Source organism: Clarias gariepinus, chromosome 6, assembly GCF_024256425.1.
Source record: "Clarias gariepinus isolate MV-2021 ecotype Netherlands chromosome 6, CGAR_prim_01v2, whole genome shotgun sequence".
NCBI classification, from domain to species: Eukaryota; Metazoa; Chordata; class Actinopteri; order Siluriformes; family Clariidae; genus Clarias; species Clarias gariepinus.
Window position 1 is genome coordinate 4,839,469 of NC_071105.1, and position 66,111 is coordinate 4,905,579.

The 66,111-nt window shown below is 38.0% G+C and overlaps 2 protein-coding genes across 7 annotated transcripts; both read left to right on the top strand.

The window, feature by feature from the left end:
- The first annotated feature begins 21,492 nt into the window (after positions 1-21,492).
- On the top strand, positions 21,493-28,217 carry erich2 (glutamate-rich 2). 3 transcript variants are annotated; one of them, XM_053499349.1, is made up of 11 exons: positions 21,493-21,597; positions 22,993-23,032; positions 23,613-23,652; positions 23,755-23,791; positions 24,820-24,915; positions 25,564-25,656; positions 26,064-26,170; positions 26,318-26,511; positions 26,656-26,713; positions 27,221-27,292; positions 27,717-28,217. In XM_053499349.1, exons 1-11 carry the CDS (start codon positions 21,590-21,592, stop codon positions 27,983-27,985), a joined length of 1,014 nt encoding a protein of 337 aa, XP_053355324.1. In that variant the 5' UTR covers positions 21,493-21,589; the 3' UTR covers positions 27,986-28,217. The 3 variants fall into 3 exon arrangements, with proteins under 3 accessions (XP_053355324.1, XP_053355325.1, XP_053355326.1); XM_053499350.1 differs by having other exon boundaries at positions 26,064-26,161; XM_053499351.1 differs by having other exon boundaries at positions 26,064-26,161; positions 26,321-26,511.
- A 4,168-nt stretch (positions 28,218-32,385) lies between these two features.
- Positions 32,386-60,429, top strand: gad1b (glutamate decarboxylase 1b). Of its 4 annotated transcripts, none has more exons than XM_053499391.1 (18): positions 32,386-32,446; positions 32,561-32,608; positions 34,446-34,561; positions 37,341-37,403; positions 42,417-42,566; positions 43,400-43,642; positions 44,492-44,582; positions 51,882-51,994; positions 52,605-52,720; positions 52,805-52,884; positions 53,691-53,745; positions 54,016-54,132; positions 55,079-55,143; positions 56,052-56,130; positions 56,546-56,695; positions 56,959-57,066; positions 57,514-57,603; positions 57,695-60,429. In XM_053499391.1, the coding sequence occupies exons 3-18, from the start codon at positions 34,477-34,479 to the stop codon at positions 57,866-57,868; spliced, it is 1,779 nt and encodes a 592-aa protein (XP_053355366.1). In that variant the 5' UTR covers positions 32,386-32,446; positions 32,561-32,608; positions 34,446-34,476; the 3' UTR covers positions 57,869-60,429. The 4 variants fall into 4 exon arrangements, with proteins under 4 accessions (XP_053355366.1, XP_053355367.1, XP_053355365.1 ...); XM_053499392.1 differs by having other exon boundaries at positions 32,393-32,446; positions 34,443-34,561; XM_053499390.1 differs by having other exon boundaries at positions 32,396-32,608; positions 34,443-34,561.
- Positions 60,430-66,111: the final 5,682 nt, after the last annotated feature.

A 66,111-nucleotide genomic window follows, 5' to 3' on the forward strand; every position in this document is an offset into this window, starting at 1 on the left:
GAAAAAGTAGGTTGACTGACTGTAGTAAGGTTTGATAGTAACATTAGCAAAAACAACCTTACATTAGTGCAGAAAAGAGCTACACATAGCATCCATCTGCCTATCCATCTAGTAATCTCTGCAGTCCAGCTCGGGCCTGTAGAGCCCAGTGGTGGTTATCATTGTATTTATTCCCATTTTATGGCCATGGTAGAACTGCATACAGAATCCTGGGTGGGGATCGAACCCGGATCCTGGATCAAGAGAAACTAAAGATGTTAGCCAGCCTCATGCCATGTGATAGAACACAGCAGGTCATAGAAACACTGGCCAATAACTTGGTGACATTAGAAAGCTACATTGCAAATTTACTCCCCAAATACAATAAATTCTTAATCTGTATTAATAACCATAAATAGCTAGCTTGTTATCGGTTGTTATATGTTGTAATTTTAGCTCTGACTGTCAGGTTGGTAGTCAACTGTGCAGCACATGGGAGCTTTTACTTTCTAAAGCTCACACATTTATTATTTCTCTACCTCTGCTCAACAATCACTTACATACATTTAATTTGCATTTAATATAATACCCAAGTACAACAGACTTATATCAGTGAAACATCTTTTTAAACATCTGCATGCTTTTTACAGTCACTGGTGCTGGAAGTCGCAAAGAGATTTTTAAAAATCGTGATCTGGACCAGTTACATGCTGTCACTGACGTCATCATCTATTCATTCTTCCTGTGGCTTCTTGCCTCAATCAGCATATGCCAGCTTCTGGAGTCACGCAGTCATGCAGAGTGCCAAGAAGACTAAGTTAGAAATGAAATGCAGTAACCATGTCATACAGATGACATCACACTATTAGGATGGATGGACACACACACACACACACACACACAAAGCTTGTTATTATAAATTTTTTGTATCAGCACAGTATGAGTTTTCCTGCAGCACATTACTGCTTTTTAAAATGCAATGCAGTTACGATTATAGATAAACAAATGCAGAGGCTGTGCGATCTAGTGTGTGTGTGCGTGTGCGTGTGTGTGTGTGTGTGCTTGAGGGAAGTTGTGTGCATGACATGACTCACTGGCATTCCCTGCCCTTTTCAACAGAACTGTCACTTTAGCTTAACATGCTGCGTGTGTGTGTGTGTGTGTGTGTGTGTGTGTGTGTGTGTGTGTGTGTGTGTGTGTGCGTGTGTCAGTTTGGCTTGGTGTCCTTTCCTTGTGTGTTTGTCATCTTGTTAATCACCTCTGATTTTATTCATGTACATGCTGAAATAATAATAGTGTGTTTGTGTGTGTGTGTGTGTGTAAGAGAGAGAGAGAGAGAGAGAGAAAGAAAAAAAGAATAGTTTTTTAATCACTTTTTAAGGATGCAGTGTCCCCATAATGATACACACACAGAGTTTCATTCTAATAGATTCTCATCAGTTTAGTGATTTTGCATTATTTAATAAAAGGAAGGCATCGTAGAGAAAATTAAATAGCAATAAGTTAAGGTGTAAAAGAAGGTCGTATATGTGTGCATGACGATATCGGCTGAGGTGGCACGGAGTGGTTCCCGTGAACATTTCAGAAAGTGGGGTGCTGGATAACTTGTCGCCAACTTGCAGAAGAAACAAATCTATCTGTGGGAACACAATCAAGAACACCTGCATTTTCAGGAGGTGAGTGCACACTGGGTACCAAGAGAGCTCTGTGCCATTGACTGGCATAGAAGATTGCTAATCTGAAATGAGTTAAAGGAAGGTTTTGACACAGATGGCCAGTGCTCAGTGTTAGCTCAGTATTGGACAGGGGTAGCTCAGTGTTGGGCAGGGGTGGCTCAGTGTTGGGCAGGGGTGGCTCAGTGTTGGGCAGGGGTGGCTCAGTGTTGGGCAGGGGTAACTCAGTTTCGGACAGGGGTAACTCAGTGTTGGACGGGGTGGTTCAATTTTGGGCAGGGGTAGGTCAGTATTGGACAGGGGTAGCTCAGTGTTGGGCAGGGGTGGCTCAGTGTTGGGCGGGGTAGGTCAGTATTGGACAGGGGTAGCTCAGTGTTGGGCAGGGGTAACTCAGTATTGGACAGGGGTAACTCAGTGTTGGACGGGGTGGCTCAGTTTTGGGCAGGGGTGGCTCAGTGTTGAGCGAGGGTGGTTCAGTGTTTGATATGGGTGGCTCAGTATTGGAAAGGGGTAGCTCAGTGTTGGACAGGGGTAGCTCAGTGTTGAGCAGGGGTAGCTCAGTGTTTGCCCTTCAAGGCCCTTAAGCCACAACTACTCAGATGTATAATGAGATAAAAATGCAAGTCGCTCTGGATAAGGGCGCCAAATGCTGTAATGTTAATGTAAATGTCTCTTTAGATAAAACTTCTCTCATCTCATCTCATCTCATCGTCTATACTGCTTTATCATACATGCGGGCTCACGGGGACCATCGATTTATTATTCTGGGATGATGTAGCTCTTCATCTCTTTCCCAGTTCCTGAGTAAGCTGTCACTATAGAAACAATAGAATATTCGAAAGAGTCTATTTATGTAAACCTTTGATATAAATTAAAGCAGGCACTACAGTACCTTACAACCAATCAGCATCAAGAATTCAGCAGTGGATCTAGCCTTTGATACATCTCTGTTGTTTGCTAATGTTAGTTTGTGGGTTAGCCTATTTGCTTTCCCATTACTGTAATTGCTAATAAATAATGCGTTCATGCATACACTATTATAAACTAGTGACAGAAGTACACAATGTATGGCAGTAACAGTGTCTCATTCACACAGAGTGAAAACCAATATGTATGTGTTTCTGTGCGTTCTAATAGAGGTTCTGCTCACATCATTAACTCCGCATAAACACTTTTTTTTTGTTCTTTTGCTTAAAGGTGGATGTTTAAATGTTGGTGGGGCAATTGTATATAAAGTGACTAATAATCATACACACATACACATTCCGGGAAAACCCTAAAGCTTTAAGAGTGTGTTGGGGAGTCGTGATGAGGAGGAGGAGGAAGATGACGTGGATGATGCGGAATGTTAGAGACGACGTGGACTATGGTGGATTAGGAAATCCTGTCACTCAGTGGTATCTCTCCCTCTCTCTCATTCTCTCTCTCTCTTACTCATACTTACTCTTTCTGTAGGACTTTCTGTAGGCTGTTTTCTTTTGATTTTTTTTCTTGCTTTCTCTTCTTAACTGCACTTCTTTCTTTATTTCTCGTTATTTCTCTTTATTTCTCTCTCTGCCAATTTTTTCCATTGTCTCTCTCTCTCTCTCTCTCTCTCTCTCTCTCTCAAATAACCTGACCCAATTGCCTGCTCTGTATCAGCACACTTGGTGGGAGTAAAGTAAAAGCCAAACCATCTGTGCATCTCATTGGGAAAGTTTAAGTTATCATCATCATCATCATTGATTGAGCTCTTGTTTTGAACCTGCCGTGACACGGTTACACAGTTTTATGCTAATGCACTGTAACGCTCCATATCCTGCTCGCTCAGTTTATCCGTTCGTCCTCCTTCTATAGTCATCATGGCAAAAAAACGAGGAAATTACCCAGCCCAGTTGCCATGGAAACCGTTCACGGCTGCATCTGGCAAATTATAGGCTACTTCAGAGTCGTTATTTCAGGCGGCCTAAATGCGTGTCCTTCTGAGATGCCCCACTGAACACGTGAATACGATGAAGCACAATGCAGGCTATGTGGTGTAAAAATGTGTGTGCGTGTGTATCTGTGGCCACAAAATCTGAACTCTATTTGGCAACCCTGAGATCCAGATTTCCTGGCAACAGACACACCCAATTTGCAAAGCAGGACTTGAAGTCAAATGGGAGGCTAAAACAGCTAATAAGTCATCCAAGTTAACAGCTACCTGATTAGCTCTGACCAAAACGCATGCAACATGACATGAACACATTTTAAACATGAAAATGTATTAAAATGTGTAAAAACGTGAGGTTTCTGACATCGCATTACACATTTATTTATAACAGCTGCAGCTCTTCTTGATGCCAAATTTCATCACAGTTTAATTTCTAATCTTAGAAGTGGCCTAACGTTTGGATGTTTTTTTTTTTTTTTTACAGTTTTCAATTAGATATTTCTAATGTGTTGACATATTTGGTCTCCCACATCAATTACAGTGACATCAGCCATAGGTGTCTGTGAGCTCAGACAAGTGGAAGAGGGTGAATAGCGAATGCTTTTCTCTGAGTGTGTTATACTGCCCCTGAATTGAAGTTAAAATGTACAGTATACTCAGCAGGAACATTTGGTTTTTAAAATGTTGTGGCAATGTTACTCTCACCCACTTACTCATCTTCTATACTGCTTTATCCTGTATTCAGGGTCGCGGGGAGCTGGAGCCTATCCCAGGAGGCGTAGGGCACGAGGCAGGGTACACCCTGGACAGGGTGCCAATCCATCGCAGGGCTGTGGCAATGATAATTTATTAATAATATTTTGGAACTAAATATTAACTAATTATGGAGCTAATTTTGTTACTATAAATAACTATATGACAACATCTGTCATACGATCTTAGAGTTTCTTCTTTGTACACTCCTATAATTTACACTGATCTCAGATTACATGAAGATAAACTGGTGACTACAGCATTTCATGACATTCCTTACGCTTCATTAGATTTGTAGCTTCAGATCCAAACTACAGACGCAAACTCTAGGCCTCGAACATGTCATGGCTGATCGACCGGCTTTGCTGTATGAGAGGAAAATGATGTAAATTTCCTGTTTGGCTGAACTGTTGCTTTAGGCATCTCCTTGTGGATCCATCACCATTAAGTGTATATTGAGTGTGGAGCGATGATGTTGGACAGAACTTGATTAAGAGAGCATTAGAGCCTCGCTTAAAGGCATTCAACACGTTTACACAAGAGACGATTTAATTGGAACTTTTCAAATATTTTATTATAGATTAGTTTACATTGTTCATGTCAATGTAATGTCACATCCACATGAATGACAAGACTGAAGGTTTCTCAGCACTGCCTCCATCGGCTTCCCTTCGTCCCATAGTGCATCCTGGTCCCGTCCGTGTCCAAAACAAGTGACACACACACACATGACCTGTCCCCATGACATAAAAGAATGATGATATTTCTGGTAAAACCGTAAAAACGCTTGACATTTACAGAAGATTTTAAGTGCAGTACAGGAATGCGTCCCGTTGCCAGAGTAAAATATTTGAATGGTGCAAACGTTTTAAAGAAGGTCATACATCTCTGAATGATGATCCTGGCCAAGGTGTCTCAGACCACACTGCAGTTATTCCTGTGAACATTTAGTGAGTGGAACACCTGACCCTTAAAAACCGACAGGTAACATGTCGCCAACTTGAGAAAGAGACGCATCTGGTTGTGGGACCTGTACACACAATCATCCACCAACACCAGGAACTCGGCTGGGAGTTATTGCCACATCCCCTGTACAGTCCTGACCACGCTCCAAGGAAATCCACATGTTTGTCATTAAAGGAGTTCCTAGGAGGCCGAAATTTCAGATCATGGTTCTGGTGTACTGGGAAAACTTTCTACCTTGATGGTATCCGAGCAATAGTGAAACACTGGGATAAGTGCATTAGTGTAGCAGGGAATTATATAGAGAAATAAAGGGACTTTTTATAAAAATGAGTTCTGCTATTATGCACATTCACAAGTCCGTGACCTTAAGCCTTTAACGCACTATGGAAATACTTTTAATATATAGATACCTTTTTTGAAGTAAACATAAAAGGTGGACCCTTTTATAATACTCAGAACTTGTCTGTTCCATTTAATTTTATTTCCATCGATTTTTCTTGATAGACTTGAACTAGGTGGCCTCCCACTGGTTTAACATGCTGTATGGTTCCAATGACATTTCTACATTTATATTGCATCTCTAGTGCTCTGCTTTAGGTAAATAAATAGTACAAAAGTGTGTGCGCTGTGAATAAATGCCTCGGGGAAGAGTTCCAGACTGAATAAGTGTGCAGTGGAGTGATATAAGAGAGTGATCAGAGTCCTCTCTCTCTCTCCTGTTCTGGTTCCTGCTGATGTTTAGCTGCTTCTCTCCGGCTCAGGAGTGATGGAGCACTGTGATTTCACCTGCAGAGACGGACGTAAGGAAGGCAGGAGAGGGAGAATGAGTGGCTGATGGGAGCAGGAAGACAGATGATGAGGTTTGGATTGAGATGGAGTGTGGAGGAGAGATAAATGGAGGGGAGGCTGGGTGGAGCAGAGAGAAAACCAAAGAGGGAGGGATGATGAAATTGGCTGTGGCCGATTCATATTTCATTAATCTTTCCTGATTACTTTGTAAAAATGTCCCCCTCTCTCTCTCCTTCTGTCTCTAGCTCTTCTGTCCTAGTTCTATGTTTATTTGTGTATATAATTTGTATATATTGTCTACGGCAAGCTAACACTCTTTTCCTGTCAATCAATGTCCATTTATTTTTCAAAAGAATGGTGTTTAATCATTGTAAATCCACACACTCACTCACTCACTTACTAATCTTCTATACAGCTTTATCCTGTATTCAGGGTTGCAGAGACCTGGAGCCGATCCCAGGAGACTTAGGGCACGAGGCAGGGTACACCCTGGACAAGGTGCCAATCCATCGCAGGGCACTTACACATACACACACTCACACACTCATTCACACACTACAGGCAATTTGGGAACGCCATTTAATCTAATCTGCATATCCTTGGACTGTGGGAGGAAACCAGAGTCCCTGAAGGAAACCCGTCAAGCACGGGGAGAACATGCAAACTCCATGCACACAGATACGGGAATCGAGCCTGGCCGGGAATCGAACCCAGACCCTGGATGTGCAAGGCAACAGTGTTCATTGTAAATCCATTTGCAGCAAAATATCCTACATTCAGCCCTAAAATTAACCCACAAAAAAGCCATAGAAACCAGTTTTCCCTTCATAAATAAATGCAGATTCTATGATCATGAAAATTTAAAGTGACACCAATACACCATGACGGACGGTGACTTAGTGGTTAGCACTGTTGCCTTGGACCTCCTGGATGTGGGTTCAATTCCCTGCCAAGTTTGATTCCCAGCCTCTGTGTGCATGGAGTTTGCATGTTCTTACCGTGCTTGGTTGGTTTCCTCCCACAGTTAGAAAGACATACAGATCAGGATAATTGCCATTTCCAAATCGCCCATGGTGTGTGTGATTGTGTATGTGTGTGCCTGTGATGGATTGGCACTGTGTCCAGGGTGTACCCCATCTTGTGGCCTAAGTCTCTTGGGATAAGGTCCAGGCCCTCCATGTCTCTGTACTCAGGATAAAGCGGTATAGACGATGAGTAAGTGAGTGAGTGAGTGATGACGACCAATACTCCAACACACCCTGGTAAAGTAATGACCTTTATTTGGATGCCGGAATCTGATTGGATCTTACATTTTCTGACGCAAGAACATTTGCCTGTTGTCTTTAAATGTTTTTTTTCTTTCAGCAAGATGTTAAACTTCAAGACTGCACCAAAAATGACTACATTAACACTTCTTTTGCACTTTGACCATCTGCAAAGTTAATTTCCCCTGAAAGGATTTAATAATTAAATAAAACAGTTTATATAAGGTTTTGGGTGACTTGCAAGAAAAACAATGGCTTCATCACTTCACTGATGCTGTGCTAAAGGAGCTTACTAAACAGAACGAATTGTGTCTGTGCGTCCAATACAAGGACATGCACTGAATGTTAAAATTTAAGCAGTAACAATGCTCTTATACTACGGCAATATGGTAGCTACAGATAGATATAAAAATATTTAATTAAGAATAAAACATCACATTTACTAATGCATGTAAGATTGTGAAAGCTGTGTGAGACAGTTAATTACTGTAAATACTTATGTTAAGCAGCTGCAAATTCTATTTTTCCCACTTGAACATAACTCACTGGTCCTTTTTTTGTCCGGTCTTTGACTTTGGCCCCAGTAAATTGCCATGTTGACAATATTACCCATGTGCACATATATTACGATGTCCACATTTGTCTGGTAGCACAGGCAGGGCTGTACAGTGTCTGAGCCTCTATCAAGAAATTCATAGTGCATTAAGCTGAGGACTATTAGAACTCTTCTGGCCTCCTTTGCGCCGTATAAGCGAGTTGTTCCTATTAACTCCATCAACCCTGACCGAATTTGATGGCCACTAAAGAGCTGTGTAATTAAGAGATGTGCCACTCCAGTCCATTTTACAGTCTGCTAGATACTCGCAGTGAAAACATAGGGATGCGGTGGTTCTTACTAGCGTGATTTTATTTGAGTTAAATTGTTCAATCGTAGGTTAAACAATTTAAAAGAGTGCATGCGTCTCTAGCTCTCGCACTTTTGCATATATTTTGTCAACATACAAGGGTTGTTTAAGTCATACCAGGACTTTTAATTGTGCAAAGAGCTCTTGTGAGAGTAAAACCTCAATGTTCTCTGTATAATCCTCTGTATAATGCTACCTTAATGCACTTATTTCAGTGGTTCACTAGTGAAACGCTTGCCTACCAGGAACTCCCCAAACATGTGGAGATGGCTTGGAGTGAAGTCAGGAGTGGTGTTGGTGAGTGAGTGTGTGTACAGTTCACACAGACAGATCTGTTGATTTTCAAGGATCAGGCGTTCCACTCGCTGAATGTTTATGGGAATGACTACAGTGCGCTCCAAGCCACATTAACCTGGGTGATAATTTATGGACTTACAGCCTTCTTTAAAATGTTTGCACCATTTAAATGTTTTATTGTAGCTTAGAATGTGGTCAACGTACTTGTAAATGTCATTTATTTTTGCGCCTTTATTCACCAGAAAGTTCATCACACCCTTTATACTTACTCATATATACATATAATTGTAGATTCTTGCTTGTTTGTTTCGCTCAGTCCCAGGATCTCCCACCAGCACTGAGTAAAAAAAAAACTTCTTAATCAATGCTTCATAAAAGATCTTGAATCGCCACCATTCTCATTATAAACTAAATGTAAGTACAGTAGAAAATTTTCAAGATGAATAGCATACATAAGGTGGCACTGTGGTACAGCAGGTAGATTTGCCACCTCAGATACACCTCAAGGGATCCAAGTTTGATACTGAGCATGGGGTGCTGTTTGTGTGAAGTTTGTATTCTCCCTGTGTCCGTATGAGGTTCCTTCAGGATCTCTGATTTCCTCCAGTCACCAAAAAAACATGCTAACTCTAATCCCATCCAAGTTGTTTTTTGACCACAAGCCCAGTGGTCCTATGTAGGACAGGCGTTGGATCTGTTGCAACCCTGACCAGAATAAAGAACTAAATACTTGTTAATGAAGGAATGAAGAATAGCCCAGTGGTGGACAATTCCTACATGCATTAAAAAAAAATTTTCATCTTTCCATCTTTTTCTCTCTTTCCCTCTCTCTATCTCTCTCTCTCTCTCTCTTCCTGTCTGTGCATGTTTTCCGTCACCCAGAACACTCTTCCAGAAATGCATACAGTCAATTCTGTCATTGCTTTAGTTCCTTCGGGCAAAAGGAACTAAAGTGGTGTCTGCTTGTTCCGGCCACTGTAGAGAGGCATGAGGAATAAAAGCGTGTTCATGCCATGCAAAAAATATAATAAAAGCCATGCAGTGCTGCAAGGCATGAGTGACTAGAACACGCAACACATGCCACAATACCACTCACTATTCACTCAAAAAGTGGCTTTTATGTAAAACCGTGACTCATAAAGAACTAATAGAGACTGCTGGTGTGCCTGGTCCCAGTAACTGTATTTTCAATGTCTCACTAGATAGGCAGAAGAAGTTAATCTTAGTTACTTTATGGACATCTGAATGAAGCTTAAGATACATAAGGGCTATATTAAAAGTAATGCACAATCGAGCCTAACTTTTTCTTAAATTGCACATGTTGTAAGACGTAGCGTAGCTGGTGTAGTGGTTAGCACTGTCGCCTTGCACCTCCAGGGTCGGGTTCGATTCCCGGCCAGGCTTGATTCCCGTTTCTGTGTGCACGGAGTTTGCATGTTCTCCCTGTGCTTGGTTGGTTTCCTTCCACAGTCCAAAGATATGCAGATTAGGCTAATTGGTGTTTCCAAATTGCCCGTAGTGTATGTGTGTTTGTGCCCTGCAATGGATTTTCACCCTGTCCAGGGTGTACCCTGCCTAGTGCCCTTAGGGTCCAGGTCCAAGCGACCCTGAATACAGGATAAAGTGGTATAGATGATGAGTAAGTAAGTACTCAGGCAGAGCCACAAAAAAAATCAAGGTAAATCACAAGCTAAACTATTGATTGATTGAAGAAAGGTGCACTATTATCTAGTAAACTGGCTAACACACAATTTTAGCCAGTAAACAAGCTAAGTGACAACTCAGGGACTTTATATATACACGCAATGATTACATTCTGTGTGTGTGTGTGTGTGTGTGTAATAACTGCTTAAATGAGAAACATCATCATTGAGTGTGCGTTCAACCCGAGGGCAGCGTCCTAATCCTCTTGCTTGTGTAAGGGAGCAAAATTAGTGACAGAGAGCACTTTGAAGGACATGTCCTCAGAGAGGCACACAGGCCATGGGCTAATAATTTTGTTGCCATGACAACAAAATGAATCAGTGGGGCAAATCCCATTCTTGTACGCTCCTAATGATAGTGACTGTTGTAATCATGCTGTGATATTAATAAACTGATGAGAGACACTGTATGTACTGGGTGCCATTTGCCTTCTTGCCTCTTTAGCATTTTTTTTTTTTAAAGAAAGAAGTACATACTGAACATATTGGTTGCCATGTGTGGAATTCGCATGTTACATGGGGTGTATGTTAGTGCTGCTGGTGTTGTTAATGTGCCATGTGGTTGTGTTGGTGGAGTGGGCATTAGTCATATTGTTGGTGGAGTTGGTGTTGATGGGGTTTGTTGGTGATGTTGGTGGTGTTGTAGCTGTTGGACTTCTGGTTTCTATGCAGTTGGTGTTATTGTGTTGTTGTTTTTCTGTCAGGTTTTTTTTTGGTCTTTTTGGTGGCGTTATTGGTGTTAGTAAGGTTATTGGTATGGTTTTGATGGTGTTGTTTATGAATACACCTTAGAGGTACGCATTTGTCACTTGAGTTACGGTGGTGTTGTTTAAGTGCATGCTGTCGTTTTGGTGTTGGCGAAGGTGCTGGTGTGATTTTGATGCGGTTGGTAGGAATGTTGGTAATAGTGGTGTTGGTAATGTTAGTAGATTTGTTGCTGTTAGTTGAGCATTGGTTTGTGGTTTATGTAGTGCTAGTATCGCTGTTGTTCTTGTGGTTTCAGTGTTATTGGTTGAGTTGTTGGTATAGTGGGTTTTTTTGGTCTTGTAGGTTTTTGGTGTTGGTATAATTGTTGATGTTAGGGAGTTGGAGGTGTTACTGGGGTTGTTTGTGTTAGTTTGGTTCTTGGCATTATTGGAGTTTTATGGTAGTATTTGTGAGATCAATTGGACTGTTGGGGTTAAAAAGGTTGTTGATGTTGTGGTTCTGGTTGTGTTAGTTGTGTTGTTTTGTCTGTTGTGAGGCTCTATCAGGAGGTGGTGTTGTTTAAATGGGGGCTGTAGTTTCGTTATTGGCATTGGTATTTGGTATTGGTGGTGTTGTGATTTGGTTGGGTTGTTGATACTGGTTGTGTTGGTATTATAGTTTTTATGGTATTGGATAAGATGTTGGTGTTCTGATTTTGGTGGAGTTGGTAGAAGTGTTGGTGCGAGTGGTGTTGGTGATGTTAGTAGAGTTGTTGATGTGGTTTTGGTGATGTTGGTGGAGTTGTTGCAGTTTCTCTGGTGGTATGTTGATGTCTCACTGACACTCTTCCACTTCTCCACCATTGCCTGCATTTGGAAATAACGAATAAAGAATGTGATCCTTCTGTTTGCATAGTAATGAGCAGTGTATAGCTGTGTAAAGGGCTGTGTATAGCCTCTGGCCAGCTTTGTGTTCAGTCAACAAAAAGCAAATTAACCCCCTACTGAGTGAATCGGTGCTTCCTCTCCATCTTAAATCTTAAGCTTATACACTGGATGAATTGTGTCACGCTTTTTGTCTTATAATTCTTGACCTTCTCATGGTCTAGAACATAATTTCATCAAATGAGTCATAACTATTTTTCCATATATTTTTCCATATATAAGATTTTTCTACCCTAAATAATCACCACACAAGACCAACAACAATAACTCCCTTTAAATCACTTTGCTTGTATTTTGTTCATTATGTTTGTAAAAAAAAAGTCCTCGGATTTTTTAAGCAGTAAATAAATAAAATGTTACTGTTGTTTTTCATTTTCTCAAACATGCACAAAAAGAGATTAGCGAAACTTATAGCGTCTTTACATGCACATAATCACACACACACACATGCGTTATTAATAGCTTATCCATTTAATTTCGACATGATTCCCCGAGCCAGGCAGATCATGTGGGACTTGATAATAAACTATCACCATGTTGAGAAAAAACGTCACCCCCATCTTCATTAAAATGATAATGGAAGGCCGCAGGAAGTGCAATTAAAGTGACAGTAACCTGGTTGTTTCAAGCTTGCTTTGTCTTGCAAAGAAAAATGGATAGTAGTGAACGTGTCTGGTTTACAGCTCTGTGCGTAGAGATAACACACACAAACACTCCTACATGTAACAGGAGGATCATACTGTGGTCCAGTGATACTTAAAGAGGTGATTTAGAGGGTTTTTATCTTTATGAGACATGCTGAGACATTGCATTTCTCTTCTGAAATATGACATAATTATGCTATTATACTGCAGTTCACTTGCAGACATTTTAAGAAGCGGTATCTCCAATCACAATTCCCCTTCCACCCTGCCTAATGCCTAATGCTAACAGGCCGATCGTAAATCTTACAACAAACCCACTGCTTGATTAATATTTGGACCGGCTTTTAAAACTATGATGGTGTTGATTGCACATTTGATGGCACATTTTGCACCCCACAGAACTGTGAACTTAAAACTGCGACCTTTGCACATTATTCTGCACATTGTCTTGACCATAACTGTACATAGTTCTACACCTTAACCCTCTTGTATTTTATTATATATTGTTATATTTTTATATTCATATTTTATTCTATTTTTTTTATTTGTACATAATGTAAATTTAAAATTATTTTTACAGGTAAAGTTTTTTTTTTCAATATTTTTCTATATTTCTAATTTGTAAAAAGTTATCATATCATATGAAATTTTCATTAAAATTGTTCTTCATTATGAAATCTTATAGGTATATTCTCTATAGGTGTCCAAACAACTGAGTCACTGGCTATCTTTAGATTGATGTATCTGTTTTTTATGTAGGTATTTGGGTTCCTTTTGAAGTTGTTTGTTTGTTGTTTTTGTTGTTGGTGGTAGTAGTGCAGTGTTGGAGTGACGGTGTTCTGTTGTTGCAGTTGTTCTTGTCAGAATCGATGCGTTGTTAGAGTAATGGGTAAAGATTGTGCTGTTATGGTGGTTATTGGTTATTGCAGAGTTAAAGTGATAGGTGGTAGTGTTAACTGTGATGTAGATTGTTGTTGGTGGTATTGCAGTGTTGGAGTTGTACTGTATGGTGGTGTTGATTGTGTTGTTGGAATTGTTATTGTTGTTGGTAGTGTTACAGTGATGGAGTGGTGAGTGGTGGTATTTATTGTGATTTTACAGTTGGTTTTGCTATTGGGGTATTGCAGTGTTGTAAAGAGGGGGTATTTATTGTGCTGTTGGAGTTATAGTTGTTAGGGTGGAGGGTGGTGGTGGTGTTCACTGTGCTGTTGTAGCTGTTACTGTTGTTGGGTATTGCAGTGTTGACGTGGTTGGTGGTGGTGTTCACTGTGCTGTTGGAGCTGTTACTGTTGTTGGGTATTGCAGTGTTGGGGTGGTGAGCGGTGGTGTTCACTGCTGTTGGAGCTGTTACTGTTGTTGGGGGTATTGTAGTGTTGGGGTGGTGAGTGGTGGTGTTCACTGTGCTGTTGGAGCTGTTACTGTTGTTGGGTATTGCAGTGTTGGGGTGGTGAGCGGTGGTGTTCACTGCTGTTGGAGCTGTTACTGTTGTTGGGGGTATTGTAGTGTTGGGGTGGTGAGTGGTGGTGTTCACTGTGCTGTTGGAGCTGTTACTGTTGTTGGGTATTGCAGTGTTGACGTGGTTGGTGGTGGTGTTCACTGCTGTTGGAGCTGTTATTGTTGTTGGGGGTATTGTAGTGATGGGGTGGTGAGTGGTGTTGTTGATTGTGAACTGTGGGTGTGGTGAATGTGTTGGGCATTATGCAGCTACAGTTGTTGCTGTTATAGGTGGTATTGCAGTCTTGCGGTGTTTTATCAAGTGTTTATGTGTCTTGTGACTGTTGGTATTTCTTATTGAATGATGGTCTTTTGTGGAGATAAAATGTGTGTTGATAAATGTATACCTTTTGTGGGGAGTGTGGAGAATTGTAGTGTTGCCTTGTGAATGTTGGTATTTATTTCTGAATGTAGGTGTTGAATGGTGAATGTAAGTGCTGGATGGTAAGCGTTCAGCCCTGCTGGTCTGTTGTGTTTTGTATTTTAAATCTTATGGTTTATGTGCATAGTGTTACAGATCTCACTGTATGGGTTCTGGCCTTTAGCGGCGTATATATTTGGCAGGTATTCAATGGAGCAATCAGTGTTTCCATAAAAGGCAGATGGTGTCCTGATTGTAATTTGCATGTGTGATTAACTCCATTCACAATGACACCAGCTGCCCAAAGCCCAACTAAACATCTGTCCGAGAGAGAGTGTATTTGTATGTGTGTGCATGATTGACCTGTGTCATTACTCACATTCTCTCTGCAATATGTCCTTCATGAGTCATGCCCCTCATGGCTTTTTTGATCGATGCAGAAGAAGGAGAGACGAAGAAAGACAGAAACATTATCCCAGTGAACATTTGATCTGAAAGGCTGGGGGATTTCAATCTTAGAGGTGAATGTATCTGAGAGGACTGTGTGTGTGTGTGTGTGTGTGTGTGTGTGTGTGTGTGTGTGTGTGTGTGTGTGTGTGTGTCTGAAAGCAAGTGCACTGGAGTGTGAAATGATTCTGTTAGTGTGTCATCTGTTTCCTTCATGTTGTTCCACCATCTTTAACCCAGCACAGCCGACCACTGAGGGAGAAAAAAAAGCTGAAATGCTAGAGAAATAATTGTGTTTCATTTATTTAAAATTAGCAATGTATCAATGTGATAATGAATATTGTATTATTGCTCACTCACTTACCGCCTATACCGCTTTATCCTGTATTCAGGGTCGCAGGGATCTGGAGTCTATCCCAGGAGGCTTAGGGCACTAGGCGGGGTACACAGGGAGCCGATTCATCGCAGGGCACACACATATACACTCACACACTCATCCACACACTACGGGCAATTTGAGAACAACAATCAACCTAATCTTCATGTCTTTGGACTGTGGGAGGAAATCGGAGTACCCGGAGGAAACCCAACAAGCACGGGGAGAACATGCAAACTCCATGCACACAGAGCCGGTAATCAGGTCTGGTCGGGACTTTAACCCGGATCCTGAAGGTGCAAGGCGACAGTGCTAACCACTACACCACCTCTGTCTTATTGCTACTGGAACAATATTTCTTGGCTGTTTTTATTCCAACATCACCAGCAAAATCTTCAAAACCACAACAGTAACAACTTAGTAACCCCCAAACCCACTCTAAAAACCCTGCTAACCCTTTCAAAACCACAACACCAAAATCATTAAACTGGCAATTTAACTAAACCCTCCAAATCACTATAACAACAACCCCACAAATAGCATCAAAACCACACTCAGATCACCACTAACACAATCAAAACTATAACACCAACAACTCCACTAACACCACCAAAACTACAATACCAAAAACTCCAATAACACCACCAAAATCACAACTCAACTAATAGTACCAAAAAACAAACAAAAAAAAAATGTTGAACACCAACAACTCCATTAACACCCCAACATCACAACACCAGCAACCCACTAAAACCACAAAAATTATAATGCTAATAACTCCGCTAACACCTGAAACCACTTTAACAGCACCATTAACACTACACCACTAACTCCACTAACACCAAAATCATTACACCAGCAACTTAAATAACCCCCCAAAACTACAATACCAACATCTAATAACCTCCACAACCACCCAAACAACCTCACTAATACTATCAAAACCACACCAAGACCTTCACTAATACACAACAAACCATATCACCAGCAGTCCCACTAGCACCACCAACTAAACTATAACACCAACAACACACCAGTACCACCAAAACACAACACCAACTACTTAACCAAAACCACAACACCAAATCCACAATACAATACACAATAATATCCACCAATATCACAACACCCAACAACAGCAACACCATTAACTCTACTTGTACCACATCTAGCACATCAAACCTCACTAAGCCCAAGAATCCCACTAACATCAAAACTCTGAAACAAACCACAAAACTAAAAAGCAGTAACAAGTGCACTAACACCACCCTGAAACCCACACCAAAACAATTCCACTAATACAGTAACAAGAATTCCAATAATACCACTAACAAACTCCACTAACATCACCAAAACCACAATACCAACAACTCCACCAACACCTCAGCCTCAACAATCCAATAACACCCCAAAACCATGGCACTAACACCAGCACCACCAACTCCAGCAATACTCTTAAAGCCACTGGTGAACAACTCTTTCATAAAAACCACAACCTCGGATGACCGTACCAAATAACAGCACTAATACTAGAAAAATCATCTCACCAAATCACACCAAATCACCATCCAAGATCACAAAATCCACCACTAACTACCCAATGTCCATCAACAAAACTGTAACAGAGAAACACTATTATGAGTGTTTGGGTGATGTGATAGAGGGTGATGTAGGAGAGAGCGCTCATTTGAGTCTCTAACATACTGTAACACAGCTTTGTGCAATGATACAATCTGCCATGTACGGAAAAGAAGAGAAGAATCTAAGGGAAAGAATTGAAAGATTGTAGCACCAAAAATTATACCATGGAACACTGGTGACAGACTCATACATGATTCCCAGTAAACACAAGAGCGCAGCGCTGGAGCGCAGGAGAAGAATTGGCATCCGGAATGGAGAAGCCACAAGCACTAAAAGTTTGTCAAGATCATGCTCTGGCAGCATGTGGATTATTAAACAAGCAGATTATTAGCTTTGCTCTTATCCTATAATAGTTTCCCTACTCATGTCTCCTCCTGATGATTCATGTTCTACATATCCACCAACTGAGAAGTATCATCAGTCCTGATGGCATCTTTGTCCTGTCACCAATAAACAACAACCAAGCAATGTGCATGTCTTTGTGGTGTTTGGTATTAACACAGTACTGCACGCCGTGACTTACACTAGCTGGACAGGAGCAGGTTGTCTTCATCACTATGCGCTTTTCATCATCTTCTCAGGCTTATTCTTTACTGCACTTGTCTCTCAGGCGCTCGCAGAGACAGACACCGAGCATCCAGCTGTTTATGTGCTTGAAACAGAAACAGGGCTTTTTTTTTTTTAAAGACACTACCATCACTCTCAGCTGTTCATTATTGCAGCTGTTTTAAATCTCTCTGAACCACCTACCCCCGAGTGTGTGTGAGACATATATTTAGGATTGGTGTTAACAAACTGCAAATGAAATGCTTGTTATATTTCACAATGGCAGAAAACCTGATAGACCAGAATGGAATGGTGCTTCCTCACTATCACAGTGAGTTGCAGTACTTCATGAAAACAGTTCTCACTGGTGAAGTTATTACATTGTTTGTTTTCTGTGTCTTGTTACAAATAGAATATACAGAGAGGCATGCAATCGGCATTTCATTATGTCTGATGAAGACATTAGAGAGCAGAAAGACATCAGTAATGGACTCATTTATTTGCATTTACAGCTCATATATCAACACAAGACAAGCCTGGAATATAATGTGTTTATTGTATATCACGTGTATTTTTCTTTTTCACTTGGGCCAGGATGAACAAGGCCAGTCTGGATGGCAGGACTACAGGTGTAGTATGGTAGCATTGTCATGTACATCTCAACAGAGAAAGAAGGAACTGAATGTTACTTCTGCTACACCGTTTTTTTTCTTTTCAGAAGATTCCTGCTATTTCCTTCATGTCTTTCTACAAAAAAACAATAGAGATTTATCCTCATCCTTTGCATTATTGATAAACAATCACCCTTTTCTTTCAAGGCTTTCTTGCTTGCCACTTTCACTCACTTATCGCCTATCCCGCTTTATCCTGTATTCAGGGTCGGCAATCCATCGCAGGGCACACACACACACACACATTCATTCACACACTACGGGAAATTTGGGTACACCAATTAGCCTACTGTAATCTGCAGGTTTTTGGAATGTGGGAGAAAATCTGAGAAACCCAACAAGCCCAGGGAGAACATGCAAACTTCATGCACAGAAGGGGGAATCGAACCCGGACCCTGGAGGGTTCGGTGCTAACCACAAAGCCACCATGCTGCTTTCCTTGCTTGTTTAATTGTTTAAATGTTTTAACGCACACATGATTTTGAGTCTTGGCTTTATATATATATATATATATATATATATATATATATATATATATATATATATATATATATATATAGTAATGTAACATCTGGATGATGAGAATGATGACACAAAGAGGGAGATGTTAAGTGAATCCTGCTTTGGATCAGGAATTCATTTCACATTTCAGTAATATGACATAAGTGAATAGAAAGAAAAACGTTTTGAGTTTCACCTGAGTATAACATTTGTATCATTATCAATTATCCCAGACTGTTTAATGTGTTAATTTGGATTCATTTTGTTGTTTTTCCTTCTAATGGACAGTTATGTTTATGTAGGTTCCCTCAAAGCATTATGACTGCTTAATTATGAGCTAGAACGATCACATATGATGAGTAGCAATGATCACTGCCTCTTTTCCCAGACATAACACTATTTAGTCTGCTGGAAAATAAATTGAGGGTAAAAGAACTTTCTTAAGCTTAGAAGGAGACAAAATAGCACTGATGATCTGGGAGGAAACAGCATCTATTAGTTAATTGCCATAAGTTCCATATTTGCTCTATTAACTCCATGAACGCTGTTTTATCCTTGTTAAGTGTTTATGCTCTTCATCTTTTCAGATTACAGGGAGTCACATTATACGCTTCATCTCCTGGCATCCAATGTCACTCAATTTAAACCTGGTTTGATGACTACAGAATGAAGGTAAACCGGTAAAAAACGGCTTTCGGCACAAAACTGAAGGAAAATGAGCTCAGGCACTTTTATAAAGCTGTTGAAAGACATGGAAATGTGCTAAACATCACTGTGGGTACAATGAAGAATAGGAAAACATAGGTGGGTTTCATTAGTTATTGAATAATTTCAGATGGGGATTTTTATGGACGTCTAGGAACCAGTGAGAGTTTAAATTAGCAGGTATAAGCCCAGATTTAACCACTACTATAGCCTGGAGCTGAAATGGACCGAACTAGGATTAAATGTCATGAACCTAAATCACAGTAATGATAACCCATACTATTGATGCGGGGGGAAATCAATTTAGTTTACAATTTTTTAGAACTTAAAATAATGTGTATACAGTAAGTTGTCCTTTTATTCACCCAGAAAGTACAAAACCCCTAAAATATGTTCGGTGTAATCACTCAGTCATTCATCATCTATACTGCTTTATCCTGTATACAGGGTCGCAAGGGGGGCCTGTAGTCTATCCCAGGAGATTTAGGGCATGAGGATTTACACACTATGGGCATTTTGGGAGCACCAGTAAGCCCAAAACTGCATGTGTTTGGACTGTGAGAGGAAACCGGAGAACGCGGATGAAATCCACCAAGCATGGGGAAAACATGCAAACTCCACACACACAGACTTGAGGTGGGAATCGAAGCCTGACCCTGGAGGTGCAAGGCGACAGTGCAAACCACCACACCACTGTGCTGCAAAATTCACAAATTCACAATTGCTTAAATATTGACAAGCTTTGTGTTAGAGTATGATGTGATCTCTATATGAATACAGATCCTACTCGAATAACCAAGAGTTTGTTAAAGAACACAATGAAAAGAAAGAACCAAGGTTGCCTAGATTAAGATTGGATTTCACTAAATGAGGCAATTCATTAAAATCAGTGACCTTGTAAAGAAGGAATTAGTCAAAGAAGCAACCCGAGAGGGGTAGTAGTGGATATACCAGGCTAGTTTGTGTAGATCCATGACATTTAATCTCAAATAAGGAAAAAGGGTGCAAAAGTTCAACAGATTCATAAACGCACGCAGCACACTGTATATGTGTAATGTCTGAAACAGAAAAACACAATAAATAGGAAGACATGAAACACATTTCTGACACAAACAGCAGATGCTGATCATCTCCAGCTCATTGGTTTCTGGACAGTCCCACCTGCTGTTCGCTCATGATGAAGGTCATTCTTACTCATCCTCTGCATTCAAATCATCATCATCTCTCTCTCTCTCTCTCTCTTTATCTCCATCTCTCCTTTTCTCTCTGTCTCTCCAGCACCAGTCAATGGTGTCACAAGCTCTTCATTCCAGTCACACACTCAAAAAGAGGACGAGTGGTGCTTTTTGTTCTGCTGACAAAACACACTCACACAAGCACTCACACACACTCACACACACACATTCACCCCTGTTACATAAACATGACAAGCCCATTATTCTGTTCACATCCCCATGCAGCTCAGTACACACCTGATATAATCAGCAGCAACAGCAGGGATTCAGGGAAAAGACAGAAACAACCGCGTTATGACTGATTATTAGATAATTTTACATTTTGACCAGGAAGAGATTTTCTTTGTGAACTTGAATAAAAAAAAATTATATAACTTAAAAAAATAATAATAAAACTGCATTTTATATAATCATTCATTATGTCATTAACTGTATTTTATTAATTGTTTAGATATTTTGAGCAATTACAGTTATTTAGGTTTTGATTTGGGGAAAAATGAAATTATTATTATTATTATTATTATTATTATTATTATTATTATTATACATCTTTTTTTATTTTTTACTATTCTACATTTATTATGATTTTTAACTTTTTAATTGCTGCCTGAAATAGTTATACAGTATATTGCACAGAATATTTAAGTATTAAAAAATGAGAGACAAATGTATCCCTGAAATATATAATATGTAATTATTGTTCCATTGTTTCGGATTTTTTACAATTCATTTCCATCTTTCATAAAACTAGTTAGTAATAATTTAACTGATCTGTACTGTTTGTTTTTGTAAATATTTATTTCAAATTATTATAGTTTTTTACGTTTTTTTTCCCCTCTTTTATAGTGCAGTGAAACTATTACCGTTTTTATTACCACATAAAGTGTGTTTGATTTTGACCCTATAGTGAAGTGTGTGCTGTGTGAATGGGTTCCGGTTTGGTTCGTGTTTCACCCGGAATCTTTCAGAAGCGAAACCATTCCCCGTTACCTTGGAAACGCCCACTTGTTGGCGTACACTAATAGCTTGGGCTCGATTAGAGTTTAACAAACAGAACGAGTAAAAGCGCGTTAATGCCGTTTGGCCGCTGATGAGATGAGCAGGTGGGTTTGAGGAGTTAAAGCTGGTCAACTTGTTTGCGTTGTGTGTTAGAATCGTTCATGTAACTGAGTTAGCGGCTGCATTTCCACCTGTGTGTGTGTGTGTGTGTGTGTGTGTGATTCACATCCAGCTCTGTAACACACTGACGCAGTTTTACAACTGAAATCTGATGTAAATTATATCAGGTTAAATTCATAGTTTATTTCCTTTATCACCATGTTTAACTAGGATCTACATACTGTACATTAACTCTTCACATCTTCACAGCAAATAATCCTATTTAATACTTACTCTGATTCCTAAGATCACTCTCTCATGACTCTCTTTCTCACTCCATATTTGCCTTTTTTGTCCAAAATTACTAACTTATAGCTGTTTGTATTAAATCAATGAAATAAGAGCCATTTTTTAGCTCAACACAACAAAAAACTATATTTTTGTTCTATCACATTGTTCAGCAGTTACTTCCCACCCTGGAGATACAGTACTGTATATCCGTCGTTTCTATGGCAGTCATATTGCCAGATAGATGCCAAATTGTCATTCCTACACTACGGGCAATTTTGGGAACGCCAGTTAAACTAAACTGAATGTCTTTAAACTGTTGGAGGAAATCCAACCACTACAGTATTAAAATTATTTAACATCCTCGGTACTTAGTAGAGGCTGCTTTAGTTATTTTGACCTACTGCAAACATGATATATAGCTAGACATTAGCTTCTGGTAGTGTTTCTGAGAGATCTTAGCCAATTCCTCATGGGCAATGGCCTCTAGTTCAAATTCTTGGGTTTGAATGCTGTTACTGCTTTTTTAAAAAAGTTTTCTATTGAATTCAAGTCAGCAGATCATGATGGCCCCTCTAGAACCCTCCAGGACTTTATCTGAAACCAAGGTTTGGTGAATTCTGAAGTATTCTTGGGATCATTGTCATGTTGGACGGTCCAATGATGCCGAAGTTACAGCTTCCGCACAAATGGCATGACGTTTTCTTCAAGGATAGTTGATTGAATCCATCTTGCCCTCTACACGCTGCAGCTTTCCACTGCCAGAGGATGCAAAGCAGCCCCAGAGCATCACCAAGCTATCATGCTTCACTGTAGACAGGGTGCACTTTTTTGCATATGATTCATTCTTTCTCCTTCAAACGTACTCCTCATAGGCCCAAAAGTTTTGTTCCATCAGTCTATAGAATCTGTGTTTTTTTATTTGGTTTTTAGCTTATTGTAGCCGAGTTTTCTTGTGTTTTTGGGTCAGTAGTGGGGTACGTCTTGGGTGACCTTCAATGTTCAGTTTAAGCCTTATAGTGTAAAGTCAATATATAATATAAAATATTACTTGACATGCTATTACTTATTATTATTTTGGTTATTAAAGAAGCATTGTTTTATATCTGTAGGTTACAGTGTGTCGGGACGTCCTCAATAGTACCATCGAAGGTAAGAAGTCCAATTTAGAACAGTGTGTAGTGTTGCTGCCTCAATCCTGATACTCCCTGACTCCCCCCCCCCCTGCTTTTGCCATAGAGTTCTTTTTTTTTTTTTTTTTTACGTAACCCTGCAAATTTAAGTCCTGAGCCTCAAGTCCATTTGCTGTGTTCATGGCATGTAAAATTGGACTGCTTGACATCGGTTCCTTACACATAGTCTGCAGTGTATCAAGACATGATGGGGGTGTTTTCTTTTTTTTTCTTTAAAGACATAAATGTAATTACACTGTTAGAGGATTTGGAAATATGTTAGTAGCTTTGTGTGTTTACCTTATTTGTTTTCTTAATCTATGCAATCCTTGATTATTAGATTTTTAAGAAGAAGGATATTGTTAATTTTAAATAAATAAATACTTAAATGTTTATAATGCACTACCTAATTGAACTGATGATTTTTTGGGTTGTTTTTGAGGTCAAATAAAATAAGAGGTCAGTTTAACCAAGTGTAAATCACTATTAACTTTCTACAATAAAAAAGTAAACACTTTACTCTTTTTCCGTTTCACTTCTTAATGATTTCAAATTTACAGGATGCAGAAGCTTTAAAACCAGGAATCCCAACCTCTAGAGGTAGCCCCACAGAGTGTCCAGTTAAAAATATATATATATATTACTCAACAGCACAGCATCCTTGGTTTGTGAATACTGTTGTGCTTTCTTCTTTTTTTGCAGTTGCACCGGTGAATAGGTTGCTCCAGTCAAAGAGACAGTAGGTTTAAACCCCAAATCCTATAAATACAGTCCTTTCAAATACTACTGTAGTGTTCATTACATAGAAATGCTGTCTTGTGGCTTCATTTCATTAAATAAACAATTCTTTTTTTATTATAATTATAATATGTATTAAATAATTATAATATTATTACCATCAAGGGACATTTCGTACCAGATCAGTTCCTGGTCAGTTCCAGGTTCAAAAGGTTTAACAATAGTAGTATTAGGGACATCATCAGCAAAATTGTACATTTGTTCATGAATATAATTTCTGGCTTATAATACAAAATTTTGTTAGACGAGGATGAAAAGGAAGAAGTGATGCCAGTTTCACCAGAAGGACTTCTAACACAAATGGATAAATCCATGTAAATAGTCAGCTCTTGTTTAAAAGTTTAACACACACACACACACAATAGTGTGGTCTTACAGGAGGCATGAAAGCAATTGACATTTACAGAAAACTTCAAGCAAAGTACAGGTTTGAGACTCTTAGCCAGCATACACCATTTGAATTGCACAAACATGACGATCCCAGCTGAGGTGGCTCGGATCTCACTGCAGTCGTTTCAGTAAATCAATGGATAACTCGCCACCAACTTGTAGAGCAGACGCGTCTGTCTGTGGGAACTGTAGACACAATCATTCAACAACACCACTTACACATTACAGGGAGTAAACTGGGAGTCGTTGCCAGTTTCAGACGTGAAGCAGGCAGTCCAATCATGGCTCCGGTGTACTGGGACAAATTGGGATAAGTGCATTAGTGTAGCAGGGGATTATATAGAGAAAGAAAGGGAGTTATTTCTCATAACTGTGTTCTTTTAGTCTGCACAATCAAAAGTGTATTTGTTTTCTTTTAAATTATTTAAAAGCTCATTAATGAAACAAATTAAGCATAAAAGCACTTTTCAATAATCTTGTTTTTGACTGAGAGTCTATAACACATTGATTGCCTCAGAATAATGTGGTGTGTTTTATGTTTTAATTTGATGTATTTTATGACTCTTTTATCCTCTTAAGGCCTCAGAAACCAAAACTGAGTAGACAGTTAGAGGGACAGCAGCCGTCTGTGTCAGTCAGCACAGACAGAAGACATGACAAAGGAAATGTAGACAGGTGAGATACAGTATATTGTCCATTTTTACTGATCAGTAACTATGTGTATTTTTTTCTATTTTTTGCACAAGTATAAAGTCACAAGTCTAATCTCTTTGCGATTGCATCCACTTGCAGTCTTGGTTTAGGACTCAGTGAGACTTTAATCTATATTTCACATCAGAATCCCTATCCACTGGCATCACTTCACTCGCTGCAAAGTTTTATCCCTCTACATTTCCTCTGTTTACGATATCTGTGTTGATCCTCTGGCTTCTTTGCTTTGACTTTTGATTCTGATCTGCTTTCTGTTCGTGGTTCACCTGACGGACTAATCTCGACCCTGACTCCATCTACTTACCCTTTTGTAAAAGAATAAAATTAAGCTTACACCCACCTACTGTACCTTTGATTTGTATCTCTATTTTTTTGTAAAGTAGAAACCAAACACAATTAATCAAAAATTTAATTCAGACAGATACATTTTTAAGGTACAAGTACAATCATGTACACTAAAAAAAAAAATTATTCTGTCTTTAATCAGCAAACAGTTCAGACGGTTGACTTTAGTCTTATTTGATGAACAAAATGGTCTGTACAGTATGTTGTGTCATAAAATACTGTAAACCAAAGTGTATTCATTTATCCCTGACCTTTTATTCATTTCAGAAGCACTGTGAATCCAAAGCCAGTCTCAGGAACACAGCAAGCACAGCTGGAGAACAACTGTACAAAACCAAAAGTCATGCACAGACCATCACGGTATACTACTGAATGCCGTTACTGATGCAGGACAAATTTTTTGTATATTACTATGAATAAAATTAAACAATTTTATTATTAATATTAGTACTATAAATAGTAACATTATGACTTTCACAGGATATTGTATCTCTATATATAATTTTCCCAAGACTCCCCTTTGTGTTCTAAAGTTTATTATGGTCCACATCCAAGACTATCTGCTGTGAAGCACGGCGCATAATTACATCATGTGCCATAAAGCTTATGTTTTTGCGCCTGGAATTCTCTACGTTGTGTTTCATATGGAGGAGAAATAGCAGGACGCGTTCCTGTCTGCTCTCGTGTATGCGCTGTGTTTTATGGCCTGTGGATGCCTATGGCGCTCATTCTCAACCCCATTACATTTTTATACTCTTTTATACCAGGAGCGAGACGCACACTGGTTTACAGGCTCTGTCGCCAGCAGACACATCCAAGCACAGACTAGAAAAATCACCTAGACACTCCGCTGCTGGTGGTGCAGGTATTTCAGGTAGTGATAGTAGTGATGTCAACACATAGGATTATCTTAATGTGCTCCTTTTAATATGTTAGACCTAGTTTATACACAACGTGTTATGCATGTTATCTGCAGATAGCTGCACATTTCTGGTGTGAATCTTGTGTGACGTTTTCACAGAAGAAAAGACTGTAAGTGCAGACAGTGTGCAGAAGTTGCATGAAGATGTAGTTCAGGTGCCTCAGTACCTTGGAGTGCCAGAGAGTAGAACTGGCCTGAGCACAAGTAAGGCAGAGAGTGGAGATGAGGAAGAGTGTGAAGAAGAGGATGAGGACAGGGATGAATTTCATGCTCCCATTGAGCTGCTTGCAGAGGTCAGGCACATTCCTACTTATTAATTTAAATCATTGCACATTGCAAAACCCTGCTGAAGTTGTATATTAAACGTTGTGTGTGTGTGTGTGTGTGTGTGTGTGTGTGTGTGTGTGTGTGTGTGTGTGTGTGTGTGTGTTCTTTAGTTTCTAAAGGCTGTGATGGAAAGGGAGTACACACTTGCCAAGAAACTCTGCCAAATGAGTGAGTACTGCAAGGAGTTTATCACACGGTACTGAGATTATTACATGTTGATTTTAGTTATAATGCAGTGCCAGTAAAGAAGGCGTGGCCTCTGTGTTTGTCAGTCCCAATGAAGGAGGAGTGGCCTCTGTCAGTCACAGTAAAAGAGGTGTGGCCTCAATGTTTGTCAGTCACAGTGAAAGAGGTGTGGCTTCTGTCAATCACATTAAGGGGGCGTGGCCTCTGAGTTTGTCAGTACAAGTGAAGGAGACGTGGCCTCTGTTTTTGTTAAAAGAAGTGAAGGAAGTTGATTCATGTTACTTGTTTGGTCATGTCATATTGATTAGCTGTTTTAATTAATAAGAGGAATTTTAAATACAGTATACTGTGCACTTTGGTCGTACTGCAGCTCTGAATTACACAGCTCATATTACATTCATTTATTTGGTTGTTTCTTTGACTACAGTAATCTCACATACTTGTGGATGTTTTTTCCCTCATGTTTGTTTCCTTTTTGTTGGCTTTCAGTTCTTGTTTATGAACCCGAGAACCCTGAGGCCAAACACTTCCTTCCTCTGATTGAAGAAAGACTGCTGACAGGTGAGACAATGATCTTCATGTCTTTCCGCCTGCTTCACTCTCTTTATCTTTTGCCTTTTCAATTTATTTCAAGTAAAGATAGCTTTCGTGGTCAGATTCTGTGAATTCTATTATCTACAAAGCTTCTTCAAGGTGAATTAGGCAATTTAGTTAAATTAGATTGTATGTACAAAGACAAAAAGGCTCTAATAAATATAGTGTATAGTTTGTCCCATTAATGCTGTTATAGTTATGTTGATTTTCATTCGCACATCTGACTTACTGTGACTACAACCTTTGTGTAAATAATGTAGCAGCACAGTTACCATAAAATGTTCAGCAATTATGTTAATGCAGAAATAATAATACTTAGACCACTCTGCCCAAAGGGAAAAACTGGTTCTGGTACATGGTGTGTGAATGTGTATGTGTGTGTCTACCACAGATGAAGCACAGGAAAACTCCAGCAGTGATGACACATCTAATTATGATGAAGATGACGAAGATGATGATGATGAAGAGGGTGATGATGAAGAAGATGATGATGATGAAGAAGATGATGATGATGATGATGATGATGATGACGATGATGATGATGATGATGATGAAACCAGCAGCAGTAATAATGATGATGATACAGGTACTGATTCCGATGGAGGGCACAGCTGCTCATCATCATCTGACAGAGACAAGGAAGACATTAGCCAGAGCTGATCTCTGCCTCCTCAAACAGCTGTTCAAACCTCTTGCAGCTTTATTGTTTTATCCAGATTTTTTTTGCACTTGTGGGACTACTGTATGTTCCCCTTTTTTTCTCTTATTTTTTTCATCACATTATTTCGTTTCTATTTTCTAATTTTATCTTAGACTTTTTTGATTGATTTAAAATAAATAATTTAATATAATAGGCCTCCAATGCATTTAGGATGAAACAGCAATCAAAGAAATTTTAAATAATTGCCTTTTAAATAAAAGCACTTTAAATAAGTGTTTCCTGTAATTTCTTAATCAATGCCCATGTTGTGTACTCCTGCTTATTCTGCAAGATCGTAAATGGCACATAACGTCTATGTAAATAAAAGAAAGGTTTTGTCTGTACATTGGTCAGGACTCGCTTTTTCAATTATATCTTTTCGTTTCATACATTAGAGGACCAGAAACCACTCACTCAGTCATCACCTAAACTGCTTTCTTCTGCATACAGGGTTGCAGGAGGCTTGGAGACTTTGGGCACGAGGTATGGTACACCCTGGGCAGGGTAATCAACCATCGCAGGGAACACACAACGGGCAATTTTGGCCATACACATCACTCAACAGAGTCAATCAATTCAGCGATTCTTTCCTCAAGGTGAACGTGGCTATGCGCCTAACTCAGCACGAACTGTGTACTTATACACAGAGTATGCAGAAAACAAACAATGTCAATGCATTTAAGAAACTTCCACAATCACCACAAAACACAAGCAAAAGCTTGACACAGCATGGCTTACTCTAAAACATGGGATGGACATTTTTACATATTGCAAACAGTTTGAATGAGGTTAAATAAAGGAACTTTGAATGTTGGCACTATGACTACATTTGTGCTCTTCCCTACATGGCAGTGGTGGTTCAGAGGGTTAAAGCACTGAGTTACTGATCAGAGATCGGCAGTTCAAGCCCCAGCTCCACCAGGTTGCTATTGTTGGGTCCTTGAGCAAGGCCCTTAAACCTATCTGCTCCAGGGGTGCTGTATCATGGCTGACCCTGAGCTCCGACCCCAGTATATGTGACAAATAAAAGCTTAATTTAACTTAAAAGGAAAGAGCTAGATACACTGTGTGTACAAAAGACAAAGTGGAAGAGAAGCAAAACTAAAATGAAAAATGGTGTAGGTCTAATACTGAAGGAAGAGTATGCCAAAAGTGTAGTGAAAGTGAGGAGTGTGTCTGATAGAATGATGAGTGTGAAACTGGAAGTGGAAGGCGTAATGATCAATGTCGTCAATGCATATGCTCCATAGGTTAGATGTGACGTGAAGGACAAAGAAGATTTCTGGAGTGAGTTAGACAAAGTGGTAGTGAGTGTCTTCAAAGAAGAAAGATTGTAGCTGATCTTAATGGGGATGTTGTAGAAGAAAACAAAGGTGATGGATAGGTAAGGGGTTCAGAAAAGGACAGATTATTGTGGCTTTTACAAAAGCAGGGAAATGGCAGTGGTGAATACATAATTTTAGAAGAAAGAGGAACACGGGGTGACATACTGAATAAGAATGGTGGAAGGTGTACTCAGGTGGACTATCTAATGTTAGGAAATGCCATCTGAAGGAGATTAGCGATTGCAGGGGATAGAGTAGCACCCAACATTTTATGGTGGTCTTTGGGATGACTTCGGAGGTACAAAAGAAGAAAAAGAGAGTGAGGACTGAACCCACGGTTAGGTGGTGGACACAGCATGGCTTACTCCAAAAAATGGGATGTACACTGTGAAAACTGAGCCTTGCACCATAAATTACATTCGTAAAATGATGAGTAGAAGGGACGACACAGTAATTGCAATAAATAAAACATGTTTTAAACATGAAAAAAAATCCAGATCTGGTTCCTTTCATTTCTTAAGTATCTTTGTATGCAATATGCAGAAGCAATGTGGCTTTTGATAGTTTGGAGTTAGTTTTCTATAGTAACTTTGTTAGCATTAGCACTATTCACTGCATTGTGTTGTTGATGTGGATTGATGATATGGCTCAGTACACCATAACACCCAACATGCTATTTCTGAAAGGAGTGTGCCACATCTGTTCAGAATGTTTCCCAAACAGCCGTGTGATAAAACTCCACTTTGTGCTGCAGTCCCATAGAAACGTTTGCAAGATACAGATTTTAAATGGTTGTCTTTAGAACATAAAAAAAAGAAAATAATTATGATAAGCTTGTCTTGGATGCATTGATGGAAAGTTGACATTAAGGTCACCTTGTGGTTAAGCCAGGAACTTCTGTTCAAGATCAATCAAATGATCCTGGCTATAGGGCTAGACACCCAGCTCCTGTCATGATATGCTCTTTTAAAAGGCGAGTCTTCTCCTCATGGCCATGACTTTTTTTCTGACAATTAAAATTAGCGCCATTAATTTATTGTACATAACATAGTGATATAAAAAAAAATGTTACTTGTTGTTGAGCTGTTTTAACAGTAGTATTTTCCTAATATGACCTTATTTTGTACCAGCTGTCCATTAGTATTTACTATAATTTTAAGGTTACAGTGACCCCTGTACATGATTACGTTTCTGATTTCTTTAGGCCAGAGAACATTTTTAGTATACAGTCCAGTGACCTTATATAACCCTGTTTTTACTCCTACTATGTTAGACTGATGTCGTAATCACCCAATAAGATGTAAATCCTTCTTTTTCCATAACCAATTATTTGTTTGAATTCTGCAATATAGAATGATGTCTCTGTAATTTTAGGGTCAGTTTGTTAATTAAGTTGCTTTTGTACCGGATTCTTTGTATCAGAAGGAATATGTTCTAATTGTTTCTTTAACATAATACTGGCCCTATTGGATTGAGCTTCTGGAACAACCACACATTTTTATAACACACGATAATAGAGTAAATTTGCATTCTGCCATGAAGCACTGTGCATCATATGAAAGGTTTGGCTCCGCCCCTTAGTGGAGTCTTCAAGAGCTAAGAACAAAACTGATGTCTATTCCATAAAGCTTAGTTCTTTTTTTTTTTAAGTAGACATGTAGAGCTGAGAGAAACAGGAAGACCTCAATTTTGTAAAATACAAATGTTGTGAGTCGATTAATGTGACCAAGCAAATACACTAATCAGGCCAAACCATTCACAAGGACATACTGTATGTTCAGTCCAGAAATCTCTTGTGAAGTGTTTATGTGGGCACACTGTTGTAATGGTTAGCACTGTCTCCTTGCACCTCCAGGGTCCAGGTTCGATTCCCAGCCAGGATTGATTGAGGTCTGTCTCTATGTGCATGGAGTTTGCATGTTCTCCCTTCGTGGGTTTCCCCCGGGTACTCCAATCCAAAGACATGCAGATTAGGCTAATTGGTGTTCCCAAATTGCCCATAATATACTGTATAAATGAGCATGTGAGTGTGTGTAAGTATGTGTGCACTGTGATGGATTGGCACCCGGTCCAGTGTGTAACCAGCCTTGTGCCCTAAGTCTCCCGGGTTAGGCTCCAGGCCCCCTGTGACCTTATGTAGAGGATAAAACGGTTTGGTCGATGAGTGAGTGTTTATTGTATTCTACCCAATAGCCAGAAGATGGCTTTAAAAATGGCCAATATACTGTACAATCACACGGGTTTTAAAACGTGGTTTGGAAAATGATATTTGGAAGTCCCACTCTCATTAAGACTGATAATGAATTATTTTTTTAAGTGGGAGGGGTTTCAGTATCCAGCCTCATTTGCTCAAAGCCTACAGGGTAATTCAGGGCAGTTTGACTCTCTGTCGCCCCCTCATGGTGGATGTGTTCAACCACGGGAAGGAAAGTGTCCGGTTTAAGTAGAAGGTGACTTTTTTGGGTTCAACGTCTTTGGATGTGTGTGGGGGGGCGTGATAGATAGATAGATAGATAGATAGATAGATAGATAGATAGATAGATAGATAGATAGATTGATTGATTGATTGATTGATTTGTAAAACTTTATATAAATAAAACATATAAATAACCAGGTAAAACGAGTATTTGTTTTGAAATCTGAGTGTTTTATTGTGTAAATGACTGAAAATGAGTCAAAAACACCACTAATAAGACGTTAGTAAGATGAACCTCTCTCTCTCTCTCTCTCTTTCTCTGATTGATGGTTCGAGGGGCTGAAACTTCTCAGTGTGTGTGTGTGTGTGTGTGTGTGTGTGTATTAATTGCTCTATAAAGCCGTGACAGTGACTCCAGGCTCCTGTGCCATTTCCATGTCTGCCCGCAGCACAAAGTGGATTTTGTTCAGGCGCTGCTGGAAATTTTCGGGGTGACTCACAGACGCGCGCGTGTGTGTGTGTGTGTGTGCGTGGGTGTGTGTGTGTGTGTGCGCGCGCGCGTGTGTATGCGCGCGCGGAACGAATATATTAAGTCGATTCACGAATTGGGGGGAAAGGAGAGACATTTATTCTCGTCCAGAAGACCGGGGGTTTGTTGTTCCTTTGGGAGATTTTCACCGGTTTGTAAGACAATATTAAGAAGATCATACACCCCACATATTGTACACCCGTGCACACGCTCACACACACTCACACACACTCTCTGTCTTTCTTTTGGGTTTTCTGGATTGTAGTCTACAGAGCTGGAGAGGAAGTCTGCGACACACACACACCTGTAAACGGTAAGCTTCTTCAGCTTTACTCCCTTTTTCTTTTCTTTTTTTGAGCATGAACATGATTTATGATTGCATGCTTTTCATTCCATGATTGATTGATTAAATGGCCTGAATGCACGTACATTTAGATCCATCATTCAGTCTGGGTGTGTGATGTGTGTACGGTTTTTCCCCCATAGTAAATGGGTCAATAAAAACACTTAGGATTCGGCTCATTAAAAAAAAAACAAGGTTATTTAACACATGAGTGCCAGAGTTTATTCATTCCTCATTCTGACGCTGACTGATGTGCGTGCGCGCGCGCGCGCGTGTGTGTGTGTGTGTGTGTGTGTGAAATAATTGAGGTTACTGAGTGTAATATTGTTTTAGGCAGGAACTGGTTCGGAAAAACGTCACAGTGTGAGAAGAGAAAAAATTATTATCCAAAGCAAGTAAGAAAAAAACTAAGTGTAAACCACAGTGATAAACAGAGCTGTTTATATTTTAATATCCAGCTTTGACTCCTGGTTTACAATTATTAATATTTCTAATAAAAATCAAAAAAATTTTAGATAAACGATTTTAGAGTTTTATAATGTTATAAAATGTATAATGTTTTGTAATATTATTTGCATTAATTGTAAATATTCTGTATATCTGAGAGTTAAGAAAATTTATGTTGATGCAAAAAAAAATAGACTCAAGAAAAATATACTCACGTAAATATAAACATAGTTTTATTTGAAAAGAAAAATATAAATTATAAATAAAACGGCAAATATATATGACATTTTTATACTTTTCTGTTTTATTTTTCAGGTAGTGTCATTAGTAATTTCAACCATAAATCTCTCTCTCTCTCTCTCTCTTTCTCTCTCTCTCTCTCTCTCTCTCTCTCTCTCTATATATATATATATATATATATATATATATATATATATATATATATATATATAGGCTATATATATTATCTTCGAATTCCAATCATTTATAATATTTCTATACTTTCGTGCGCATGACGCAGGTATTTTTGAACCTTTATTGGTTCTAAATTCATCCGTCAATTAATCAAAACGCTTATGCACAGGAATCTTACATCACTGTCGTATATAGACTACTTAAGGGTTTATATATAATCTCCTAAAGGTACATTTTAATGTTTGCTGTTTTGTGTATCTGTTGTTAGATGTTGTTAATTTTTTTCGACTCACTTGAACATTTACGTGTCTAGCTGGGACACTGAAAAAATGCGAAACTCGCACCAAATCATCTTATAACGATCTGCATAGCTTCAGCTCAAATAATCCAAAAATAAATAGTTAAAAATAAATATGATAAAATCAATAATAAATATAAGAATTATACCAGAAAATGATAGGGTGTGTGAGTGAACGTCTTAATGTTTAAATCATTTATATTTTTTGCATTTGGCATTGCTTTATTACTGTAATTGTACACTTAACAAAAGCTTCAAATAATTTACAAAAAAGGAAACACAATAACTATATAACGGAGTATGACAGGCACTGACTGGAACATGGCTGTCAATGAATATTGACAAAGAGCCATTAAATATAACATCCATAAAAACACAAATTTGCGTTTTCTTTAAATAATAATAATAATAAGAGTAATCATCATCATCATCATCTATATAATAAATGCAAATATAATAAACTTCTTCTTCGTTTCATAAAAAAGGGGAGCTTTAATTCGAGAATTTGTCATTTTTATAATAACTTCCAATTTTAATTTATATTTATCTTAATTAAATACGCGAAATTAGGATATAGTTTTTGTTTGTCTGTTTGTTTGTTTCTTTGTTTGTTTCTGTGTATGATTATGACTATGTGTGTCCCAGCAGTGTGTCCTTGGTGTGAAAAGCGGCCAGTCTGATGATGGCGGCTTCGGCTTCATCCTCCTCCTCCTCAGCCGTCGAAGTAGATCAGAGCTCTGCTAATCTGCGACCTCCAGCCTCGGGTAGGTCCTGATAAAGAGCGTGCACACACACAAACCCCCCCCCCTCCCCACCCCCCCCCACACACACACACAAATAAAAAAAAATCTGCACAGTGTCGATCCTGTAATAATAATAAGAATAAGAATAATAAACATAATAATAATAATAATAATAATAATAATAATAATAATAATAAAAACAATACAAATAATTCTGTAAGGCGAATGCAGTGTGACCTGTGCTGCAGGTGTGTATTGTGCTGATAATAATAGCTTCTAGACCTTGTCCACTTCATGCAGGCGCTTTTAGTTAAAAATGGAGGAAGAAAAAAGGCATAATTAGTGAGATGACAGTAATGTGGGGAATTATCCTCTCTAGCCGCAGTGTTCTGAACTCACTCATCCCTCTCACCCGCGAGCCCAATCCCACAGCTCACGAACATCCTACAGCTTTTTATATACTGTAGCCTATATATTAAATATGTGTAGGCTATTATGTTCTAATATTTGGTGCCTGTTTTAAGATTTCTTTAATGTGGATACATTTTTGCGTACATATAAAAATCTGTCTAGAAAATGTAACAATGTTGCTTAGAGACCCCAAAACCCCCGACATTTTGCTGGGTAAGTCTAATTGGCCAATTTATGGCAATTTTCTTTTGAACTAAAGGCACAAGAAAGCGCGCGCACGTGTGTGTGTGTGTGTGTGTGTGTGTGTGTTTGAGAGAGAGAGAGAGAGAGAGAGAGAGAGAGCACGTGTGTTTCTATTATCTCTGTGCCAGTCTCCATCTCAGGCTTACTGATGCGAAGCGTGCACGCGCGCGCACACACGCACACACGCGCGCGCGCGCGCGCTCCATGCTATATCGCTACTTTTATTCTCTGAGTTTAATTTATATTTAAAGCACACACCAGACAGATGTTTTATTTGTTTGTATTTGTGTATGTGTGTGTGTGTGTGTGTTCCTGATGTTCATGTAAGGTTTGCTAATGCAGGACCATGGTCCATGTCAGACATTTCTTCTTCTTTGCAAGCCAGAAGAGATGTCCCGCATCATTAGTTCCAGTCCTGACCCTCATTTCATGCTCGACATTATTTGAAAGCGCCTCTTTACCCGGTGTGTCAGCTTCTCATCAGCTTCTCATCAGCTTCTCTATCAACCACTATAGGGTCCCGAGATGCACGAACGCTAAAATATATTTTAGACAATTTTCCTTGTCTTTGGAATAGTTCCATCTTTTGTATCTTTTTAGTACCTTTTAGAAGCTTGTTTAGCTGAAAAACTCAGTGTTGTGCATCTTAAAAATAATAAGGTTCATACTATTGATGTTCCATTAAAGTCTTAATATAAAGATGAGAGCTACATTACATATTGTTTATTATACAACTGTCATTATTTAGCTTCTTTTCATCACACAAATATTCCTTAATTGCCCTTAATTTCAATACTTTCTTGTTGTTTTCTTTCAGTGGTAAATCATGCACATTAAGGATACACCTGCAATAGGTACCACCCCAATTTATTTCCAAGAGTGTAGGGTCAATGGTTCTTAAATATTTTGTAACCAGAGACCCAGGAAACTGTAAATATATTATCAGATGAAAATGAAATGAATAATTATGGTGCATAGGATATTAGAAGGTTAATAACCGATGATAAATCTTCTCATGAAAAAAGGTTCATGCTTTTATTAAAAGAATAAAATAAAATAAATAAAAATGACCTTTGGATGTTTGGATTTCTGTGAACGTTTTGCAGATTGTGCTTAAAACTAGTGTATAAAGTTCTCAGTACATTGACCCAATTAGGTATAAAATAAATTTCATGGGCCTCTCAGGACAGATTTATTTCATAACCATGTTTTAAATTAGTATATTACTATCAGAGGCATAGCGCTTTCTATAACACTTTACAGTTGCCATTTCCTTATTAGACCAGCACAAGCAGGTTGCCTGATACATAAACCTTTTTATATTTTATTTATGCACGCTTTTTTGTTTTAAAATCTTAGGATCCCTTGTAATCCTGAAGCTGTAAACAGCCACATATACCACTTAGAGCAAGAAATGGTCCTGCAGACAATGCTGGCATAAATTGATTTATATAACGGCATCATTATTGATTTATTTTGGTTGGACTTTGTCCTCCTCAACGAAATCCTTGGAAAATATAGACATTTGGATTTATGAGTATTTTAAAGCTTGTAAAAAAGACAGGTGTTGTGGTTACACACACATGAACATGGAATAAAAAAAAATTAATGTAGACCAGAAATGTCTTGCAATACTGATGTACTTCTATCAGCCAATTCAAGTCAGGCTTGACTGGACAAATAGGTCAAATGGATGCACAGTGATGAGTTCTGGTCTGTTCTTTAAAATGTTTGAGAACCTGCTTTTTTTTAATCCCATAGTGCAACATCCAAAAACAAAACTTGTGTTGTCCTGATTTACACTTCTATAGCTTAATGTACTTAATGTAAATACTTTAACAAGCATGTTTCAGATCTCATCATTAAAGCTTTTTACGAATATGGCTCTATCAGGATATATATTTATACACAAACACACTCTCTCTCAATAACCATACACTGCAAAAGGCATATTCAGTGTTAAGTTAATTCACTCAGAGTTCATTCATCACAGTGGGGATTTGTCACTGCATCATAGGCTCCATTTGGTGCTCTCTCCCTCTCTCTCTCTCTCGCTCTCTCTCTCAGGCTCCATTTCTCTCCACCTCATAAAAATCTAAAATGTCGGGTACACACACTGAGCAGCTCTGATCTTCTCTCGTTGCAGCGTGTGATGGCTGGTACGGGGTCGCGCATGGCTGCACCCGCAAACTGGGCATGAAGATCTGTGGTGAGTTTATTTATTTATTTCTTGATTCCAACCTATTCCTGGCCTTTTCTCACATCCAAGATGTTCAGACCTAACCAGGATTTTAACCTCTTCATCCTCTGGCACAGCAGTGACCCTACTCTGACCCGCAGAGTCTCATTGGGTCTCTGTTCTCCTTTACCTCATCTGAATTCTTTAGTCATTGTCCAGGTTTTTATGCCCTAAATCACAAATGGAAAGAGCAGAGCTGTCGTCGCGTGTTCTCATCACCCTACAGCCTCAGTCCCAAATTACTGCTTAATCACTTCCTATAAATTCACCACATATAGCGGTAATAACATTAAAGTGTTGAGGTCATGATTTTCTACACTATTTACAATGTTAGCAAATCCCCAACGGACATTTAGTGCACTAAATAGTGTGTAGAAGCCAGTAGATAGTCTTCTACACACTAGGTAGAACACTATATCGTCATGTTCAAAAGTTAGTACCCCTTCTTTTAATTTAATGTTTTCTTGTGTAAAAACATAATAAATATCATCTGATTGTAGCAGGTCTTAGTATAAAGCAAACACAACCTCAGACAAACATATAACGTTTTCAGCATACAATTCATTTTACATGGAAATTTTAAGTTTTGGCAGTTTGTTAGTCTTGAGGATTCAGGTGTGTGTGTTTAAACAATTCCAATAGGGAAAGACATAAGCAGTGGTCTCAGAAAAGCAATTTGTGATGCACTTTGTGAAGATTATTCACAAGTTGAAAGCATTCAAGACTGTTGCCAATACAAGTAGGGGTCCCAGCACCCCAAGGTCAGACTGTACATCTCGTTGCGTCAAGGTCTTTGTGGTCTGCTTGGGATACGTGTGGTAACCAGGGACGATTTCACTTTACCGTGAAGACGATCCTGGCCTCGGCTGATGCAGACAGCTGTTCTCTAAGGACTTGTGACCGTATTCACTCGACAGTTCACGACTGGAATTTCAGTCTATCTGAGTCTCCAATAACAAACTGAACTCCAAATTAACTTAAAGGCTTTATCTGTTATATTGCACTTTAGCTGCCTAACACACAGTATGACTGAAAGACAATTCCTGCTATCTGTTATCACCCAAATGAGCATGGGTTTTCTATTGAGTCTGATCCTCACAAGGATTCTTCCTACTTCCATCTCAGGGAATTTTTCCTTGCCACTGTTGCCCTCAGCTCGCTCATCAGGGACAATCAGATATTTTCTTTTAATTCTGTAAAGCTGCTTTGCGCCAATGACTATTGTTAAAAGCACTATACAAATACACTTGAATTAGCACTATACAAAACTTGAATTAAATTAAATACAATGTTCAGCGAAATAAAAAAAAGAGCTGCACCTCAGACCCTTCAGACCTTACTGAGCATGTTAAATGTTTAAGTCCATGACAGCACAAGTAGAAGAAGACTGAACAAGTACAAGGCAGCACGGTGGTGAAGTGGTTAGCACTCTCGACTTGCACCTCCAGGTTCCAGGTTCAATTTCAGGCCAGACTCAATTCCCGTCTCTGTGTGCATGGAGTTTGCCTGTTCTCTCCGTGCTTGGTGGGTTTCCTCTTCCTCCAGCATTCCCGAATTGCCAGTAGTGTGTGAATGAGTGTGTGTGATGTGTGTGCCGTGCAATGGATTGGCACCCTGTCCAGGGTGTACCCGGCCTCGTGCCCTAAGTCTCCTGGGATAGGCTCCAGGTCTATTGTGACCCTGAATACAGGATAAATTGGTATAGAAAATGAGAGAGTGAGAGTGAGTGAGAGCATGTCTAATGCATGTCTAACAGCTATATGTGGAAATTATGCTGTGCTGTCTTGCAATAGGGTGTTAGCAGCAGATTCTTTTATGTACTGCAATGTGGGCCTTTTTCATAAATTTGTGCTATACTGTGCTATATCAGACCAGACAGGCTAGCCTTTGCTCCCCACAGGCATAAATGAGCGGGTGCCCATGATCCAGGCACCAGTTTACTCGTACAGTGAATCCTCGGATTGTGAGTAACGCGGTTTGTGAGTGTTTCGCAAGACGAGCAAAGATATTTAATTAATTTTTGGCTTGAAAAACGAGCTAGTCTTGGTTTACGAGTACCGAGTATTATGTATCACGCATGCGCTTCTTGTTTTGACGCCAAGCGTCACGTGAGCACAACTGAGCCATTGGTCTTTCTCTCTCTTGTGCTGCGAAATTGTGGGTAATCATCTCCCCTGCTGGGTCTTAGTGCCCGTCTCTTACTGGTATAATCAACATCCGTGCACACGTGTACTGTTTACTATAACACTGTGACCACATGTGTCTGTAAAACACGCGTCTAATTTGGCACATAACGACAGGCCCAAACACACACGGAAATTTGGAAACATTTATTTAAACTTTTTTTAAAGGTAGTGCAGGTTAATTTGTTTTATTTTTGCTTTATATTTTGTATTATTTATTTTTATATATTTATTTTTTGGGGCTGTGGAATGAATAATTTGAGTTTTCATTATTTATTGTGAAAAAAATTTGGTTTACGGGTGTTTCCCACTTCCGGAACGAATTATGCTCGTAATTCAAGGTTCCACTGGATATAATTGATAGATAATATTAACGTCATGTAGTGGTAATGTTTTGGCTATTTAGCCGAAGAAGAGAAGGAGAATGTGAACTCATGCACATAGTGTACAGCCAATATGATGGTTGAGTTCGGCATGAATTTTCCATGTATAAATTTTTTAGGGGTGAGTCATGTAATTATTCACATGAAGTTCACGTGACTTGTCTGTAAAGTTCATGCAGTACATTAATGAGAATCATTGTGAACTATCGCATAGACTATCCCAGCAGAAATAACACTTCTACACTGTAGCACGCTGTGTGTCAGGGGGAGGGAGCTGAAAGGTCAGTGAGCACCGACGAAGCCTCAAGGCAGGAGTAAGTGCAGTCCTGTCTCTCTGTAACACCCAGTGCTCTGTGTCCTCCCAAGAGAAACGTAATTATTTACAGAACTAAAGCTAGTAGACAGAGAGAAAGATCAGAATTCACTCTGCTTTCTAACAGCGTAGCTTAGAGCTGAGGGTTAGAGCCTCCACATTTTAGTGACCACATGAAATTAATTTAGGAAATCAGTCAACTATAATAAGGAAAGAGAGAGACAGAAAGACAGACAAAAAGATGAGGAAAGCTCACAGACAGACCATCACAGCTCCCACATAACAGCCCTCAGGACCCCTAACAGCCCCTACAGGCCTCCTCACTGCCCTCACAGCCTCCTCACAGCTTCTCCACAGCCTTCACAGCCACCTCACAGCCACCTCACAGCCCTCACAGCCCTGACAGCCACTGCCTTCTCACATTCTTCTCACAACCCTCACACCCTCCTCACACCCTCCTCACATTCTCCTCACAACATTCCTGAACCCCACACACTCTGAATGAAATGAAATCTTGACCTAATTCAAATATTACAGGATTGAGGAGAAAGGTTATTTATTTTATTTAGGGTTAAAATAAAATAATATGGCAATTTGGCTACAAGATGCCTGTGCTTTATTGAGGGGTTAAGATGATCGCTTTAAACGAGGTGACTGAGAGCAAGCCAGTGTTTTTTTAACCTGTCTCATGTGAGAAAAACAGATCATTTAAGCAGTGTCGAATGTATCTGCATAGATTCAAACAGTCTTTAGCTCTTATCTGAGGCTGAATATGAAGCGCCACTGCGTTTCCCCCCTATCTGTTTCTGTGAGATAAACACACACGCACAGACACACACACACACATGCACACACACACACACACACTGCACAGCGATAATCAATGTCCCCTGAGGATCAAATGGCCAAACCATTCACAGGTTTTTTTCTGCCACTAGACGTGATGTGAACAGTAACAATGCATTTGGGAAAAGTCAGCAGTTATGATCTCATTCAAAGATTTAACACAAAAAAATCCAATCCTACAGCCCTTCTGTCAAATATTTAATGATGCAATCTTTCTGATAATTTTATAAAAGAATAAACAATTGCACTGTTTCTTGTTTAGAATATAAACCATAAATGTGATTAAAGCTTAACTTTTATTTTGGGCCAGATGTACTGTTTATATGATGACCCAAAAATAAAAAGGAAAAGGTTTAGCTTTTGTTTAATCCCACTTATGATGATGATGATGTTGAGGACGGTGACGATGATGATTATTATATTATTGTTGTTGTTCTTTTTTTAATAATTTACTTTCAGATTTTTATTATGCCATACATGGTTAATAATAATAATAATAATAATAATAATAATACGCATTTCTATAGCAATATTATTTATCAATGAAAGTGTTACTGTTTATAATAAATAAATAAACTGTTTACATTTTTATAATCATATTCATGACAACTCATTTAGATTAAAAAAGTATTTATAATATAAAACAATAAAAGAACAAATAAAGAAAAAAAATATGAAACAGTTTCTCTGTCCCAGTGATTTTATTAACTTGTAAAATCTTGTAAAATGAAAATTTATTATGCAATTACTCTGTGTAAATCTTTAAATAATAATAATAACAATAAAATGTTTATTTGAACTTTTTTGTTTATGAGCTTGTTATATGGGATGGCACCCTGAACAATGCTATCTGTCTCAGGTGTGAGAGCTCTTAGGCGGATTGTCTTCCCGCTTATGCTTTTCTTTCTACTTCACACCGGTTACAGCAATAAAAATCTCTGTGATAGATCGGAGTCATGGGGAGCAGTGTGGATCAGATCTATAACCCTATCAGATCTCTGCGCCCCTGGTTAAATGACATGTTTTCTGTTCGGGTCAGGCAGCTTGAACACTCGGGAGGAAATGTGCTGGGGGTGGAAATCATCACTAAAGTGGGCCTATAAATAAATAAATAAATAAATAAATCAGCCCTACAGACTGTTAGTCACTCAGAGACAAAGGCATGTGTCAGGAGAATTCACGCACAAAGTAGGCTGTAGCAAAGATCCGGACATGTTTCTAAGTGGCTTTCATTCTTCATCGTCTTGTAACGATGCAGGGTTTCTGCAGAAGAACAACAGCTTGGAGGAGAAAGGCAGAATGATGGGATCCTTCAGAGAGAAAGAGCAGAGTCATAACAGGGAGAACCGGGAGAAGGAAACACGCTTCACTCACACAGAGACAGACTTCTCCAACCTGTTCGCCCGAGGTAATACCTCTCTATCACGGCTTCCTTCATCTTAATTCACACACTCACTCCATTTATACACACATGTGCTGATTAATGTTACATTAGAGCAAAGAGAATCTTTTTTTTTGCACATTTTACTATAAAAAATAATGTCGTGTTTAACTTTCCACAGCGCTGTAGAATGCTCAGCTCTGGTTGGTCAGAATCAGGAGAGAAAAACTTGACATTGATCTTCAGTTCTGATAAGTCTAAGACACAGGTTTTGTTGCTTTTACTAAGCCCTGGAGGGAAACGCTTTATGCAAATAACATTACTTAATTCATAAGACATTGTACAGGTGCGTGTGATCTGAGTAAAAAAATCATTAAAAAAAATTAATAAATAACTGAAAGTATAAAAATGACTTTTACATGAGGTATTAAAATCGACTTTAAACATAAAAGTATTTAACATCCAGTAATTATAATACATAAATGCATTTGATGTTCTACTGTAATAAAACAACCGTAAGTTTTTTTTTTGTTGTTGTTTCAGGTTAAGTGAGACAGTCTTAAAATTAAAGAATGAAAGAAAGAAAGCTAGATAGATATATAAATATAGAGAAAGCTCCACAGAAAAAAGAATGTATTCTAAAAAATGAAAATGAAAAAGTAATCAAAGGCATAATACAGTAAATGAGTGAATTACGGCCGGTCGGATGGAGGGAAAGAAGGAAGGAAAATATTAGAAAAATACACACATACATACATAAACAAACATGCAATACAATTAATTAATAAATACAATTATTCAGCAATGTAAATAAATAAATAAGCCTCTCATTCCTTTTCATAACCTTGCTTCCTCTGCAGATTTACTTCCTGCTAAAAATGGCGAAGAGCCGACTATGCAGTTTCTCCTCGAGGTTGTGGAGATCCTGACCAATTACGTTCGCAAGACTTTCGATAGATCCACCAAAGTTCTAGACTTCCACCATCCACACCAGCTCCTGGAGGGCATCGAGGGCTTCAACCTGGAGCTGTGTGACCAGCCTGAGTCGCTCGAGCAGATCCTCGTGGACTGCAGGGACACGCTCAAGTATGGAGTTCGCACAGGTATGATCTCAGTTCACAGACTATTACTATACACTACTAGTTCTATACGAGATGATTAGGAACGTGTACATCTCCACATTCATGCAGTTAGCTACTGAGACACTCACTTGGCAGCAATGCAATGCAAAATCATTTTTGACTAAAAAATGCTGTTAGTAGAACTTGTTTTGGTAAAAGGGTTAAAATTATGGGGAAATAATTGATCCGCATGCTGCATGAACATCTCGCTATTTGAAGGTGCAGGCTCAAGTGTCAGTTCTGTCTCTCTCTTTCCTTATTATAGCTTCAGTCCTCTACAATTAAGTATTTACTATCACATCAGAAACCTTTATTTAGTTTATTAGTTTATTTGTCTATTTGTTTTGCTATGTTTATCCTTTTCCTGTAATTGACCAAGAACAAACTGGTCAGGGAAATCAAACCCCATTAGCACTATTACATCTTATAGTTGCCTTAAAGCAGGTCTGAATTATACTTTAATGAAAACAGGGGCATTAAGAGGCATTTCAAATAAAAGGAGGCAGTTAAGGTTTAAAGAGTCTAAAGTGGCTGCAACATTCTGTGTGTGTGTGTGTGTGTGTGTGTGTGTGTGTGTGTGTGTGTGTGTGTGTGTGTGTGTGTGTGTGTGTGTGTGTGTGTGCGCTGAAACATTATAATATTAGATTGGTTACTACAAAATTCGTTTTTCACAAGACAGCGTCCATATTCAGTGATATTACGCTTGTATCTGTAGAGCAGAAGACATTACTGTCCTCTAAGACTTTTTGTTTGTCCTGCTTTCTAGTCTTCGTGTATAGTTTAGTTTATTTTTGCACTTTAATTTCTGTTCTTCTCTTCTCTGTTTTTCAGGACACCCAAGATTTTTCAATCAGCTCTCCACTGGTCTGGACATTATCGGCCTGGCTGGAGAATGGTTAACGTCTACTGCTAACACTAACATGTAAGTAACTTTTCCATTTATTTTCTTTCGTTTTTTTTTGTTATCTTTTCTTTTATTTCTTTTCATTTCCTTTCAAGTCCTTTCCCTTTATGTACTACTGTTCCTTTTGATTCCTTCCCTAAATATTTTCTGATTCTTTTTTCTGTTAATTTCCTTTCCTTTTCCTTTCATGCCCTCTTGTTTTATTTCCTCTCCTTTATGTACTTAACTTTTCCTTTCTCTCCTGTTCCTGTATTGTTCTACTGTTTGCTGTAACATAATCCAGTTTTCTTCCCATCTTTTAATTTCCTTGCCTTTCCTCCATGCATGCCCTCATTTCCTTTCTTTTGCTTTCCATCCCTTTTCCATCATTTCCTTAAATGTCCTCCTGTTTCCCTCCTTTTCAATTCCTGTCCCCTGTTCATTCCAATCATGTCCTGTCCATTTCCTTTACTTATTTTATTGTTCCTTCTCTTAGACAGAGTAATATTTTCTTTCCTTTTCTGTCTTCCTGTTTCATTTCCCATCCTTTCTTTCGATTCGGTTCCTTTTCTTTATTTTCTTGACTTTTTCTTTATTTTCATTCCATTTGCTATCCTCCTTTTCTCATTTATTTTCTTGTCATATTTTTTTTTAATATATCCTTTCATGTTCTCCTGTCTCCCTTTGTTTTCAATTCATGTCTCCTATTTCTTTTCTTTTTTTTCACTGTATTTTTGATTCCTTAAATATCATCTGTTTCTTCCTTTTCCATTTCCTTTTTTTTGTGTCATCTTCTTCTGTTTCCTGTCCTTTTTTCCCACCTCTTTGTAATAAATATGATTATTCTAGCTGTTCATGTGTCCGTGTATGATCTCACACATATTGCGGTTATGTAAAGTAATTGTGTTTTGCTCTGTGGCCAGAGGTGCTGGTTTTGTTCATGTTGTATCGAGTGATGATCTGATCAGGAAGTGCTGACACCCCCAGGGCACGTTAGATTGCATATTGATCAGAACATTTTATAACAGCAATGTATAATAATAATAATCATCATCATCATAACAATAATAATAAAAATAATAATAATAATAATACTTAGCAGGGCAGATATCTGCAAGGAGCCTTTAAACAGGGAACATGAAGAATGTAGACTTCCACTATCCTCCTGTTATTTCATGCGGTCCTGCTCACTCTCCTCCTTCTTTCCCAGACATAGATACACAAAACCAAAGGCACAGATGCATGCTGTACTCTGATTTTAACCTGATATTATGATTTTTTTTAAATCTTTTTTTATATATGAAAGAGCTACTGTAGCTCAGAATGGACTCATCCTAAAACTAGTTAATGGTCCATTGACTGTGTGTGACTGATGGCTGGTAGAAGCCGAGTGCCAGCTGAGGCCAGCCAGTCGGAGCGTGCGTGCCCCCTCCTGCTCCATATCCGCCTCCCCCTGGGCCGTGGAAACTCCACATAGTCTGTCCCTCTGAGTGGCTCTTTCACTCCCACAGGAATGAGTCGCTTCATTAGCGCTGTCCTTCTTTATATAAAACGCATGGCTCCATTATAGAAGTCACTTACGATGAGGAAGTTCTTGTTAAACCGCCATTACAGGAACAATGGCTGGTGGCACAGGAAAATTACTTTCCCTAATACACTCTTATTCACATGATTCACACGCAAACACACATTTCACTCCAGTTCAGCCACAAGTTCAGATATGCTTAAATCAGCCAAAACATACTTAAACATTTCGTCTTCATTTTTTTTTGTATAAGAACTACAAGGCCAATATGTGAAAGTATAAAAATCTGATCGTTCACATGCACACTGTATTAATTTGCAAGCTTATTTGTAATGCTACAGGATTAGACTGTATGATTTTGGAATGTTACTCTCTGACACTATTTAAGTTCATAATTGTCATCATGGTTGTGAAGTTTGCTTTTGTGATATTCAGGACTTTAGTTAGTGTTGTTTTTTGCTATTGGTTATTAAGAATAAAAGTACAGAATAAAGTGTAAACTGACTAATTTCCAATACAGGTGGGAAAAAAAATCTTTTCTTTTTCACAATTTTAGAAATAGAAGCCTTGTTTTAACTACAGCCAAATTTAGAATTACAACTAGTTTAAATCTGCAAAAAGAATGTATCTATGATGTATAGATCTTGTAAGATGGGTAGATGGTATGAGGAATTCTGATGGATAATACACATACTAGGCAATGTTCTTTTTGTGTAACAGTCTACTTTTCATGCAGATATTTAGGGAAAAAAAGAAGTGCACATATTGGACACAACATTACTTTTCTTCTTTTTCTCTCATGTCAAATTTGAAGTCTTTTTTATGAGATGAAGAATTTAAGGCTTTGTCTCCAAACTTAACTTATAATACTGAACGAAACTTACATACTTCTAACTTTAAATAGCTACCTAAAATACAGCATCATCTATAATTTTTGAGTGCTTATGATGTGTCTATATTTAGTTTTTGTTTAATGCTGTCCAGCATGTTAAAAAAGTCAAGCAGCCGACAAGGTACCAACACAAACTCTATGTAAACATCTTTTATATATATATATACTGTATATATATATATATATATATATATATATATTTTAAGCAATTAATAAGTTCTTTGAATCTTGAATCTTGACGGAAATAAATGTCAGTTTAGCTTAAAAAATTAAATAGTGTCAGGGTTAAACCTTTTTTTTCTTTATATCATTCACTCTCTCTCTCTCTCCTGTTTACTTGGTTCTCACTCATCTTTAGTCACCATGTAAGTGGACGTTCATGCGCAAGCTGGAAAGTGATTTCACTTGACGTATCTTAGCCAGAGTGTGACGTATGTACACAAATTGCCCCTGACTCACATTGACTTACTAGTGAATTACTATTACAGGATTGACAGGGTGACTTACAGCAGCTCAGGAACATCAGATTATGGATTATTCTCATCCTCACTGACTCAATGATTATTGCAGTAGTTTTAAATCAACTGACTGGAATTTTTTTTTTTTTTAAATATCATCTAAAAACAGTTAACCTTTTAAAAAAAACCTTCTGTTGTTATATGTCGATTTAAGTTTATGTTTATTGATAACAGGTAAATTGGGTCCTCTAGTTAAAATACTAGTAAGCAATGTAACAATACCAGCAGGAATGCCAAATGTAATTAATTATCTCTCTTTCCCAAATTGCAAACTTTTGTTTTGCACAGGGGTGCACTCGTAATTTTTCAGTTGAGCAATCAACAATATCGTGATAAACATCTTCACAAAACTTAACATAATCTATTATTTTTGCTCTGAGATGAGGAAATACTGGCCATGTTGATTGTGAACCTAGATTGTCACTTCCGCAAATTGTAGCATTTCTATATGTAGGAAGCATGTTAGTGGAGCCCTCCTGGAACCCATACAGAATCACTGCAGTGCCTAAAATTTGAAAAAAGAAACATCTGAGAAATATCTGGTCGATTTTCAACCAGACTGAAATTACCTCTAAAGGGGTAGGTGCAGTACTTGACACTGATTGGATAGTATTCAGAGAGGCAGGCAGGAGTAACTGCCTAGAACAATCACAGCTAAAGTGATTAAAATTAACATAAAGAATCTTTAACCCTTTGGTGGTGCCACGCTCGGTCACCCAAAAGAACAAACCACTCACTAGTGCTGCACAATTAATTGCATAAAAATCTAAATAGTAATATGGACCCATTAAATTATCAAATTACAAATGGCTCCAATTTATAACAGGTAATATTGGCATAGGAATTTCTCTCCGGAGTTTGTAGAATTCTACAATGTCTTTTAAAAAAGGGAAAAAACTTGTTTTGTTCTCTGACATTCAAAAATTAGATTTTTATGTAATTTAAATAAATTTTGGCATATATTTTCTTAATATTGTAATTTGTATCATTATTCGCTCTTAGCCTAGATAAATTCATCTAAAATACTAATTGGTACATTTAATAGTTATATATTGCAGTGTACATGGCAATCAGGATATGAGTCAAAATAAGTGCAATGTGGATTTTGATCCAATCGTGCAGCCCTAGCCTAGACTGTTTGCTAAGTGCTTATTTTTTACTAGTTATGCTGAGATAGATCACATAAAATTTTGCACTAAATGAAATTCAGTGCTGATTAAATGGATGACGGAATCCATAACAGGTGATTGTTAACAGGTGAGCTGAAAGGACATGAATGAAAAAGTGAAAATGTTGCCTTTAATATGGAACATGACCAAACAAACCTGACTAACTGTAGAAAGGACTAGAAAACATAAGCAGTTCTCGACAAATATTGACCATTCATAGAAAATTGTGAAGTGTTGTAGGTACTCCGTAGCTAAATTTGGAAAGTTCTTGAAAAGTTTATGACGGTTGACCATGAGTTTGGTGTAGTTTGTAGTGATGAAGTGATTGATTTGAGTGCACTGTAACATTTTGTCCCTAGTGAGTACCAAGGTTAATGGAGATTAAGACATGTGATATGACATGGCATGTGACATCAAGAATTTTAATTTGGTTTGGGTATATGGAAAAGACCCTTAAATGTAAAAGAGTAAAAGAAAGTACATTTTAAAATGTAAAATTACGAATTCCTGTACAAATATAAGATTAAATAAAGTTATAAGAAAAAAAATAAACCAGAGAAAAAAAAACAACTAAAGAGGAGTTAAGACATTTTTGGACAATTTCTGCCCTTTATTGCTCTGCTATTGTCCCTCTAGAACGTCCTGAACATGCTGCAACACTTTTATAGAAGTTAGGAACATAAATAATCTAATAAACCTTAAAAGAATCCCTGAAGAATTCTTTTGTATGAATTTATAACAAAAATATTTTATTAAAAGTTAAAAGTTTTTTTATGGTATCTTAATCATCAAACATTTTAGACAGTTTTAGATCATGTTGAGGTTCTAAAATTAATTTTCTTTTTTCTTGTAGTACGTTTTTTAATGTTTGGCTTCACTAACAGACCTCCAGCCTCTGGCTTCTACAGTCAAGAAAGATTATAAAAGCCTAGTAAATGCTAGAACTAAATAAAGTATTGATGTATATTTGTAATACTGCATTAATCTAATTTAGTGGTAAGTATGAAGGTGAATAAAGCAACAGTTAATTAATTCTGATCTCTGAAAAATGTCATGGAACAAGAATAGTAGCTGTGCATATGATTGTTTATATCGATAGATGAAAAAATGATAAATTGGGTCCTATAGAAATTCATGTTTATTTGCTTTTTTATAAAAAAAAACAAAAAACAGAAGGACAGTCCTTCCTCTCTCTCCCTCTCTGTCTCTCTCCCTCTCTGTCTCTCTCCCTCTCTCCCTCTCTGTCTCTCTCTCTCTCTCTCTCTCTCTCTCATTGGTGTTGTTTTGCTCCAGGCATGTTGCACCCCACTGGGCAGAACTGGATCTTTTGGAATGATGCTACATGTTCTTGGGTCCATTATGTCTGGGGGTTTTTTTTCTCTGCAGTGTTTAAGCATCATTTGCTACCTCAGTCATTTGTTCTTTAAGTCGATCCTCCTCCTGCTTACACACAGACACACACGCGCTGGCTTTGTATGAAGAAAACAGGGTGCTCCTTTGTCTCGAGGCTCAGTCAGTGTGTGAATGTGGTGAAAGCGCGGGTTCTGCCATCATCATCACTCACTGTGATTAATTAGAAATAATCAAAGCTGACACGTATCGACTGGCAGCTAATGTGCCAAAGCACACACACGTGTAAACACACACACATAGGCACACACAAACACACAGATAATGCACATGCACTCACATACTAATTGGTTAATAATAACCATAATAATATTTAAACTGTATAGTATTATTTATATACTACAAGATAAGAGACAGAGACGTTCGTCTTTTCGACTTTAATAAAGGGTTTATTGAGGGAATGTCTCTTAATGGCTGCTATAACATAAGCAAAGATGAGAACTAACTTGTTTCGCAGACTTGTTTCATCCAACATGAAACCTAACTATAATGTGTTGCTTTTTATCCATTTTTATATGTTAGCGTTGGCAAACTGCAGATTGGTAAAGTGGAATAAAGGAGTTCAGGACATGGTTCAGGATATGAGAGCAAGACGAGCTGGTAATAAATTTGTTCACCTAACAGTAAAATCTTTAACTGGTTAGGGTTCGAGTTGGGGTTAGGGTTAGGGTTGAAATGTCATGAATGCTATTTATTAATTCTGAGATAAAAGACAGTAAGCTGGAACTTGAGGCTCTCTAATAGTGCTGAAGTCAAAAGCGTCTTTCTGACAGTATGTTGTTAGAGCTCCCACAGAGAGACAAGCTGAATTTAGGTTTCACCTTCTTTTACTAAATGTCTGGTTAGCATTCTGAGGATGTGACTGCAGGGAGAAATTATTTAAAGTAATTGGACGTATAATTGGGCCTTAAGGAGTGCTAATATACTTTTCGGGAACATTGGGATTGTACCTTAAGGATCCCAAATGACACCTTGCGGGATAGTTTTGTTAGAGTTTAGAGATGAAAAAGTCTCCAAAAACAGAATAAAAAGCATTTACTAACTCGCACAGTAATGTTACTGATCACTCAATAGATATAGATCTCAATATTAAATGGGTTACATGGGAATTTCATCCATTTACATTCTTTAATCTCGGACCTCCACTGAGGATGCCGTGCTCTCAGACATTCTCTTTTGTCCCTTTTTTTGCTTGCAACACCCTCTCTCTCTCTCTCTCTCTCAATGACATAGAAATGTGCCATTCCTCTCTTTGAATGAGACAGATTGAGGCCCTTATCTCAGCCGAACAGCCGTGCCCTGCCTGTTTCCTGTCGCCCTGAACTCCTCCATTGAGACTGACAGATACTCATCACGCCGTCAGACCCCTTCATTAAACCCCCCCGAGCAAAATGAGCGCTTATCGAGCCCATCACAGCCCTCGTTTAATTAGCGGCATTCACAGCTGAATATTTTATCTGGGATGGGATTCCACATGACGCCAGGCCTTTTATAAGGGTTTGAAATTAGCCGAAATACAATCGAGCACAGGTATCGATGAAATCTCTGGAGGACTGTTATTAGGTTTTTCGATAGAAGGCATTAAAAGGGTTTGTGCATTGCTTTTTGGGGAATGAAACAGAATCATTGTGGAAAAGGGAAAGGAGGAGGAGGAGGAGGAGGAGGAAAAAGGAGAGGCAGGTTTCCACTGCAGCTCAGTCAATTTGTACTCGTCAGTCAAAGAAGCAGAGATGCGTGACAAGACAGATTTTTCTCCTGTCAATCAAAATTTCCTGGCTTTATTCAGCCCTAATTCCTTATCTGATGCTTTTGATGCCTTTCCAGGTTCACATATGAGATTGCACCCGTGTTTGTGCTGATGGAGCAGCTGACGCTGAAGAAGATGAGGGAGATTGTCGGCTGGCCTAACGGGGAAGGAGACGGCCTTTTCTCTCCAGGTAACCTTACCTTCCCAGAATGTGGTTCCTGGAAAGAAGTAAAAAAAAAAAAGAAAAATATTGCATAAAATAATCATGTTCTCTTCCTCTTCCTTCCAAGAGACATTATTAAGGCAGATTAAATATATTGTTAAGCCCAAGTTTAAGTATCTCTCAACCCAGACATGTTTGATAACTCTTTTTTTTTTTTAACACCCCTAAAACGAGGGATTAACGTCGTTTTAAATTCTTACTGGTACTTTGTAGCTGCTCTCCGCTCATACCAGTACTACTGACTGTACAACCAATGAAACTACACGTATTCTGCTAGCAAATAAGTGAGGCTTATAACCTCTCGGTGTCATCCGGGTACCGGGTCTCACATTTACCTCCGTTGCATTATTTTTATATAAACAATTACATAAAATGTTACAGCAAAATAATGCACAACTTGGTATAGTGCAAATCAGATTTAAGAATTTAATAACACAGTGGTATAAAACGTAAAGGACGTTTTTATTTTAAAATCCAAATGACTTCAGATACCTTAGCCTAGATTCTGTTTGTTCGGTGACGTCAGGTGTGACTTACAGTCTGAGGTTCAGATGATGATTTTTAGTTCTACACACAGGTGGTGCCATATCAAACATGTACAGTGTGATGATCGCCCGCTATAAGTATTTCCCCGAGGTCAAAACCAAAGGCATGTCAGCGGCACCGCGGCTCATCCTCTTTACATCAGAACACGTGAGGAAGTTGATCATCTCAGTCAAAACATAGATGTGTTCCATGATTTCCTGTTGATTTACAGTGTGTGTGTGTATTTTGTAGAGTCACTATTCGATCGCAAAAGCTGGAGCAGCTCTGGGTTTTGGAAAAGAAAATGTTATCCTGCTCAGCACCGACGAAAGGTAATAAAATCAGTAATGAAGACATGGCACACAGCACAACATGGTTTCTTATTTTAAGATATAACAAACCAGATAGAATATATTATGAACTCATTACCATAAATGATTTGACTTCATTTATAAAAAAAAAGAATTAAAGTTGAAATATAGATAGATATAGAATAGAACTCTATTAGAAGTATAATATAATTTTTAATTTACAATATAAAGAACCCGTAATATTTTTTAACAACCGTTTCCTAGTACACTGTGGTACAAGTAAACAATTAAAGTGACAAAGTGGATGTAAAGTGGCGAGTGGAGGTAAAGTGACATATTGTTTAATATGTTAAGTTTTCGCAGTTTCCTTATACAGGTAACATGGAGTTGTGCAGGATAGTCCACTGTAAAGGGTTCAGGGTGCATTTGAGCAGGAGGAGTAGCCTTAGGCATGTTACATCGGTTGTAGTGATAGTACAACTGTTCATCAGCCTGATGGCCTGCGGATACAGACTGTCTCGGAGTAATGCTCCAGTACCGTTTGCCAGACTTCATGAGGATAAAAATTATAACCCTTGTTATTATAATAAAAAGTTTTATTTCCATTCGGGAATAAATTCATTCATGGTCTTTAAAGTCATGCTTTACATTTGTCTCAGAAACAACTTTAATCAGTGTATTTTCAAATGATTCATTAAGTCTAATGCATCTAAAGTTCTGGCTTCTAGTGTACATTAGCTGGTTTGCCAAACTACTTCTTAAGTAGCTTCTAACTTGATACAATCTTCCTTTTTTCAGCCTTGCTGATGTAACTTGATGTGTTTCAGGGGTCGAGTCATACCTGCAGACCTGGAGGCTAAAATCATCAGCGTCAAACAGAAGGTGAGCTCACCAATCTGCCTGTAACAGAGAGAACACTTCTTAGAGCTGTTTGGCATGAGTGTGTGAGCTTAACCTCTGCTCTAATGGAGCGAGGTGGATCAATGAAGCGGCATGACAAGACTTTCTTCATCTGACAGATGGACTGCAGTTCATTAGCCCTGCTTTGTTTGCTTCATTACCCAGATGCCATTCTAACTCAATAAATGGGGGCTTAACTGGACAGTACCTGTCTTTAATGTTGATTTTATGTTTCATGTGGGTGTGATATAGGGTTATGTTCCACTATTTGTGAATGCCACGGCTGGTACTACAGTGTACGGAGCGTTTGACCCCATCAACGACATTGCAGACATCTGCGAAAAGTACAACGTCTGGCTCCATGTGGATGTGAGTTTCCTTTACACTTTTTTAACATCAAAGAACTGTAAAGAATTTATGATCTGTTTGATACCCAACCGTCCTGTAATTACACAAGGACAGGAGTTTGCATGATGCTGTACATTTCCTATTAGGTCACAGTTAGTGTGGCACTTTACCGTAGGACTCAAGCCAGCTCATCTGGCAATAGGCATCATGCCACAGTTAAGTTCAATTCAATTCAATTTTATTTATATAGCGATTTTAACAATGGTCATTGTCTCAAAGCAGCTTTACAGAACTGAAAAGAAAAATTTGGAAGGAAAATGTATTGAAGTGTGTATGTTTGAGAAAAATGTGTCTAAATAATAATGAGAGGTGGCGAGGAAAAACTCCCCGAGCTGACAATAGGAAGATTGCGATCACACTTTTATTAATTCCGATGTTTGATCTGAACTTTAACCAAAGCTTTTATGCTGTGTCTGAAGCCTGATTAGATACTTATATGATTGTTAAGGTGTACAGGTGTTCCTAATAAAGTGGATAGTGAGTGTAGTGTTAATGGGTTAAGGCTGTTTTTTGTGGATAATTTGGAACAAGCCTTTAAATTTCTTTGACTTATGTTTACTATACTGTATAATACATTAGCATTAGCAACCCGAGGATCCAGTGTTTGATTCCTGCTCCGGGTCTGTGTGTGTGCATGGAGTTTGCATGTTCTCCCTGTGCTTAGTGGGTTTCCTCTGGGTACTCAGGTTTCCTTCCATAGTCCAAAGACATGCAGATTAGGCTAATTGATGTTCCCAGATTGCCCATAGTGTGTGTGTGTGTGTGTGTGTATCCTGCAATGGATTGGCACTCTGTCCAGAATGTACCCCGCCTCGTGCACTAAGTCTCCTGGCCCCCCTGTACACAAGATAAGCGATTTAGATGATGAATGAATGAATAATAATGATAATGTGTGTGTGATATTTAGGGTGCATGGGGTGGCAGTCTTCTAATGTCGAGGAAACATCGTCACAAGCTGAACGGTATCCAGAGGTAAAATTGTTTTTTCAAGCACAACACTGTGTTTGTCTTTCCAGGTTTTGTCAGGCTCTGAAAATACCCGGAAAAGACAAACACAGTAACACTGGCTAACTCAAAGTTTCATGCAAACAGCTTGAAGGCACAGTGATTATAGGAATAAGATACAAATATAAATGTTTTTCTAAGATGTGTTGGTAAATTAGTTTTAAAAAGACTCTTTATTGTTAAAATGATACTTTCATTGCATTAGCTGCTAACTTCAGTGATATTGAGAGAGTCAGAATTGCCGTGGCAGTTAGGGATGCTGGATATGAACTCACAACCTTCTGACCAGCGGTTAAACATCTTTTCCACTAAGCTACAACTTCCCCTCGAATATAGCCCAAACAATTCAAGCACATGGAAAGCACATTTAAGCCACATCCATATGATACAGTATGCACGTACACTTTCTTGGTGTGTGTTAGATTGAGTCCATGTTATTTCTTATTAAGGAAGATGATTACAATCTCATACAAAAAATAATTTTGTCACACACACAACCATAGCCAGTATGATAGCAAGTGAAATGCTTATACAGTTTTCTGTGACCTAAAGTGGAAAGATAGAATAGAATAGAAAGATTTCACTACAATAAAAGAATACACTCAATAAAAATAAAAATCACCACAATCTAATTTGGTATGAAATATACACATTCACAGATTTACAGATTTACAAAAGTTACAAATAAAACAGAATTTAAACAGAAATAATGTATTACATAAATTACACAAAATGTGCAAAATGTAATTGTAGATTAATAGGCAAAATATACATATATAATCTAAATAGGTCTATTAGTAAACATCTCAGCCACCCAAATACATATTATAATATAATATATAATATAGTATATAATATGATTGTGTCTCTTTCAGAGCGAACTCGGTCACGTGGAACCCTCACAAGATGATGGGCGTGCCACTGCAGTGCTCAGCCATCCTGGTCAGAGAGAAGGTAACCATGACAACACAAGAGCAAACTAAAAGGAAAAGTGGTCGAAAGAAGTGTTTTTGCATTTGTGGTCAGTTTTTTTTTATGTTTAAAACTATTGCGCTTGTGGACACCTGTTGTCCTGATTGTTATTAAAATATTTAGTATATTTAGAATTATGGGAAATAATTGTGAACTGTGCAGGGGACGTGTACCATCCACTGGTATTTCAGACAACAATACAAAAAAAAACCACACAAAAAATGGCCAATAAATTGTGTCCCATGTAGGCTCTAAAACAGATGCTGTTACAGAAAAATAATCAACATCAAGATGGTATGATGAGTGTCGTGGTGCACCTCCGCATGAAACTAACTAGAAAATGGAGGTTCGTAATAGCATGTGATGTAACAGCAGTGATGTCTCTGGTGTGTTTCAGGGAATTCTGCAGGGCTGTAACTCCATGTGTGCCGGTTACCTGTTCCAGCCTGATAAACAGTACGATGTGACATACGATACAGGAGATAAAGCCATCCAGTGTGGCAGACATGTAGACATCTTCAAATTCTGGCTCATGTGGAAAGCCAAGGTGGGTTAGGTCCAATGTGTTTCTTTATTTATTTAAAATAGATTTATGAAATGTCACATCTGGCCTGGATCTGACATTCCTGACTTCCAAGCCCTGTGCTTCAGCCTGTCTCTTTTCATCAATCACTTGCCATAAACATGAGTCTCAGCTGCTTATGCTGAGTCATTAAATTCCTTCCTGGTGGTGTTTTTGTGTTGCTTCGGTGACTTTCGAAAGAGACAGAGAGAGAGAGAGAGAATAATACATGATGTTCCTCTACATAGGGCACGGTCGGGTTTGAGCAGCATGTGGACCGTTGTCTGGAGCTCTCTCAATATCTCTACAACAAAATCAAGAATCGTGAGGGTTACCAAATGGTCTTCCAAGGAGAGGTAACATACACACACAAACAGTTATCTTCTCTCATTCTCTTTCTTATTTCTTAAAGTCTCTTTACCTCCTAATTTCTTTCTTTCTTTCTTGCCCCGTTTCATGCTCTTCTTCTTTCAATTACTCTTCTGACTAATTCTGCTTCTTGGTCTCTGTTCAACTTTTACCTCCTCCCTTTATTTCACACCTTTCTGTTCCTTTCTTTTTTTCTGCCTCCTTACCATTTTTTACTTTTCTCTTACTATCTTTTTCTCCCACTCTCTATGACTCTTCATGCTTTTTCCCAATTTTACTTCCCAATCCTCACTTAATTTTTCAACATTCATTCTTGCATTCTGTCTTTCTGTACATTTTTACTTCTTTTTTACACACTTCCATCCTTTCTTATCTCCTCATTCTCTTTTATCAAACTCCTTCCTTATTATCTTTCTCTCTCTCTCTATCTCCAGCCCCAGCACACTAATGTGTGTTTCTGGTACATTCCACCGAGTATGAGGAACATGCCAGACGGAGAGCAGAGAAGGGAACAACTGCACAAGGTTATTCTCACATATCTGATGCTTATGACACACACACACCACAGATTAACTCATGCTAACATTTTTGCAATGTTTTTTCTACCCACTCAAGGTGGCACCGAAGATCAAAGCGATGATGATGGAGTGCGGCACCACCATGGTGGGCTACCAGCCGCAGGGAGACAAAGTCAACTTCTTCCGCATGGTCATCTCCAATCACGCTGCCACCAAGTCAGACATCGACTTCCTCGTTGAGGAGATTGAGAGACTCGGACAAGACCTGTGATAGAGTTGTACAGAGCGCCATCTTCTGGAGGAAGCCCTGTGTAACATCCAATGAGTGTAAACCTGTGCTATGTCCCTGTTCAACAGTTTAAATGTAGTTTTAAAGTGCACCGTGTCCCGTCGAACTGGTAGATGTGTCTAGTATTAGTGAGATATTTAGACCTAGTCTGCACTAACACAGAAAAATCTGAAAACAGACAAATTAAGTTTCCCAAACCTGAAAATGATAGAACAACTTACTGAGCATGCACACTGGACCTTCAGCCTTCACACTTCTGCACGATGACATAAAAAATTTTCTTTGCAAGCTACAGTGTCACAAAGCAACAAAAGGTATTATTACAACATCACAGCTCCAGAGGTCAACCCTGAGCACAGTATGGAGTTTCTTGTGAAGCACGTTCTCTCCAATTCTGCCCCTAGTTGAGATCCACGTCGTAGGGTGCCAAGGGATATCCCTGATTCTCAGAATAGGCTCTGGATCACTGACCAGGAGGATGTGTTTACTGAAGGTGCATTAATACAGAAAACACAGCATCCTGCAATTGTTAAGATCACATGACAATCATATAGTATCTTTAAATGCCTCATTAGATTTATCCATCTTTGAGTTAGCAATGCATAAATCCTTGACACTTGGATAGCAGGAAGGTTTCCCATTCTTCCAAATTCTCCTCTGGGTTCTGGTAGTGAATTCTGGGTCTTCAGAAAGCTCAGAAACTTGACCAGACTTGATCAAAGAATTGTTTGGGAATTCAAAGAACAGGAACCTTTCCTATTCATACGAATTCTGCAAAAGTCTGGGTTAAGTTGGTGAAATCTGGGCCTTCAGAAAGGCTTTGAACTTCCTATTTACTAGTTTACATAAGTACACATGTTTGTAAAGCCATTTGCCTAATGTCTGGGCTTGTTTAGTGCTGTTTAGGTGTTCTCTGCCAGCACTTATCTCACCAACATACCGACTACACAAACAGGTGTGCAAGTATACACTACTCTATAATGAATAGAAATTTAGAAAGTTTAGACTACATTTGAGTCATGTCTGATATATTGTAGGAATTGTCTACATTCTGTTAAAAAATAGATAGAAATACAAATGACAAATGTTTTTTGGTTTTCAGCAATCATAAAATACTAAAAGAGTAGCAGGAAAGACAAAGGAATAAGAATATGTGTTTTCAAATTTGCTGGTGTTAGTGTGGACTAAAACTTAGTGATATATGATGATTAGATAAACACTAAGGGTATTAATATAACTAGACGATTTAAACATACACATACAAATCAGTCCACGTACTGTGTAATAATTCACTTTGAATAATGTCCCTCTTTGTGGCATGAGTGTGTATAATAGAAACTCCTCCTTCACACAGTCCGAAAAACAAAAGCACAGCACATAGTTTTAATCACATTAACATCCATACATATACAGTATGCATATATTTATAATAACTATATATTATGTGTAATGGGACAGTTACAGTGCTTCAGGTTGTAAATACATAACAAAGACAAAGAGCAAGGCGCACCACCCTTTTAACAAAGTCTCCTTCCTGTGTATGTGTGCAATGTGACGTCTGTGGTCGTGTTTCTTACTGTTGTAGGTCAGTGAGGATGAACAACCCCGTTCCTTTAGATCTAAACTCTCACATGCTAATTCATCAGGACAGGACCTGAGCGGTGAGACTGTACATTTCCAGGAGCAGGGCTGATCATCACTGCTGTAGATCTTGTGTTTAACTAGCGCCTTTGTGAGGTGAAAATGTGTCTTTGGTTTCCAGATAATAACGAAGTGTTCGGATGGAACTCGTCAAACCATGCTTTTGAAATCATACCTTTGGCATTTAAGTCGTTCGAACTGTGAGAAGATGGTTTCTAAGCAACTGGGAAATGCTAAAACAGAGAACAAAGCTTAAAGATTTTGTGATATATGGGAGTAACCATAATTACCGTCTTCCAGTTTAGCAATGCATGCATGCTTTAAAATTGGAATAATAATACATTTTCCCGTTATCTTGAATTCTGCTACATTCAAGCTTTAGTTTTGGAAACTCTGGCTATCAAAAAGATCTTGCACTGGTCAATAATTGAGCACTTTGACACTGAAATAACTGGAGATTTTCCCATCGTTCCAAATTTCCAAGCTTCCAAGTATGCTTAACAAAATCAGGGCTGTCAGAAAACTCCAAATATCCGACATGCCCGTGTATGAATGCTTTGACATTGGAATTATGGGAAAGTTTACCATTTACCCAAATCCTGTTTAGGTTTGCAAAATCTGGGCTGTCAGAAAGCTCCTGATCCTTAAATTCTGCAATGTATTGGTAAAATGTTGGGCCTTTATAAAGCTTTGAAATTGGAATCACTGGAAGTTTTCTCATTCTCCCAAATAAAAAAGGGGACAATTCAGGGGTTTTCAAGTCTATCATTGTATTTATGAGGAAAGAAAAGATGAAATCCGTACTAAGCACACTGTAACTTTAAGAGATACAAACTCTGTTTAGCTCAGTGGGACTGCAGTAGCGTCATAAGATTCTTAGCCAAACTTTGGAATGCAGTTTTGCACAGAATTTTGTGGAACTTGGCCCTGATTTCTCACATTGTACTTACGTACAGAGTGACAAACTTCATGTTCTGTGTGCAGAGCAGGAAAATTTATGACCAAGATCTATGGTAATGTATTTATATGCATCTCAATTTTGATTTACATTTAGGCATTTGGCAGATGCTCTTATCCAGATTGACTTACAAAAGTGCTTTGAAGTTTCCATCATTGAATTGATCCTTACACTTGGTTACTAGGTTACTAATTGTGAGTACCATCACATTTAAGACAGACTTGAAAATAAACCTGAACTATCCCTATCAGCTCTTGGGTTTGATTAGTAAAATCTGGAATGTCAGGGAGTTCCCAAATTATAATGTCAGATGTTTAAAAGACCACAGGGTCTTGTAGCTAGCTGCCTCACACTTCATTTTTTTCGGCCTAGATACACACAGAATCAGACATTTCACTACCAAAGATTAACAAGCCGAGGAGTGTGGCAACACGTGTGTGAACATGTGTCCAAGTAAATAATGTATTAGATCTGAGCTACAGCTGCGGAACTGTTTTAATTAAAAAAAATTTAGAAAGTAAAAGGAAATGAATGATAATTTTTATATTAAAAGTAGACATATTTTACTTGGTAAATTTATAATAATCATGTATTTATAGTCAATGTGGCAATAACAGGAAGTTTCTCATTTGCCCAAACTTTCGTATGTTTGTTGATTTCTAAGGCTAATGGCTTAGGTAGGTAGTTAGTATATATAAAAAAACATCTATATATGGACACTACAAAGTCACAATACAGAAAGAAACAAAACAGGACTTGGAAATATCAACATTTCCCACAGATATTTTAGAAAAAGTGCATAATGCTACGGTTGCTAACCAAATGTCCAAGGGTTCTGACATATTCAGAAACTTTTCAAAAATCACCATCAACAGAGAAGTCATAACTTACATACTCCGGAGATTTTGATGCCTGACGTTAGAATCTTCCAGAAAGCATGGTAAACATACGACTCCATCTGAACGCAGCTAAAATATTCACATCAAAGTCTTTCTTTATTTATTTTTGACTAGGCATGTGCTGATACTAAAGTTTTATTCCACAGTAAATGCTTAACATTTGTATTGCACTAACTATGAGAACGTGTTTTAGCTAGCTAGCTAATTTTGCTAAACAATATATCCTGTAGTGGTGTGGTGTTACATGTTGATTATTGGCTGTGGATAGTGTCTGGTGAATGCTAGCAAGGAAGATATTGGTGCTAGCTCCCGAACACAGGCTAACTAGCACATTTCATTTTAAGCTAGTCAGCTAATACTGATGACATCCTGAAATGGGTTTATGAGCGCGTCCTAGTGTCTTAGCTAGCTATTTTTTTCCTACATGATGTGTACCTATGCTAATAATGTAGAGTAGTGAATTTGAAGCAAATCAAAATGTTAGCTTTGTTACAGCTTGCGTTCCAACTTTCTTCGTTATTGGCACATGCCTAAATCTAAATTGTGTTGAAATGTTTGCACTGTCGTTTTGAATTTGTTTGTATAGTGTATTGTCGGATCTAAATTTAATTTCTATATATAAATAGGTTTATGGGTCAGTCGTGAATTTGTGAGCCAAAGACGTTACACACTTTCTATTCCCCATTCCTTCATATAAGCTACTGGTATATACAGTATATTTTACAAATACTATGTATGACTATATATATGATATATATTTATTCTGTGTGTGTGTGCGTGTGCGTGCGTGTGTGTGTGGTTTGTTTAGGCCATTGATCTCAGTGCAATCAGTGTGTTGTGTATCAGTGATCATGTCGTGTGCAACTTCGACTGAATGTTTTAAACAGAATTATTTATTAATCTGTTAACGGTGATACAAGCAGCTTAATCTCTGCCATGTATTTTTTAAAAAGCACAATTTAGAAGAATCTAATGTTAAGACAAGTAAAGAGTGTAGTAAATAAAAAAATACAATAAAATGTAATATTTTTAAGAGGAAATAAAATACCGTTTCGGATGTGGTGGATCAGTGAAACTGGAGGTCGTATGTTTGTTAAAGTATAAAGTTCTGGGTGATCGACTACATCTGGAGTAAAGGGAGCGTTCTGTAAATTTGTTGTTTGTTTTTTTAATGTATTATAAGATATAATGATATGATGTTATTGTTGTATATAAAACTTTCATCCAACAGTTGTGACACTTTGCACAATATAATTTTCCTTCGTTCTGTAAAAAGTGTGTGAGATGTACGGATGTGTGGAGTAAAAAACTCCTGCTGGAGGACGGCACTTTGACCTGCAAACACGCCATGTGAACACTGTTACGCTCTCCTGTATAAACGCTCAAATGCAATCTGTTAGACGTTATGAGCTCTTGTTGTCTTTCTTGGTTGTTTTTAAGATATCTAACATAAATATATAAATTAATAAATTATTAAAAATAAATATACAATATTAAATATATAACAGAGTCAACAATAAAATGATTAACTCTTACTGAACACAGTGTGGTCTATTCTTTGTCCTCTATCAGTTTTTCTGTCTTGCATGACAAGAGTCCTGTCTGCTCCAGTTGTACTTCATCCACCTCCCGGTTCATTCTGAGATCTCTTCTGCTCATTATGGTTGTACAGAGTGGCTATTTGAATGGGGATATACTTACTGTTAGCTCAAACCAGTCTAACAATTCTTTTTTGACCTCACTTGAGAAACAGGAACTGGAACCCAGGACCGCTCACTGCTGTAGGAGGAAAATCCCAATTTTACACAAACAACCAGTATTTCCAAGGAATTTATGTCACAAAAAATCAGGGCTTTTCTAGTAGCAAAGCAAGCCTTCCTTATTGTATGGTCTTTCTAATATAGTGCCTTGAGGTTTCAATGTAATACACTGATGTTTTTTTTTGTTTTTTGTTTTTACCATTTTGGTATAGCTAAGTATTTTCATGGAAAGTGCGGTAACTTCCTCTTACCGTCGATGCAGAACTGAAATCTTTTGAAGCAAAACAGATTGGTGTAGATAATATAAGATGCATAATATAACACAATTAATGCGTTAAAGTGTTCCAGTATGTAGTTCAGTATTCTTTCCTGATAAAATAAAAACATCTGTTTTAAATGAGTAATGTGTCTCTCAGTCGTAGTCAGATCTGTGCCAAAAAGATCTCATGTATCAGACTGTTTTCTGCAGCACAGATTGTCTCGCAACAGATCTGCAGATGCTTTTACCCCCCAGTGAGCAAGTCAAATGAGAATTCCCCCACGAGCGTGGGCAGAAGAAGATGGGGTTCCCTGCTGAGTTTTTGCTCCAGCTGAGTTTTCCTCTGCCACTGGCTCACTCACTCATAATGCATCTTGTTTATCAATCCTTTACTAAAAGACTTTTAGAAGCACTAAAGAAATTATTTATACCAATTTAATGTACAGGGTGGGTGAAAAGTAACTAGGCCTAAAAAAAACTGGTAATAAAGTCCATATATTTTTAATACAAATTGTACATGTACTTTATTATTTATTAGGAAAATGAAAGCAAATCTTTAAGTTAAATCAGTTTCCTCAAACAGCCATCTGCAGTCTTTTGGAAGGAGTTCATGTGGAATACTGTTGAGAACCTCCTGAATCCATGCATCCAAGTCGTCCAGTGTGCAAGGCTTTGTCTTGTACACCTTCTCCTTTCTGTAGCCTTACAGGAACTACGTAATCACATTCTTGGACAGCCAATTTCCTGGGAAATCTGGGTCTAACCACACACACCACAGTAAAAGCAAAATGGGGTGATGCACCGTGGGGTAGCGCTCCAGTAACTCTAGCCATGAAATATCGCCTTGTTCATTTCCCCCACCCTCTGTATAATAAAGTATATGTTGATTCTATATCTTTTTTACTTCTATCCTTATTTAGTATTTAATTAAGTTATATATTTAAATTAGTTTACTTTTGCTTTATGTATTGAATTATTTTAAAGAAAATTTCTGTTTGGAGTTTATACCGTTAATCAGTATCCAGACTTGTATTTATGTAAATCTAAAAAAGCGTAATTGTTTTTGTGTTTTTATCAATATTTTAGACAATCTAGTATGTGTTTATTATATGTGATATTAAGCTGATTTATATAATTTAGTTTATACAGAATTTATTGTATTTAAAAGAAAATAAAGGTTTTCACTAACCCACTCATTTTCTATATCACTCATCCTGTACAGGGTCAACACGGGCAGATGAGAAGGCACCCTGAAACATAACCAAGTGTGGAAACTTCAAGAGAAGTTTGATTCAAAAATATATGAGGATTTCACTTTTTGAATTTAATGATGAAACACATTTTTTTATTTTTACTTTTTTTCAACACCTTTAACCCCTTCTACAAGGAGGGAAATCCACAGACTGCTGTATTGAAGCAAATTCATGGAAAGTTGACTAGAAGGGAAGGATGTGATTAGAAAAGATGAACAGACAACAGGGATGTCCGTAATCTTAAGAAGATTGTCAAGCATAGCCTATTTTATAACTTGGGAGAGCTTAACAAGGAGTAGAAAGAGGCTAAAGTCAGTGCATCAAGAGCCACCATGTACAGACGTCTTTATCTTACCTGCACTAACAAGAAAAAGTCCCCGTGCTGACAAGTTTTATAAAGATGATGATTTACTTTTCCAGCAGGACTTAGCACCTTAACTACTACTAACTGGTCTGCTGACTGTAATATTACTGTGCTTGACTTGTCAAGCAACTCTCCATCGCTATTAAAGCAACCTGGTCTTCAGTAACGCCTCAGCTGTTCCACAGGTATTGCTGTATTGATTAATTAATTCATGCTAAAGTAGACCTGACCATGTACTAAAGGCAAAAATATATTTTTTAGAAATTCTGTGTTTTGAATCCTTGTGGCTGTGGATGTATATATTATTATTATTATTATTATTATTTCCTTATTAGTTTTTGTGTATTTCCAGAAGAGTGTAGAAACTTTAGCACTAAACACTGTCTCTCGTTTAAAAAAATGAATAAATAAAATACACACACATGTAAACACAAACAAAATTAAAACTAAACTATTATTATTATTATTATTATATAATTAGTTTTGCTGTATTTCCTGAAATATTTAGTTCACATTATGGAGAAAAATATTTATATAATGTATATGTACGCATGACATTATGTGAAATGTGTCCCTTCAGGTTTTGATTTATGCTCTTTACATTTTTAGTTTTTTAATATTGTTTAATATAATGGATTATATTTACTGAAGTATGCAGTACTTCTATTCGTCCACACGGGGGCACTTCTGCATTTAAAATGATTAAACAATATCGTTTTATTGGGAAACAATCACATCTCGAATTCAAAAACGTTTATTAAGTTGATATTGTTTCATGGAATTTAAATTGTAGCATTTAAATATTGTTTAAAATACAGTTTTAATATATATAGTTATAATGTATGTATGTATGTATGTATTATTATTATTAATATTATTATTATTATTATTATTATTATTTCCTATTTAGTTTTGATGTATTTCCTTTTTTTTTACCACACAATGCAGAATTAAAATGTAAACATATAAATATTATCATATTAAGTATTTTAATCTCTTTTTGCTGATATACACAAATGTTAAATCTTAGCATTTAAAATAACTGAGTCTCTTTATGGAAAAAAGAAACTCGAATTTAAAACATTTTTTGA

What these genes read in the sequence shown, in the direction of transcription:
- erich2 (XM_053499349.1), top strand. An exon ending in TTGCTCCAGTCAAAGAGACA is followed by an intron (nt 23,792 to 24,819) that starts GTAGGTTTAAAC and finishes TATCCTCTTAAG; the next exon opens with GCCTCAGAAACCAAAACTGA. An exon ending in CCATTGAGCTGCTTGCAGAG is followed by an intron (nt 26,512 to 26,655) that starts GTCAGGCACATT and finishes TGTGTTCTTTAG; the next exon opens with TTTCTAAAGGCTGTGATGGA.
- gad1b (XM_053499391.1), top strand. Translation starts at nt 34,477, where the DNA reads ATGATGGCGGCTTCGGCTTCATCCTCCTCCTCCTCAGCCGTCGAAGTA. An exon ending in TCATCAGCGTCAAACAGAAG is followed by an intron (nt 53,746 to 54,015) that starts GTGAGCTCACCA and finishes GGTGTGATATAG; the next exon opens with GGTTATGTTCCACTATTTGT. An exon ending in AAGCTGAACGGTATCCAGAG is followed by an intron (nt 55,144 to 56,051) that starts GTAAAATTGTTT and finishes TGTCTCTTTCAG; the next exon opens with AGCGAACTCGGTCACGTGGA.